Here is a 72,089-nt window from a genome sequence, read left to right on the forward strand (position 1 = left end):
TTGATCAAAGGAAATCTCAGAAGAGATGAAGAAAAACAAAAGTGAAATCAGGAAAGCGTTAGCCATTGCTAAGGCTCTGTGACTCCACGGCACCACAGTGACAGCCATCAACTCCAAAAGCAAAAACATTCAGAAAAGAGCAACATCTTCATAGGCGTGCCAAAAGGTTGCAGCAATGCCTGAGTCAAAAAGTCACAGAGGATTCAAGAAGAAACATCTAAAGACCTTCAGACCTGTCTACCCTCCTCTAAAGTCAGTGTTAATGACTCTGTGCTATGAGAGATAAAGACTAAAAGCAGGACTCATGGGAGAGTAGTAAGACAAACTCTGCTATCCAAGAGCAGCTTTGGTGCTTGTCTCAACCTGCTATATCCTAACTACAGGGATATAGCACAGAGTCACCTGGATCATCTTCACGCCTCTTGTAGTAAAGACAGACAAGAACATTGTGGATGGCGCAGGTCCACTAGGTGTGTTGTAAAGTAACACAGATTTCAACAATGAGAACTTCATACCTACAATAAAACATGGGGGTGGCAATGTGATGAAGAGGGGAGCTTTGCTGCTGCCTCCGTGTGTGAAGACTTGCCATTTTGAAAGAACCAGAATATTCTTTATAAGAATGGCCAGTCCTCTGTCCAAGGTGTAGTTGGATGACGCAGCAGGACAATGCTCCACAACAATAAAGAAAATCTACAGCTGAATGGCTCAAAGGTCAGAGTTTAAGAGCTTTGTCAAATTGCTAACTTGTACTAACAGAATTGCTGATATGAACAGTTCAGGCTCGTAAAACTCTGAATGTATCTAAATGAAATAAAGACCAGTGGGCTATCACTCCTCAACAGTAATGTGAAAGTCTGATCTCAAATTATAAATTACAGAGTGTTTAGTTCTTATTACTGCTGCTAAAGTTGCACCAACCTAGTATTGAATCTCTGGGGGCAATGACACCTTCACATCGGTCACAGAGGTGTTGGATAATAACTTTGTTCATTGAATAAAGAAAGCAGTGATTTAAACACTATATTATGTCTTTCTTCAGGTTTCCTTTTTCTAATATTGCATTTGAATAAAAGGGCATAAATTGTGTAAAATTGTGTAAATACTTTATCATATCACTTAAGCAAACACAGGTTTGTAACGTATCTTCATTTTACTAAATGCTGAAAGGACTTGCATGTGTTGCTTATTAAACAAATATAAAATTGCTTTATAAAACTCAGGAACCGTACATTTTCTTCTCATATGTAAATCAAGCTTTATCATTTCATCCATTATCTGAACCACCCTGTGCAGTTCATGGTCAGTCAGTCAGAACTGGGAAGAAGCCACGGACCAACACTGAGATTACAATAAGATGACAGCTTTCATTTCCTACCAGTCCTGTATGTAGAGTATGCTATCACTCACTACCTCTGTCACCTACATAACAAAGTGAGGTGACCGTCTAGACTCTACTCAGACTAGCAGCTCTATGATTTTAGAACATTAGAACAATCTAGACGAGAACAGGCCATTCAGCCCAACAATATCCACTTATTTCTTCCAAAAAAAACATCAAGTTGAGTTTTGAAAGTCCCTAAAGTCTTACTTTCTACCACACTACTTGGTAGCTTATTCAAAGTGTCTATCATTCTCTCAGTAAAGAAAAACTTTCTAATGTTTGTGTGAAATTTACCCTTAACAAGTTTCCAACTGTGTCTCCCGTGTTCTTGATGAACTCATTTTAAACTCACAGCCTCAATTCACTGGACTAATTCCCTTCATAATTTTAAAAACTTCACTCAGGTCACCTCTTAATCTTCTTTTGCTTAAAATGTAAAGGCTCAGCTCTTTTAACCTCTTAATCGCCCTGTGCTGGATATATCCGGCATCGTAGCATTATTGCTGACGCCATACTGCCGGAATTATCCGGCACATTTGCCTATGGTTAGGTGAATGCCTGGCGCATAGTATAACTGATGATTTGGCGTGGGTATTACTACTACATTGTATTTTGACAACTCTGTATTGGCCGGAAAATTTTTCTTTGCTGGTCACGTGATAACCATTGTTTACTTTGTGATTGGAAGTGAAAGCTGTGAATATGGCGAAACATAAAGTGACTTCAAGTGAGGTTTTGCAGGCGATTTTGGACAATAATTCTGATCACGATTTTAGCAGTTCTGAAGAAGATTTTAGTGACAATGATGATCAGCAACGTGCACTGCATGATACTGTGAATGACGATGCATCGGATGAAGGCGATGAGTGGGTGTATCCCCAACATTTCAACTGGACTGCTGCCCGTGATGAACTACCATTTCTGCATCCGTTTGAGGCAACGTGTGGATTTACTGTTGATGTAAACAATTACACTGCTGAGCAGTTTTATGTGGCGCCATCAGTGTTGTTGTTTCTCTTGTGACCTTTAACACTAGAATCCCTGAATCATATGAAAAAAACTTGTTCTCCCAGCTCAAGCCAAGGCTTCTTATCTGCGTGTAATGTGTCAGGGGTTGTATAGGGTAAATAATACAGTATATCGTTATTTGGAATACATGCATTTAAAGTGTGTTCTGTGTCTACAAAGATCTGGGTAAGTGCAGGATGAAAGGAAATGCGAGAAATGCAAAAAATGCTGAACATATACCTACAACAGAAACTTTTTCCATATTATACTAATAATGATGAGAAGTGTATAATGTGTGAAGACTTTAGTCCAAATATCAAATAAACACATGTGCTTTTATTCAAGAATATAACCAAAGTAAAAAAAAATCATTCAATTTACATGTTGCTGTCAATGAGTTAAAAACCCAAGCTCAAATATCAATGATATGTATTTTTGGATGATGCAGTGGTAAGAACTGCTGCCTTGTAACCTAAAGGAGAAAGTGACCCACTATTTTCTGGGGGTGAATTGCCCAGATCTGCTTCTGGGTTTGGCAAAAGGTCTCAGTAGACAGTAATACTGTTAAATGGATAGAGAAGTCCTGGGTTCGAGTCCAGAGCACATAGAAGTCCTGGGTTCAAGTCCCAGGCATGTAGTAAGGGGAATAGCCCCCACCTTGTAAAAAAAAATGAATGAGGTCAAAGTCTTCCCTGAGGGTAATAAGGTTGCAACCAGTGGGAGGGAGAATCCCACAGGAAGAGATAAGGTTAAAGGTAGAATGAGATAACCTGCATCTCTTTTTCCATACGATCAATTGTAAACCAACTTTTGCCCACCCCTGTATATTGTGCACACAAATTTACAAATATATGATAAAGTTCCAGAGCTCTGAGTTAATTTGGATTAAAATGTGAGTTTTGAAAATGCGTAGTATTTCATAAAATGGAAATATCTCCACTTTGCTTTTAAAAATGGTTATATGTATAAAACCATTTTTCCTTCAGACCCTGATCAAGTATTATGGGAAAATGTTGTTTGATAATTATAAAATATAAAGGAGACTATTTCTTTTAAGGATAAAATGCTGCTGGTATGTTTGTGTGTGTGTGTGTGTGTGTCAGTTGACTTATTAAATAGATTGTAAATGTGAAGGTGCATATTTGTTATGCACATTGTTTTAAATGCTTTCCATGAGCTGTTAGGTGATTGAAGTATGGGTGATATGGTGTTGCAGTGGTGGGCAATGTTGCCCAGCAACAGGAAATTAAGGTTCAAAGTTGCATATTCTCTGTGTGGAGTAAAATAAATGTAAGCAATGAGAGGAAATGAGTGTGTAAATGCTTTAAATAGTGGATTCTAAATAATAATAATAAAATGTATAGTTAAGTATAACGTGTTAAAGACAGTTTAAGTAAGTTTGAGTATGTTGTGCAATGTGAAAGAGATCGCTGAGGCTGAAATACATTTGAAGGAATTTAAGTGAGTTTGGCAATACATTTGGTTAAAGACAATGTATGAAAATATGTGGTGTTGTTTGAAATGATGAGGTAATTTGATAAAGGTGTACATAAATATATATGTTTTGAATTTAAACTTAAAAATGAATATGATTAGGTCCAATGAAACATTTCCAGATTTAGTATAAATGTGTGTGCCTTTTTCCATTGAGTACTAGCTGTACTCAAATGGAGGAAAGTTCTTTTAGTAATTTTTAAATTAAAGTTAAAAAAAGGACATATTTTCTAGGATTGCAAGAAAAGTGGGGACGAGCACTGGTAGTGTTCTATACTAAGATATGCTGTACAAAAGGGGGGTTAGCTAACAAAAAGGTGCCTTTTCTTTTCTTTTGCTTTTTCTGCAGATCATCGCTCTGGAGAAGCTGCAAAAAGCATCTTGCATATAAAGTACAATTCATGCCAAGCACTGCTGGAAGATGCACTGAATAAAGTTGATCTTCATTGCTCCCGTTAGATTAGTGAGACCATATGCATGATCCCCAAACTGGAGGACATTATGTATGGCAGCAAATAAGAATACTCAAATGAAAACCATAGAACGTTTGAGATCAGCTTTAAGTGAAATAAACTTACCAAACTGAGAAATAAAAAACGCATTTTTATCACGTGAAGTCTTGTCTACTTGCAATATTTCAGCCCTTTCTTCACTGCATCCAAGTGTGTGTTGCTGGCCAAGAATTTGTGATACATGTAGCCTTTCTACATTCCTGGAGCTCTGCCTTAATGCTGCTCAACCCCACATCACATTGGGAATGTGTGCAGAACATGAATTAATGTTCTACATCAATATGTGTTCTTTGAATCACTCTAAATTGTAAGACATTTTTTAATTTTTTTGAGTAAGAGCATGCAGTGCAACTATGGCTAGGTAAACTAGTAACAAAATGTATTATTTTGAAGTAATCAGTTCCTGATGCTGTTATTGTTATGGATTTGTGCAATATGTGATCTAATACCATGCAAAACGTATAAAAAATATCAGAAACATTCATATCCAAACTTTGCACCAGGTATAGGTCAGTAAACTGTCCAATCTGTAGCTACACATTTGTAAAGGGTGCATATGCACAAAAAATGTAAGCAATAACGGTATCTCTTCTTCTTTCCCTTCTGCTGACAGAATGATTAACATGCCGACTCCCATAACATCACTTTAGATTAACCAGAAGTACCACCATCTTGAGGAAGACTGATCAATTTTAGTGGGACTAGTCACCATGCGCCTAACACGCATATTATTTGTGCCTTTTGCGGCAACTTTCAGTATACAGGGTTTGCCTATGGGTGCCCCAGACCTTTTACATGTGTTCTTGTCTCGCGTTACACAAGCTACTATATTAATTCTACTGTAATGTCATCTTCACCCGCTAACTTAATACACTTGGGTAGAGTAAACACTTTAAAGGGCTGGCTTTGCCTCTCTGACCTTATAAAACTAACAATATGATCCCAGTCTTTCTAGCCCAGGAATGTGGAACTGCTATCTAATAAGCTGGAGTCTGTTAACAGTTCTCCTACTGGTCCAGATTTTTAACCAGGCAAAACATTTCCAATTTCCTGCCTTGCAGTTTAGTAGGTTAATACTCGTATAATATCTGCACTTCTAGTAGAAGCAAATAGGAATTGAAAAGATGGAGAACCTCTGATCATATCTATTACCAATATTTTCTCATAGAACTGGGCACATATACATCAGTTCTACTTCCATGTGCTTGGTCAGTTCTAATTACTAGTTGCATCATTAGTTACTCAAAGTGAGATGAGCTCAGGGAAACTGATGTAATAGAGCAGGAATCCCTATATTCAGCCCAGAATTTTATTGTTTTTAATTATTATTATGTTTCAGTTTGCATATTTGGTGTGGTCATGTCAGGGTTCTTTAGTATGAAAAGCTGTTTGCCTTTGAGTTAGTTTTGAATTTATAATTTTTTCAAGCCTTAATTTTGTTTACTATAAGGTACTACTTTGTCTTTGTTTGGTGTCTATTTTGTGGTTTTGTTTACATTTTCCATTCTGGTTACAATGCTAGGACAACTGGAAATGTGCAATGCATGACATCACCATCGATGATATATAAAGTGTTGGATGCTACAATATTATCCAGAATAGTGGATACACTTAAATGTATTTTTCAGCATTTTGTTATTTTTTTTTTGTAGTTACTAAACTTCTGGATATGCCTCTTTTGACTTCAAAAGTTCTGTTTAGTAATTAGCAGTGATAAAACAATTATTTGCATAATTGAAATCACAGTAAAACTCAAGTTTTACTTTGCTAAAAAAAAACCCTCAAAATTGTTTTTCACATGTGTTATTTTTCAAGCCAAATGATCACATCTATTTTCATCTCATCTGCAATATTTTTCTCCAAGTGTAAAGCCATGGCAAAGTGTAGTCTTGGGAAATAAGGTGGAAAGTAGGGTAGACAACACTTAACTGCAAGCACCTTGGAGGCCCTTCTTCAGTACTAAAATCCATTGCTCCAAATAGATAGATAGATAGATAGATAGATAGATAGATAGATAGATAGATAGATAGATAGATAGATAGATAGATAGATAGATAGATAGATAGATACTTTATTAATCCCAAGGGGAAATTCACATACTCCAGCAACAGCATACTGATAAAAAACAATATTAAATTAAAGAGTGAAAAAATGCAGGTATAACAGACAATAACTTTGTATAATGCTAACATTTAAGCCCCAAGGTGGAAAGGTCTCCAGAAGGGTCCTAACTTGGATTGGCTTACAAAGTTGAGGAAAGTCAACGTAGCTGGTGTTACCTCTGACCCCAAGTTACCATTGGGTGAAGGAATCAACTGTGCGAAGGAATCAATGTGAATGTGCAGGAAAGTAGTGCATAAGGCAGATAAAGGTGGAAGATTGAGAAAGTGGTTTAGAGTGCACAACAGGGCTTTGGGAGAAACATCCTTTGCTTTCCACCCCAATAAACTTTTAAAAAAACGAAATAATTACAAAATTGCATGCAAATCAAAATTTGATGGAAATTTTGCTAATAGTACAGAAAACAAAATTCTGTTTCACTCATCACTAGTGATTAGGTTTTGATGCTCATTTTTTTATTATTACTAAAAGAAGAATTTCAGAACATTTCTTAATCACAAGTCTGCCTTGTTGCAACCCTAAATGCTTCATCTTCTGGTTTGACCCTTATTTAAAATCATTACTGTCACTTTGCATCAATACACATTTTGGTGAACTAAATTATTAGGCTTAAACAATTGTGCTTACTGTTTTTTATTGTGTTTTACTTTTACTTAGCTGCCAGTTATAGGTTTATTGGGTTATAACTGTCACATGTACTGAGTACAGTGAAGTCCCTGCTTGAATGCTGAGAAGTAATTATCTTCTCTGGGCCACGCGTCACTTTGTCTTAAGTTTTTCTTGTCATTTAAATCATTCTACAAGAGATAAAGTTTGCAAGGGCAGCTCCAGTTACCAACTGAACACCAGCTGAAACTATTGTACATTCGAGTGAAGGAATACACCAGTGCAAGATGATTTCTGGTCCAATTGGGAGTGGCATAAGAAAGTTTATATGGTTGATACATCCATTTAGTGATGATTGCAAAGGGCACAAACTGTGTACCATTTACAAAATGAAAGCAGTCCCCAGTGAGCAGCATATCTAACTTGACTGGAGGTTACCACAAGAAAGACAGTTATCCAGTGGAATATGTACACACTATTAAGAAGATCATGCTAATGGCAAAGGGCAAAAAATATAGTAATATAGTATACCTAATAACAAAAACATCTTCTAGACCCATCAAATGTTGTTTTTCAACACTGTTAGGATGCCAAACAAATACTGGTAGCCCACAGCAAACACCCATGCTTACAGGTTCTTAGGTCTGGAGTTCAAATGGTAATGTCACATTCCAGTCTAAAAAGTTACCTAATGTAAGTTTAGAGCTATGGTAAGAGGTGTTACCAATAGAAATCACTATTGTGCTATCAGATAAAAGAAGGCCATGCTTGTACAACCTGTTGTAAGCCAAGTTGATAAGGTCACTATAATACAATACAATACAATTTATTTTTGTATAGCCCAAAATCACACAAGGAGTTCCGCAATGGGCTTTAACAGATTCTGCCTCTTGACAGACCACAGCCTTGACTCTCTAAGAAGACAAGGAACAACTCAGAAAATAAAAAAAACCCAGTGGGGAAAAAATGGAAGAAACCTCGGGAAAAGCAGTTCAAAGACAGACCCTTTTCCAGGTAGGTTGGGCGTGTAGTGGGTGTCAAAAGGAAAGGGGTCAATACAACACAATACAATACACAGAACAGAACAGAACAAATCCTCAATACAGTATAAAAATAAAAATTTTTAGAAGTACATAGCAGAATTTAACAATGGATGACATCACATAATATGATTTGGATTTGTTTATAGTCCTGGGGCCTCATGTATAACGCCGTGCATAGAACTCGCACTATAACATGGCGTAAGCACAAAAGCCGAAATGTGTTTACGCACAGAAAAATCCAGATGTAGGAATCTGTGCGTACTCCAACTTCCACGTCCTTCCGTTACATAAATCTCGATCAGCGTGAAAACTAACGCTCGTGCACGCGCATTATGTAACGCCCCAAATCCTCCCAGAATTACGCCTATTTGAATATGCAAATCAATATAAATCGCCCTTAAGCGCAGCCTTCTGTGAAAAGACAATGGGAAAAGCACGGGGAAACATAAGAATTTCAGCGAATACCAAGTGGAGGCAAAGGAAAAACATACTATTTGTTCAAATAAACCGTGGTATAATCAACAAAATGAAGTTGATTGAGTCACATAGCGTGTTGGAGAAACTTGAAAACTCACATTCACAAAATCGCACAGTGCCGGAAATAAAAAAGAAGTCACATATCAAAGTTGCCGTGAAAAGAAGAGTTGTAAGCCCACTGTCTGAGTGTCATAAGAAAGCTTATTAGGGTACAGAGAAAAAAGGCACATGGTGGGGAAAAAGCACGAAATGTCAACTTTAATCTCGAATTTTCCACTTTAATCACGTAGTTTATTTTGTCATTTAGTAGAACATTATAAACTTCATCTTAAAATCGTTTAATTAACCAGTTTCTTAAAATTACATCGTAATTAAAGTAGCACGTTAAATGCTTTGTTTTGTATTTGATCTTCTACTCGTATGTGATCTATGTGTGTGAATCACTACTTGCTTCTTAAACTGGCTCTCTTCCTCCAACTGGACACAGAGTCCATTGCATTTGTGATATTACAGCTCTCTGAATAACTAAAATACTGAGATGTATACGTGATGTCATTTTCATGATGATAGGAGCTAAAGCACATTATTAAACATGGGTTTCATGAGCCTCGTGCTCATGACAAGCATTTATCTTTTGTCGAAATTTGTCGCTGCGTTTTTAGCTGTGTTTTTATTTTCTCTTTCTGTTTTATATTCAATATATATTGCGTAGCGCCCAAGAGTCCTTGCTTTTCTTTCCCCAAGTAACCGATCGCCATACAATCAGCTCTGTAATAGACGTTAAGCCATCTGTAAACTTAGCGCCGATTCTTCAAAACGTTTAAAGAACATTGAAATATCTTCGTAGTACATGTTTAATTATTCTATCCTTCACGACACTCCCAGTGAAGAATATAGATTATTTAAATGAAGTTAAAGTTTTATGTGTATAATTTAACAAACATATTTTGCTGCATTTCACCTTAAAAATGATATTGTCATCATATGTAAATACGTGCTTTATAAAGTGGCTCAGGTTGTGAGATATTATAACTGTAGTGCAAGTTTACAGTGGGGTGATTGTACTTATAAGTACAAACCGTTCTACAAGGAGCAATTGATTGAGTGCATTTAAAGTTCTTGGGATTAAACTGTTTCTGAACCGCGAGGTCCGTACAGGAAAAGCTTTAAAACGTTTTGCAGTGGCTGAGACAGCGTGTCCTTAAAGCTGTATCCTGATAATTCTCTTTCCGATCAGCTGCTGCTGTGATTCACACTCAGATACAGTGATATAAATACTCCGAGTTGTGCAGTGAGAGTAATATGGAAAAAGATGATCCGCTGTGGCAACTCCTAACGGGAGCAGCTGAAAGAAGAAGAAGGTGCAGTGAGAGTAACAACGCTAAAGCAGTTATGGTATTTGGAATACTATGGCTGTTACCTGGACCATTATATTGTTACGAGTTAATTACAATCAGATGCATTACACTAATAAACAATATGCGGTTAGTTTCTGTGTATTTATAAAGCCGCGTCATGAAAATAATGAGCAATCACACAAGAACAGTAGCATTGCTTTGACGCTGGGTGCCGCCAGTTTGCAAAACCGAGCGGAGAACTTGCGTACAGACAAGGCATGAGGTACCGTGGAAAAGTGCGTGGCTTTACGCCAAGTGTAGGTTTTATACATCACGATTTGAACGTGGAAAAGTTCTTACGCAACATTTCTGTGCGTACGCACCGTTTATACATGAGGCCCCTGGAGACCTCATCCATCAAACTGCCTCCCCCATTTGGCCATTCCACAGCTGAAACAGTGCTGGGCCAGCCAATCCGATGAAAGGACCTCTCTTTCCCATGATTCCAGCGATCCTCCATCAGGGATGACTATACCATAAGCACAACAACTTGGCAGGTGGGCCATGGCACCAAGTGCCACATTTGAGTATCGAGAAGAGAAACAGAATAGGTGAGGGTTAGTATCAAATTATAACTATCATGTTACTTATGTTTTAGTGCTAATGACTGACAATAGAGATGCAGTATGTACAGTAAATCAGCAGCTCTAGTCAGGATATGCTAAAGTGAAGTAGTGAGTCTTCAGCTGGGATTTAAAAACTGAGACCGAAGGGGCATCTCTTATTGTAGCAGGAAGACCATTCCACAGTTTAGGGGCCCTGTAACTAAAAGCTCGACCTCCCACTGTTATTTTATTAATCCTTGGAATCATAAGCAGACTGGCATCTTGAGATCTTAATGTGCACTCCGATTTGTAAGTCATGATAAGTTCAGACAAGTAAGCCGGACCTTGGCCATTTAATCTATATTAATAAAAGGCAAAGCCCTCACTGACTCACTCACTCACTGACTCACTCACTCACTCACTGACTCACTCACTCACTGACTCACTCACTCACTCACTCACTCACTCACTCACTCACTCACTCACTCACTCACTCACTCACTCACTCACTCACCACTAATTCTCCAACTTTCCGTGTAGGTAGAAGGCTGAAATTTGGCAGGCTCATTCCTTACAGCTTACTTACAAAAGTTGGGCCGGTTTCATTTCGAAATTCTACGCGTAATGGTCATAACTGGAACCTATTTTTCTCCATATACTGTAATGGACGTTAGCTCGATGGCCGTGGGGGGGGCGAGATGCGTGTGACATCACGCCTCCCACATAATCACGTGAACTGACTGTGACCGCAGTACATAGAAAAGAAGGAAGAGCTCCCAAAGAGCGCTGAAGAAAAACGCTGAATACTTTATTCACGAGATACAAGTTTAATAAGAAGACACGAGGTATAAATGAGACTTTGGATCACTTTGTAATGGAGTTAAAATTGCTGTAGCGAGAAACTTTTAAGTGCCGGGTCTTAGCTAACATTAAATAAAGCCATGGACATAGCAACATCACACAAGAGAGCAGCTCACATGAACTGACTGAACAAACCTGTTCAAAAAACGCATTACACAATTGACAAGGTAGGAAAAGAATATGCTCCGAGTTGAGCTCCACAGCTAACGCGGTCTTGCAGAAGCAACTTCGTCGTGCTGCCACCAAATACTCAAATCCACAAGTTAATACACACGTTGTCTCTAGAGTTTCTCCACACTCAATGTATTCCTCGCATCCCCTTTATACCCTCTGATCTCCCATTTCAATTCAGATGCCTCCAATTTCCAGTAAGGCTCTGCTGCGCGATGACAAGTAATAAGTCTCAGGGACAGACCCTACAAAACGATGCCATTGATTTCAGGCAAGATTGCTTTTCTCCTGGACAACTATACGTTGCATTCTCAAGAGTGAGCTTGCATAGCTTCATCATATTACAACCGGAGTGCAGCCAGAAACTTTTAAGTGCCGGTTCTTAGCTAACATTAAATAAAGTCGTGGACATCGCAACATCACACAAGAGAGCAGCTCACGTGAACTGACTGAACGCAGTACGAGTGATCACTTCCATGCATCAAACCTGTTCAAAAAACGCATTACACAATTGACAAGGTGATGGCTTTATATGTCGTTCGTTTATAAAAGAGCGGAAATGCTGTGTAAAGGCTGTTTCACAAAAAACCAGCGGAGCGTCTTATATGAGCAGGCAGTCAGCTAAAGAAGGGAATCAATAAATATCTATAATCGTAATAAACAAACAAAAAATAACGTACAAGCCGCGAATTAAATAAAGGAAATGGGTAACTGAACAGTAAAGTAAGTCTCGAATAGCAACACAATGACTATAAGAATCATAATAAACAAACAATAAAACAGTACAGAACCGCGAAGCAAGGAGAAACGATGGCCTTATATGGCGTTCATTTATAAAACAGCGGAGAAGCTGTGTGAAGGCAGCTACACAAAAAAACAACAGAGCGCCACACTCTGAATGTATTCCTGGCATCACCGTTATACCCTCTGATCTCCCATTTCAATTCAAATGCCTCAAATTTCCAGTAAGGCTCTGCTTCGTGATGACAAGTAAGAAGTCTCAGGGACAGACCCTACAAAAGGTTGCCATTGATTTGAGGCAACATTGCTTTCCTCCTGGACAAAACTATACATTGCATTCTCAAAAGTAATCTCAGTGCACAGCTTGGTCATATTACAACCGGACTGCTGAACTGACAACGTGGTATACAAAGAGATCCTTAACAGATAGTTATTGGTATATTTTCCCTCAGTTTAAAAAGGTTTTCTTTTCTTCTTAATAAAAATTTAAAAGCAGTTCTTCGTCGCTGCGAAGCGTGGGGATTTTGCTATATACAGTATATATATATATGTAGGTATGTTTATATATATATATATGTACGTATGTATATATATGTGTATATATATATGTATATATATATATATATATATGTGTATATATGTAGATATGTATAAATATGTAGATCTGTATAAATATGTAGATCTGTATATATATGTATATATGTGTCTGTGTATATATAGATATATATATATATATATATATATCTATACTAATAAAAGGCAAAGCCCTCACTCACTCACTCACTCACTCACTCACTCACTCACTGACTCATCACTAATTCTCCAACTTCCCGTGTGGGTGGAAGGCTGAAATTTGGCAGGTTCATTCCTTACAGCTTCCTTACAAAAGTTGGGCAGGTTTTATATCGAAATTCTACGCGTAATGGTCATAACTGGAAGCAGTTTTTCTCCATTTACTGTAATGGACGTTAGCTCGATGGCCGTGGGCGGGGCGAGATGCGTGTGACATCACGCCTCCCACATAATCACCTGAACTGACTGTGACAGGCTGCCGCTGGCGTTTGTAATTTAGTGCCTGCCCATATAAGGCCGTCCGTCAGTGGCAATCCAATAGCAAACTGCCACGGGTAAATATTCACGGGTGAAGGACTGTGCTTATGGAGAGGAAGATGAGATGGTCAGGGTGGTGTTTGACACAAACACAGCGAAACTGCGAGAGAAAGTTTTAAGTGCCAGGACTAAGGTAACTTTAAATAAAGCTATGGACATAGCACGAGATGGCACCAGCACAGCTGGGAACCTTCGATGCAAGTACACCGAGTGGCTCACATGAACTGACGCAGTGCACAGATAAAAAGCAACAGTTCCAAAGAGCGCTGAACAAAACCGAATTACACAATTGAAAAGGCAGCAAAAAATATGAAGCGTCTGATAAGCATATTCATAAATGCAGCTACTGTGGAAACAGAGCACACGGTGGAAAAAGTCAATGTCCCGCTAAAGGAAGACAGTGTAAAAAAAACCCGTGCATGCAGTGTGTCAGGTCTCAGATAAAGAAGAAGACGAGCTGTTTATTGATGCAGTAAGAAACAAATCGATGAATGAATCCTGTCATCTTTACAACGATTGACAAACACAGAATGTAACTTGAACACAACACATCCTACAAATACGAACCTGATTGAAAGAAATAATGATAATCAAATCCTTGATGACAGCAACACCCAGTAACACTCACAAAACAAATACTGTATATTGACAGTCATGTTACATTATTTTTAAAATGTTCCCTTTTCTTTTTCTACCTTTTTTAACACACTACTTCTCCGCTCTGCGATACGCGGGTATATATATATGTATATATATATATCCCGCTCTACATACTCGAATAATGGATACTTTATTCGCCATCAATGATTGTTTTGGTAAAGCCATACTCAGTGTATTCATTAGATGAACGGTAAAAAGTAAGAGCGAGGGAGGATGACTCATTGAGGCATGCAGGCTGCAGTGCGCGTCAACTCTATCTGAATTGCGCGATCACATTTGAAAAAATATATCTTTTCAAGTTCTATTTAGTCCATATGTGTCAAACTCAAGGGCTGCGGGCCACATCTGGCCCGGCGTGTAATTATATCCGGCCCGCAAGATCATTTTATATACTGTATTATTGTTATTAAAGCCCGGGTATATGAAGCGCTGGTAACACAATAAACTACAGATCCCATAATGCAGTGCTTCAGCTGCCTTGCCGAACACTTACCGCGTTAATCAAGTCTACCTTATGATGCTGCAAGTTATTGTGAAGCTAGAGTTATTGCGCACTGAGTTTGCACGGCGCTTTGGTGACTTTGAAGAACAAAAAAAGTCCGTCTACATGGGGCTCGAACCTTGTGCATGTTTGGTAGCACATATCTGTGTGAGAAGCTCTTCTCAGTGATAAAGACTAACAAAACAGCACACAGGAGTCGCCTCACTGATGAGCACCTGCAATCCATCCTGAGAATCTCCACAACACAGAACCTCACACCAAACAGAAACGAACTTGTGGCCAAAAAAAGATGCCAGGCATCCAGCTCTAAAATGACATATGAGCAAAGACAACTGAATGATTTGATTTGTTATTGCACGTAAGAGCGGGAGTCAACCGTTTTAACAAACAGCGTATTGCACTGATACGAAATAGCTGTGTGTGTATATATGTAGATATGTATGTATATGTATATATATGTTTATATATGTGTGTGTGTATGTATGTATATATATATATATATGTATTTGTGTGTATATATGTGTGTGTATGTATGTATATGTGTGTATATATGTGTGTATATATGTAGATATATATGTATGTATATATGTGTATATGTATAGATATGTATATATATATATATATATATATATATATATATATATATATATATATATGACAACAACACTCATCACTCACAACAGTGACAAAACATTTACATTGACAATCAGGTTACGTTATTTTCAAAATGTTTCCTTTTTTCATTGCTTCTTTAACACACTACTTCTCCGCTGAAGCTTGGTATTTTGCTAGTATATATATATATATATATATATATGTGTGTGTGTATGTATGTATGTGTGTATATATATATATTATGTATGTATGTATATATGTTGATATGTATATATATATATATGTATATGTATATATGTTTATATGTGTGTGTGTCTGTGTGTATATATATATGACAGCAACACTCATAACAGTGACAAAACAATTACATTGACAATCATGTTACGTTATTTTTAAAATGTTTCCTTTTCTTTTTCATAACTTCTTTAACACACTACTTCTCCGCTGCGAAGCGCGGGTATTTTGCTAGTGCTTTATATGTTAAAAGACAGATTTTGAAATCTGCCCTAAACTTAACCCGGAGCCAGTGTAAGGATTTAAGAACTGGAGATATATGTTCATATTTTCTTGTTCTTGTGATAATTCTTGCAGCAGCATTTTGGATTAACTGGAGGCTGTATAAAGAACAGTTTGAACATCCAGTGAACACTGCATTGCAGTAGTCAATCCTACTAGAAATAAAGCATGAATTAATTTCTCAGAATCCTGTTTATTTAGAAAGCGCCTTAATATCCTAACATTTTTAAGACGGAAGAAACATGATTCGGACAACTTTGTAATATGTGCTTTAAATGATATGCTTGAGTCAAAGAGAACTCCGAGATTTTGGACTGATTTAGTAAAATTAATGGGGATTCCAACTGAGTTAAACGATGACAGAATATTGTTGTGATCAACGTCATTCCCTCCAACAATTAACATCTCTGTTTTATCTGTGTTTAAAGACAAGTAGTTTTCATCCATCCAGTCCTTTAATTCACTCACAACTAATTAAAGACAACATCGGAGAAACTTCATTTGATCTAAATGAAAGATATAACTGGGTGTCATCTGCATACGAGTGAAAATTAACATTATGTTTCCTAATGATAGATCCCAGTGGAAGCATGTAAAGTGAAAACAGTAAAGGTCCCAGTACTGAGCCCTGCGGAACACCATATTGAATATATAATATATATATATATATATATATATATATATATATATATATATATATATATATATATATATATATATATATATATATATATATATATAAAATGATGGAGTACTGTCATCATATTTCTGTACATATTGGAATTGATTTGATAAATAAGAACTAAACTAAGCGAGCACGGTGCCTGTAAGCCCAACATCATTTTCTAGCCTGTGCAGTAAAATAGAATGGTCAATGGTGTCAAATGCTGCACTTAAGTCCAACAACATAATTACAGTGGAGTTTCCTTCATCAGAGGATATCAGAATGTCATTTACAACCCAGTGCCGTTTCTGTACTATGACCAGTGCGAAACCAGACTGGAATTTCTCAAATAAATTGTAATGCGTAAGGTGTGACTGAAGCTGACTGGCACTACTTTTCTAGTATTTTAGAGAGAAATGGTAAATTTGAAATAGGCCTATAGTTATTTAGTATGTGTGGGTCTAGGTCTGACTTTTTAAGTAAAGGTTTAATGACTGACACTTTTAGTGCATCAGGTACTGTGCCATGCAATAATGAACTATTGATAATGTTTAGAATAGGCTGCAAGAACATCCATTGCACTTTTACTAGTTTTGTTGGCACTGGATCTAGGGAACAAGTAGTGGGCTTCATTTTAGAAATTAAAGTTAAGACTTCCTGCTCAGTTACAGGATTAAAATTACTAAAGTGCTGAATGCAATGTGCAGGGTCTGCTAAGCTAGTATTTGGTTTGTACTGTGATGCTGAGATCTGGGATCTTATATTTTTAATTTTCTCATTGAAGAAGTTCATAAAGTCTGTACTGCTAATATCTGTTGGTATTTTGCACTGTTGATCTGAATTCCAATTGTTAATTTAGCCACTGCTCTAAAAGTACCCTAGGATTTTTATTATTGCTATCTATTACTATTGTAGAATAGTATTCTGAGCGAGCTTTAAAGAGGGCTTTTTTATATTTATTAACACTCTCTGTCCATGCAATTTGAAAGACATGTAGCTTTGTTGTTCTCCATCTGGCTCCAGTTTTCGACACTCTAATTTAAGAGCTGAGTGTTTTCATTAAACCAGGGAGAGTTTCTATGTGCTTTGATCACTTTTGTTTTAGGGGAGCCACTGTGTCCAGAGCATCTCTCAAGGTCACATTATAATGTGATGTTAGCTGATCTAAATTGTTTTCCACGTTTACATTTGATGTTAACTGATCTAAATGGTTTTCCACAATTACACTCGACTTACTCAAGGTATCTATAAATTCTGAAGAAGAATTACAATCTAGATGTCGCACTGTCTTTGTTTTAATCTGTGAGTGCTGGCATGGGCAGAACTAAATCAAATGTAATTAAGAAGTGATCGAAATAACTACATTTAATGGAGTAATATTTAAATTTTGAATTTCAACTTTGTAAGTTATAATTAAAGCTAATGTGTGGTTATGATTGTGAGTTGGACCTTTGACAATCTGACAAAATCCTACTGAATTTAACAAATAAGTAAAACATTTGCTAAAAGTGTCAGTTTCCACATCAATGTGTACATTAAAATCCCCATCAGAACTACGTGATCATAATTTATAGCCAAATCAGACAGAAGGTTGCTAAATTCAGTCATGAACAATGAATATGGCCCTGGTGGTCTGTAGACTAGCACTATAATTGTGTTGGAATCTGTTTTAATATTTAAAATGAATGCCTCAAAGGATGTAAAGTTGCCTAAATTTTTAGAGTGATTTGCATTTTGTTACAATGAATTATTCCAAGGCCTCCTCCTCGACCAGAATCTCTAGACTTATGAAGGAACAGTATCCATCTGGTGACGCCTCAGCTAGGGAACAGTGTCACATTTACTAAGCCAGGTTTCAGTAAGAAGACACAGATCAGATTTTGTACTTAATATATATCATTTACCAAAACAGCTTTAGTGCCAAGAGAGCAATGTTCAATAAACAGCATTTAAAACTGCATGGTTCTTTCTGAACTGCTGATATATTTTTGTTTTAATTTGAATTAAATTTCTATTACAGATGCCCCTGGTGGAGGTCTGGTTTTATCCCTTGGTCTAATTATACACCTTATTTTTGGTTATCAATTAATTTATGGTTTGTATCAAGACTAAATTTACTGGATGCCCCACAACAGGGATTATGGGTAACAGCTTCAGGAAAATAACAGGTGGGATAAACAACAGCCTGTGATTTAAGATCACATGACTGCGGCCTGGATGGTGCTCTAATCAGTCAACCAGGCAGTTTTGCTGCCATATTTTGGGATAATACATAAGATCCCCTCCAGTTAGGATGAAGACCATCTCTTCTGAAAAATCCAGGCCTTTCCCAAAAATCATCCCAATTGTTCACAAATGCTATGCTTTTATTTGCACACCAGGTTTCTAGCCAGCAGTGAAAGGAATGCAATCTGCTATAAATCACATCCCTCTATATAATCTTGGTAAGGGACCAGATACAATTAAATTCCAACATTTTCTTTTAGAGATGAAGTTCCGCTTTAATACCTCAGATTGCTGTAAATAAATATCATTAGTGCCGACATGCAGCAATAAGGTAGATACTTCATCGTCGGCAACACGGTCCAATGCGGCCTTTATGCCAGAAATCTTGGCCCCTGCAGGCATTAACATTAACTGCTGGTTTAACATAGTTTGGAATTCTAACATTCCGCACTATGGAATCGCCAATCATGAGCACTTTCTTATTCTCAGTTTCCACAGGCGAGCTGCGGAGTGCTGAGAATCTGTTCTGGGTCCGAATTGGTGACCTGGGTGCTGGGGGACTAAATTTTGGCTTCTTAGACCCCCATCTTACTGTTACCCACTCGCCCTATAGTTGAATTGGTGCTGCTGATTTCGCCGCACTGACTACAGTGGGACCTGGAGAGACTGAATCCGAATCAGAAGTAGCCGAATTGTCTAAACACACTGAGTCGATCCAATTTTCGGTTTGCCTAATTGCTATCAGGTCCTCCAATTTGTGTATTTACCCGACCCACTCTAAATTAACTAAACACTTTTGGCAGGTGAAGCTATCTGCACTGTCGGTCGGAAAACCTGAGCTGTACATGCTGCAGGACACACAACATATAAACGTACTCTCAACGGGCAGAGAGCAAATAGAACTTACATTTAGTGTTGATGTCATCTTCGCCATTTTTGTAGGTGCTTCGACACTTTCTGTGTTCAGCTGAATGACTAAGAGACTGTCGGCTTTAAGATTCCACCACCCGCTGAGCAATCAACTTTGGTTTCACACTTCCGGTTATTTCTCCTGGTCAGACGCCGGCCTTACTTCAGTTGAACTTACTCGGGTGTTTGCAAAGGGCTACGTGCCTGTGGGAGACGACACTGCTCTGTGCTGTGCTTCCGCTCTCTGCTCCGCTCTGTGCTGTGCTTCCGCTTGCAGTATACAGATACTGAGGTTGACTAAGTAAGAAAAAAAATAAGAAGGAACACCTTTATAATCTTAAGAGAACAAAACACTAAATATTTCTGTGAGCATGTCTAGATGAATTCTGTTGTTTCTTCAGCTTCTCCATTTACAAATATTTTCCATTATGTTTACATCTGTAGCATGCCTACCTGCTTTTAAAATCAGACCCACTAGAAATGCTTTTGTCAGGACAATGCCACCCAACAAATATTGATGCTGTAAGGACATTGCTCCACTAATGCAGCACTGTCCACTTAGACACCTAACTGGAGTTGGGGTGCAGCTTCACAAATATTACAAAGAGCATATACTCCAAAATGTAGAAGTAATCACTGCCATTATATGGTTCAACAAAAAAAGAGATAATTTGCTATGGAAATACAGCACTGATTAAAAGCCCTTGTACAAGTTTCACTAGACATCTGCAAGAAGACTTTGGGGAGGTGGTTCCTGTGAAAGAGGTTATTCTCTTTATATCTAAGAAAACTGATCAGACGGTTGATCATATGGTCTGCTTGCCATTTCTCCATCTTTCTCAATAATAATGGAAGTGATTTGCTATAACAGAATATGAGAATTATGAACCAGGATAAAAGAAGGCCAAGCCTCAAGTCAACAAGTGCTTCTACAATAAATCTATTTTCAGTAGTTTTATTTAAAAACTTATCTTTTGAACATTTATGAATATAAATGCCAATTCATAGCTACTTTCTTGAAGGATTGCATGCTGCTGGTCACAAGTGCTACCCAAGGCAAGAGAGATGATAGTTGTGTTGTCTGTGACATTCATTCTCAGTAAACTAGCTTATTCTCATACATGGTACAGTAAAATGGTGTCTAGAACATCAGGTGTCAGGAAGGAAATCAACTCTGTTAGGAATAAGGACCCACTCAAAAGTAGAACATGCAGACCCCATTGTGATAGTGCGGGTCCAGCACCATGCTCCTTCTTCTCATTAGTGGAGCCTCTTGAACCCGACACCTTTGATAATCATGACCGAGATGAGCTGTACAAATGAGGACACCGCATGAAACAAGGGGAAGGTGCAAAAGAGTTCAGTGCTTTTACTGAAGGTGTTCGAAAGTAAATTAATAAATATTGTAAATAATCCATATAAACAAAGGTGAGTTTAAGACCAGAACAAATATGTCCATTAAAATAAGGTTAAAAGCAACAGGCTAGAAACTATCCTTTTTAAAATTCCAGGGCCCTGATGTTTAACTGGTGGCTCCTCTGCTTATCCTGTGCGGGCCTTGCAGCCAGAGGAATCGCCCTATTTGCAGAAGCAGCTGACCTTCCTTCTTATATACTGTACATTTGCTCTCAAACAGTGAATGATGCAACTGAATTATTTTTTTCAACTATACTAGGCCACAACTACCTGCTTTACCCCAAAGATGAACTCAATACTCTGGTTCAACCATGTGATCCATTCAGCTTTTGTCTCTCAAATCTGGGGCCTCATTTGTAACGCCATGAGTAATGCTAGGCGGTATAACCAAAATTCTATATCACGGTATTTTTCAAAATTGTACCGGTTTCACGATATTAAACAGTATTTTTTTCCGATGCATGAGTTAATCACATTTCCCACTGCAATTACTGCAGTAGACTGTCATGAGAATTGTACATTGTACAAAAAAACATTTTAATGTACACACAAGTATTAATATAGGTTTGTATGGCCCTATAAAGTGATAGTTTTCAAGGAGGGGGACACTAATGAGACACTAACGAAGAGAAGGAATCACATTGCATGACAGTTGCAGTCAAAATATAGAACCTTTTTACTGAACAGATTTTGCAAACAACTTAAACTAAAATTTTGAAAACATATTGTCAACCATCCAAAGAGGCATTTAGGGTTAAAATAGTAATAAAATAGTAAAATATCCAAAGGTACTTGTCAAAAGTTGTATTGCACTGAACATATCTTAGAAAAGGAATAAATAGTAATTTGTTTTTGTAAACCAACTACACTTTCTGTTAATGTTAACAATCTCTGTCCACTGACATGTTAAAGCGACTTTTTAAACAACTTTACCATCATTAAACCACATAATATTTAAACTAATAATTAATATCAATTAAAGAAATAATAGTGCAACTTCCAGTAATAATACTATTATTTCAAAACTTCAAGCCCAGGTACATTACACAGTATTCACCAAAATAAAATAAAATAAAACAAGTGCAACTTTGTGATGACATCTTTACCAACTGAACCGTCATTAACGCAAATTGCATTAATATGGACCTTGCTTCAAGCTGAGGTATATATTGTACATAAATAATAAAACTGCAACTTGCATTTATAATGCTATTTGTGGTATAGTGGGTCGATGGCTTCAAAAAAAAGGGTCAGTTTTTAAATCCAGTTCGCCGTGTCCGTCTCCGTGGGTGCAATTGCACGACCGCAGGGAGTTGATGAGGTGATTAGGGTGAGTCGCACCCGATCATTCTCAACTGCTTCATCAGCTTACTGCAGCATGTGAATAAGGTGCTGCGCCCACGGAGATGTATATTTAGGATTCAGGATAGGGGGAAGGAAAAAAGAAAAGATAGAACACAAGGAGGTTGAAGAAGGGAAAAAGCAGTCATGGGAGACAATCCTGACACCGGGAAGGAGAACGCTGGGGCTCCGTTAGGGAGCGCAGGCTGAGGCGATCTAGGGGCTGGTTAACCCCACTGACTAAGCGTGTAGAGTGGGGTGAGCAAAATGTAAGTCCTCCAGATGGATCTGAGGAGCGACTGAGTGAGCACGAAGGAAGACAGGAGGTGTGCCAACCTCGGACGGTCTGGCTGCACAGTGTGGCGGCAGCCAAGACAGAGGTTGGCAGAAAGCAGTTCGTGCTGCAAACGCCAGTGAAGGGTGAGCCGTAGAGACAGAAGGTGGTGTGCTGCGATCAGGCAAGGAGAGAGACTGCATTTAACCTCTATTTTAACGGATTTATTTCTTATGGATTTTATCCCCATGTTTCACTGGCTGTGAGTAGAATTCACACTAAAACATGGCGTATGGACAAAAACAGAATTGTACGTATGCACAAAACATCCAGATGCATAAATTTGTGTGTACGCCAGCTTCCACATTCTTCAGCTACATAAATCCCGGTCAGAGTGAAAAGTAACGCACACGCACACGCCTGCTGCCTCATCACGACTCCTCCCAGAATCATGCCTCTTTGAATATGCAAATCAATATAAATAGTCCTTAAGTTCAGCGTTCTGTGAAAAGACAATGGCAAAAGCACAGGGAAAAAAAAAGAATTTCAGCGAATACCAAGTGGAGGGAAGGTAAAACATTTTGTTGGTTTAAGCAGTGGTATAAACAACAAAAGGAAGCTGATCGAGTGACATAGAGTGATGGAGAAATTCAAAAGTTTAAGTTCAGAAAGTCGAACAGTGCCCAAAATAAAAAAAAAGTCAGATCTCAAAGTCGCCGTAAAAAAAAAGGCGAGTCATAGCCCACCATCTGACTGTCATATGGAAGCGTATTAGAGTACAGAGAAAAAAAACATAGTGACACAGTGGGAAAAAAAGGTTGAAATATCAACTTTAATCTCAAAATTTTCACTTTAATTACATAGTTTATTTTGTCATTAAAGTAAAGTGTCATAACTTCATCTTAAAATTGTTTAATTTACTAGTTTCTCAAATCCCATTATTCTTCTATGTGCTCTATGTGTGTGAATCACTACCAGCGTCTTAAACGGGCTTTCACTTACGCTGACAGGACACAGAATACGTTAACTTCATGATATTACAGCTCTCTGAACAATTTAAATACTAAGATCCATCGCTCAACCCGATGAATCCGAACAAAGGGTCACAGGGGTCTGCTGGAGTCAATCCCAGCCAACACAGGGCACAAGGCAGGAACCAACCCCAGGCAGGGTGCCAACCCACCGCAGGACACACACAAACACAACCACACACCAGGTCCAATTTAGAATCGCTAATCCACCTAACCTGCCTGTCTTTGGACTGTGGGAGGAAACCCACGCAGACACGGGGAGAATATGCAAACTCCACATAGGGAGGACCTGGGAAGCGAACCCGGGTCTCAAAACTGCGAGGCAGCAACGCTACCACTGTGCCACCGTGCCACCTAAATATTAAGATGTATATGTGATATGATTTTCATGATGATGATTTAAAGCATGTATTAAACATTGGGGCATGGTGGTGCAGTGGTAGCAACAAGCTGGTGCTCTGTCCAGAGATTGTTCCCGCTTCCCTCAAAATGCTTGCTGCATTATATGCGACCCTCAATGAAATAATTTATTGCAGCAGTACTGGTACTTTCAAATGTACTAACCCTCGATTTCAGTCCATCCTTTCCTTTGCCCATGTAACCAATAGTCATGCAATAAGCTCTGTAATGAATGTCAAGCCATCTGTAAACTTAGACGCCGATTCTTCAAAATTTTTAAGGAACATTGAAATATCTTTGTAGTACATGTTTAATTATTGCATCCTTCTATACATCCAGGGTCGCGCCAGTCGCAGCAAGCATACAGCGCGAGGCAGGAACAATCCCTCAACAGGGCATCAGCTCATCACTATCGCTGCGCCACTGTGCCTGCATATTTAACTATTAATAGTATAGATTATTTAAAATTCAGCTCTATAATGTAATGTACATACTTTACTGCATTTCATCTTAAAAATGATATCGAGAGCTCAAAGAAGATAGTGCTTGGAAATCTAAATTGACTTAGAAGCCAGTTGTCATCATTATGTGAAAACATGGTTTCTTTTATTGAATTGAATTTAATTCAATATTGTTGTTATTGTATGGTACAATGAGATTCAATATGAAAATCCTCCATAAACTTTTTTCCTATAAAATGATAAAATAACAGCAATAATAATAATAAGATAAAAAAAACTTGATGGATTGATTGATTGCGTTTAGAGCTCTTGGGATGAAACTGTTTCTGAATTGCGAGATCCCTACAGGAAAGACTCTGTAGCGTATAGAAGTAGTTACAATAGACTGTGCGCATGGCTGAGGCAGTGTGTGCTAGATGCTGTCTCCTGATAATCCTCTTTCCAATCAGTTGGTTGTACAGCTGTGATTCCACACTAAGATACAGTGTTTTAAAATACAGTGGTACCTCGGTATACGTCTGCTTTGGAATAAGTCCAACTTGGTATACGTCCTGTTTAGAGGCGAAATATTTTGCTTGGTATACGACCTTTGTTTGGAATACGACTCGTGTGCTAGAACAACACGTGTGGTATACGGGCCGCGAGCCTTCAAAAAAAAGGCCAAGTTTTAACCTGTACAGTAATCCCTCGCTATATCGCGCTTCAACTTTCGCAGCTTCACTCTATCGTGGATTTTATATGAAAGCATAACTAAATATATAACGTGGATTTTTCGCTGCGGGTTCTGTGGACAATGTGTCTTTTTACTTCCTGTACATGCTTCCTCAGTTGGTTTACCCAGTTGATTTCATACAAGGGATGCTATTGGCGGATGACTGAGAAGCTAACCAATCAGAGCACGCAGTTAAGTTCTCCTGACTGAGAAGCTAACCAATCAGAGCACGCAGTTAAGTTCCTGCGTGCTGAATGCAGTGTTAACCAGGAAGTCTTGCCTTCGCTCATTCAGCATCAACGTGTTTCTCTGTGTAAAGAGTTAACTTTTGTGCTCTTTTGTGTTTATCTTTGTGCATAGTCAAGCCCTTCATTATGGCTCCAAAACGATCTGCTACTGCTTCAGGGGCCGTGCCCAAGTGCAAACGGAAGATGTTAACGATTGCCGAAAAGGTAAACGTTTTGGATTTGTTGAAGGCTACGATTCTTTTTATTTAAAAAGTAGGAAACGAATATAAGATCTACGGCCGCAGTGTCCTTTTAACCAGGGTGCAAAACGAGTTGTAAGTGGATGTAATAAGGCAGTAGTCTGGATGGAATCTGCTTTAGGGATTTGGATTGAAGACTGCCAGAAGAAGAACAACGGCAGTGCTACACAATCGCCTGAAGTGGCTCCTTTAGTAGAGCTGTAACGCTCTCCTTTGTTGTGCAGTAAAATTAAACTCATTGTTATCGGACAAGTCATTTTCATTTATTTAATCTAATTGATTTTGTATTTATGTATTTTAGTATTAAGCAGTGTTTAAATTATTTTATACAACCCCATCAATGTATAATATGCCAATAACAATAGGATTTTTTTTCATGGGAACGAATTAATCATTTTCCCATTATTTCTTATGGGAAAAATTTGTTTGGTATAAGTCCTGTTTGGTATAAGTCCAAGGATCTGGAACGGATTAAGGACGTAAACCAAGGTACCACTGTACTCTGAGTTGTACACTAACAACGCTAAAGCAACCATGGTATTTGGAATAGTTTGGCCATTCTGTGGACCATTATATTGTTACAGGTTAATTAAATGAGATGCCTTAAACTAATAAACGATATGCGGTTAATTTCAGTGTATTTGATAAAGCCATGTCAGGGATTTGAATCTAAAAAATAAAGGGAAACCACCCAGAAAGAGTTGAACTGCTTTGATGCTGGGTGCCGCCAGGTTGCAAAACCGAGTTGAAAACTTGAGTACGCAATGGATTGAGCTGGTGTGAGAATGTGCATGGCTTTACACCAACTTTAGTTCTTATACATCACGATGTAACCATGAAAACAGGCATATGCAACGTTTTAGTACTATTGATATTTCTATAGCAAAAAGTAAAAATCACATGGTAAGCTTTCATGGGAACTACAAAAATCTTCAACACAGCAAGTCAGCTTTAGTTACTTTTTGCTTGGAAGAATTTCTAATGAAGTTTACAAAGCCATCTGTGTAGTTAAGTGAACATTGAGTCTTTCACTGTGGGTTCTGTTGTAACCAACATATGGCTTATATTTTGCCTACTTGAACCTCTCTAGTGCTCCCTTTGCCTCTACCTCTCATAAGTTTCTTTTTCTGCCTCATGCCATCAGTTCAGATACATACTCCATGATACGTTTTTGATTTTACTGCAAACAGAGGTATTTATGATCATTACGAAAGACAGGAAAATGCCAAATTGTAAATGAGCATGAACTATGTAAAATAAAAAGTCATGTATTAGCATAAATAGAAATAAAACTAATTAAGAGCTTTTAGAAGCATTAAAACTTAGTATGAATTAGATATGTCAAGCAAACAGTTAAACAAAGGCATTTGCCATATTTATTTTTTAGTTGAGCTCAGAGCGAAACCACCAATATTAAGCAACTCAGAAAGATAGAGAAGGAAGACAATGACATAAAGAAACTGCCCAAGGACAGAGAAGGGAGAACAGGGGGCACACTTGTTGATTGAAGGCCAGTTAGGAAATAATGGAAGCAAGGAATGATACTGAATGATGCAGAGAAACAGAAGATACAGAAGAGATACAGAAAATATTGGTGGCCAAGAAAGGGCCTGTGAGAAGCCAGCTGGAGAAGCGAGTTAGAATGGACAGCAAATGCATTGTTATGAGCGAGGTCAAGATGATAAGGAATGATTATATAAACTGTGATTTCTGGCTTGTTCGGCGCTCAGCTCAGTTTGGCCTAATTGGGTTGAGTCTGCATTATTGTTTATTGCATTAAACCTAATTACTCTGTTTGCCTATCCTCTGACTCCTAGAGCCTTCATTCAAAGTGTGTATTTTTTGTTTCAACAGACCGAACATAACTCTTTGTATGAAGTGAGCTCAACAATGGCATTTTTACTTAAATGTTATGGTAGTCTGTGATAGAAAATAATGGTTTCTGGTTTTGGGGAAGCCACAAATGTATTCATAAAATATTTGATTTTAATAGACCAGTTTTGTGTATATATGTGTGCAAATGCACGGATTGCTAGAAACAGCATGCATTTCATTAATTGTAAAAGTGATGTAATTCTGGAAATAATTTGAGAATGTGTGTCTCTCTGTCTAAAGTTTATGTACATGCTACAGCCAATTGAAAAATGAGGGGCAAACCTGACGGGCATCATTTATTCCTTACTCTTCTTAATTGGAAAATAATAGGCAAAGTGGGCTATACAACCTGGGGAAACCTTCATCTTCAACATATTGTGTGAACCACCATGTCAAACAAGGACGTGAATAATCCCGACCCTTACCATAAGACAGAAGCTCAGAGGTAGCTTTGTACATCTTCATCCTCCATTACCATCCCCATCCCCTGATATGGGGAAATTAATATAATGAATTTTTGAAGATGATCATAAGCAGCATCTGACCCAGTTACAATTTATATTAAGCAGTGACAATGTCAGCTCCTTCCTCATGGTACACTGATGGAGAGAACAGTGGGTTAAAGTTGAAGAGTAATACTCTCCATGCAGTCTGCAAACAACTTTCTTCAGGTGACTTACTGTATGTTCATTGCTTTCAAAGCTTTTCTGGGATACCGTCTGTCTGAGGTTTATATTTACATTGAGCCTGTTCAAGCCTTTTCTTTTTTTCTAGTTTAGATAGTACAAAAAGAACACATATGACAAAGTGTAGGGTTTGGGGATCCACACTGTATACTTGAAAATGGTTGATTAGGTTGATCTTTACAGATGTGAGCACAAAACAGAACTGAAAGAAGAAAAAATGTCTGCAATATATACTGCTTAAAAAAAATTAAAAGAACACTGTTTAATCAGAATTTGGCATTGAGTCAATTAAACTTCTGGGATATTGATCTGGTCAGTTAAATAGCAGAGGGGGTTGTTAATCAGTTTCAGCTACCTTGGTGTTAATGAAATTAACAACAGGTGCACTAGAGGGGCAACAATGAGATGACTCCCAAAACAGGAATGGTTTAACAGGTGGAGGCCACTGACATTTTTCCCTCCTAATCTTTCTGACTTTTTTCACTAGTTTTGCATTTGGCTATGGTCAGTGTTGCTACTGGTAGCATGAGGCAATGCCTGGACCCTACAGAGGTTTTACAGGTAGTCCAACTTCTCCAGGATGGCACATCAATACATACTATTGCTAGAAGGTTTGCTGTGTCTCCCAGCACAGTCTCAAGGGCATGGAGGAGGTTCCAGGAGACAGGCAGTTACTCTAGGAGATCTGGACAGTCCTTAACTAATCAACAGGACCGGTATCTGCTCCTTTGGGCAAGGAGGAACAGGATGAGCACTGCCAGAGCCATACAAAATGACCTCCAGCAGGCAACTGGTGTGAATGTCTCTAACCAAACAATCAGAAACAGACTTCATGAGAGTGGCCTGGGAGCCCGATGTCCTCTAGTGGGCCCTGTGCTCACTTGCCTGGCACTGTGGAGCTCGATTTAGCATTTGCCATAGAATACCAGAATTGGCAGGTCCATCATTGGTGCCCTGTGCTTTTCACATATGAGAGCAGGTTCACCCTGAGCAAATGTGACAGATGTGAAAGAGTCTGGAGAAGCCATGGGGAATGTTATGCTGTCTGTTACATCGTTCAGCATGACAAGTTTGGTGGTAGGTCAGTGATGGTCTGGGAAAGCATATTAATGGAGGGACGCACAGACCTCTGCAGGCTAGACAATGCCACCTTGACTGCCATTAGGTATCATGATGAAATCCTTGGACCCATTGTCAGACCCTATGCTGGTGCGGTGGGTCCCGGGTTCCTCCTGGTCCAAAACAATATCCAGCCTCTTGTGGCAAGAGTATGTAGGCAGTTCCTGGAGAATGAAGGAATTGATACTATTCACTGGCTGCTACGCTCACCTAACCTAAATCCAATAGAACACCTCTGGGAAATTATGTTTCGGTCCATCTGACACCGCCAGGTTACACCTCAGACTGTCCAGGAGCTCAGAGGAGATCCATCAGGACACAATCTGTCATCTCATTAGGAGCAATGTTCAGGCATGCATACAAGCATGTGGGGGCCTACAAACTACTGAGTATGATTTTGAGTTGCTGCAATGAAATTTCAGTAAAATGGACTAGCCTGTCAAATCATTTTTTTCCATTGAGATCTGATGTGTTTTCAAAGTGCTCCTTTAATTTTTTTAAGCATCTGGCCCTCTTGACGTCACTTCCAGGACCGAGCCATTGGAAGAAGACCTTGCCGGCACCGGCCCCTGTGATGTCATGTCCGGGCTCGAACCTATGGCTGAAGACCTTCATGAGCCCGACTCCTTTGCTCTCACTTCCTGTCTTCCCCTTTAAAACCCTCCACCTTTTCCCTATTCCCTCAGTTCTGTTTTGGACTCGGTTTTGCGCACAGCAGTGCTATCATATAAAATTACAATTTTTTTTCTCACAATGTCACAATCGAAATGTATTTGTCTGATCTGTTAATCTATCATTGCTATTCCAAAGAAGGAAAATGTGGAAAGGCACTTTCAAACTGTTCATAAAAACTATAACACTGACTTCCCTCCGAAAAGCAAGCTGAGAAAGGGAAGGGTGAGGGAACAAAAAATGCAGTTAATTGGACAGCAGTCATTTTTCACTCAGCTGAATTCAAAAGCAAAGGCAGACACAGAGGCATTATTCCTGGTGAGTCATTCCTTCATTAAGAATAAGAAGTCCTTTCAAGTTGGAGAGATGATAAAAGAGGCATTCGTTGAGGCAGATGGCTAGGGGGAAATTCCTGCAGAGATTTCGAGACCTCTGGCTGGAGATAAAGGAGTTTCTCCTTGTCATTAAACATGCAGAATACAAGCAACTAAATGACGATCAGTGGCTGCTAGACTGCATTTTTACCGATCTGACCAACATTTTGAATGAGCCTAATTTACAGCTGCAAGGAAAAGACAAAACCGTGATCAATATTATTAGCTCAGTTAATGCATTTAAATGAAAAATGCAACATCTGTCCTCAAAGCTGCAGCGCCATGATTTGGGGAACATCCAAAACCTTGCGTCAGAGATGGAGATGCATGGAAGACGTGCGCAACTTGACAGTGTAAGCTACACAGAGCAGATTGAAACTGTCTGTCAGACTTTGACAGACGGTTTCAAGAATTTGCTTTACTCAAACCAATCGCTACATTTATATGCTATCCATTTAGGGAAGATATTGAGGTTGATTGACTCGCATCAAAAATTGCAGCACTATTTCACCTAAAACCTGTCTACAGTGGAGGATGAGATTATTACACTACAGGCTGCCATTCAGCTGAAGTCCAGGGCTCATGCACAGTTTTGGAACTTACTCAAATAGGAAAAGTATCCAAACTTGAGGAAACGTGCTACCTCCTTGACTACATTATTCAGCTATACTTATTTATGTGAGTCAGCCTTTTCCCACATGAAGATTATTAAGTCCTACTACTGGTCCACCATGACTGATGATTATTTGGAAGTCTGCTTGAGGCTGGCTACCAGCAGCTTCTGTCTGGACTATGCAACCCTGGCTGACTCCACTCAGTGCAAGTCATCAGAGAGTAAAGTTGTGACTATAAATGTATTGAATTGTATTGTGTCATAAGGGTTCATACAGTTATGCAAGGTATGCCAACATATATTTTATGTATAAAGTACACTGACAAACCACCACTCTTCACAACGTGAGCGGCAGAGACACAAAGTGGCAAAAGGCCAGCTGCTGTACAGGCTTTGGAATGATAGGGCAGCGAGACAAGCAGAACAGGCAGCTTGCCAACAGCAGAAAGACAGCATATGATCCGACGGCATGTCCTTAGCGTGCATTCAGCCACACTGCCTTCACAACGCAAGCAGCGTTATACGTCCTGCGAGAAAGAAATGTAACCACGCCCAGAGCTGGAAATAAAGGACAAGCACTATTTTTACAAATGTTTTAAAGCAAAAGTGAAAATAATGCATATGTAACAATTCCCATTAAAATAACATAAATAAAATAAATTGTATATCCGGTAAACCAAACCCGGGGGTGGGAGAGCAAAGCGAGCAGGGGGCGGAGCCCCCTAGTAAAAGAGAGATCCTTTTTTTAGCTATGTAACAGGTGAAAATGAAACAGTTTTACTATCATTTGGAGTAAAACTCCATGAATGAAACTAATTTAAAACAGGAACTCTTATGTGCAAATTCTTTACAAGTAATTGCTGTGCTCAAATATGCCAGGAAGCAGCATTTAACTACTACACCAGTAATTTAAACAAAAATCATTTTATAATCTTAGATTTGGTTTTCCTTCTTGTAAAGTAGGAAATAGTTTATATGTCAAAAGATTTGCAAAGCAAAAATATTAAATGGAGCAATCATATAATTAAATACAGTTGCTGTATGTCAAGTGATTATGACTTTCCCCCATGTCATTGGAGTGAGTCATTGAGTGTCTCCAGTTTCAAGAACAGTCCATGAGTCATCAGCATGTGATGCATGAAATGTACTTTCGTTAAGAAAACAAATTAACAGTTACATTCCTAGAACCTGAAAAGTGACTTACAGAATTGTGCAAGGAAAATATGTATTTTATAACATTTTTCCCATATACAAAAGTAAAACAAATTTACTCCTACTGCTAGTTCCATCTTAAAGGTTGTATAGATCCAGTACTGGGGTAAAGACAGGAATCAATTATGGATGGCATACCAGTCAATCAGAGGGCACTCTCACAAGCTCACTCACACTAATTCACCTTTGGATCAACTAAGCTTCACTAAATTCTGGGTGGCATATCAGTCAATCAGAAGGCACTCACATGAGCACAGTTACACAAATTCATATCTGGACCAATTGAGATTCACTAATTCACTTAACAAGCAAGGTATGTCAAAAAATGCAATTAGTCACATAAAATAACTCAAACTTTCCTAAAAAAATATACTGTTTATATGTCCAAGATATATATTTCATTCCCACACAGCCCTGAAGTAGATTCTGTCCAAAGATAAATGGAAAATATTTTAAATTAAATATAAAAAGAATCAATCATGTATTGAATATAAATTCATAAAAACAATAACTTGGCCTTCACAACAAGATAATTAACAGGAATACAACAATGCTAGAACTGTGAACAAATAACAAGGTCCCAGACAAGGAGCTGTATCATAAGGATTATTACATCATAATGACCTGGAGGTGAACTTTGAGAGAGGGTAAAAACATTACTACAACTTAAGTGCCTTCTGGAACAGACAAGTTTTTAGATTGCCTTTTTATAAAAAAGAAAGACCTAACAAGAAAAACTGCAGCAGCCAGCTAATCATGTGATCTCCATCACAACCAAATATCATAATTTGTGTGGTCTCATAACTCACAGACATCATACTAACACTGGCAGTCTGCCAAGTCTTAGCATCAAATGTGTCATTTAATATAATTTTTGATCTCAAGTTTTTCCAGTCTAATCTACACAGTCCACTATTTCTTAATAAATGATTGATTTTGTCTTCAACTGCTCAAACATGTATTTCTTCAGCCTAATTGCCCCTCTAGATTAAACATACTGACACATCACGTCATCTGGACCTTGATTCTTTCATTAGCCTAATTACCACTACTATTGTGAAAGGAAAACAGGAACGCAGGTGTTACCACACATGGGGGTAATGGGGCAGTGTAGTCCGAAGGAATATTAGTGGCACTAATATTGGTCACTTGCTCTCTACAAGATCTAAGTGTTTTCATGCACTTTAATCAGAAAGACAGCATTTGTCACTTCTTAATTTAGGATTGCGGGATGAGCACATACGTCCCCACCAGGATGGTCTTTGGTATCTCCCATGGTGATAAAGTAGAGTGATGCAATGTAGTCCTATTCAGTCAGTGCCTGCACATCCTTGTTTTCGAGGGGCTATCAATATGATATCCAATTTTCAGCTGCATAATGGGTAAGTGTTTCCTGCTAATCTAATTCTTAGGTGCCTAAAGATTATTAAATCGGAAAAGTAGCTGAATCCAAATGAGTTTGTTTGGTCAGTAGCTTGCCAAATAAACTATTTTATCATTTGTTATACAGCACATATTTAATTCTCCTTGGGGGAATAATGTCGCACGATACTGGAAAAATTTGCGAGTGGACGATAAACCGGATAAAGATGGAATAATGGTAATTAATGCGATAAATACAATAAATAGACTGTTTGCTGTATGTGTATTAAAATTGCAAAAGTGTAAACATGATTTTTACCGAAAGAAATACATGCTGCAAAATACTTAAAAATATAATTCTGAAAATTATTCTGTGCATACAATCCCGCACAGTTCGGCATTCCGGTTGGCAACCCTGGGTCTGACTCGCGATCCAGGCCCACCCTCCGGAAATGACCACCTATCTGCCGCAGCCAGGTGTTACGTGGGCGTCCCCTTCGCCTGGTCCAGCCGCTCGGGTCCTCGTCAATGAGGATTGTGCGCCCCGGACCAGCCACGGAGAATCGTGCCACATGGCCGTAGTGCCGTAACTGAACTGATGCTACCTCACAATGCAGATAATGTAACTCATTCGGGACTCCGTGAGCAACGGCTCGTTTAATAGTAAATCAAATCGGCAGTACCGAAGGATTCCAGTCTTCGTCTCAGGTCTTTGGTTAGCGTTCATGTCTCGCAACCATATAGCACAACAGAAAGCACCAGGACTCTAAAGACTTGGAAGACTTGATAACACTATAGAACACTGCATTAAATATATACAACTATCAACTGGGATTGCAGCAAAACGTAACATATTGCCCACAACAGGTAATAGTGCACTTCAGAGAAAGGGGAGAGAGAGGAAGGAAAAAAACATTACTGCTTATTGCCTTGGTTTTGGAATCCAGTATGTTAGCAGCTGTCGTCTATACAGTACATTTGAAACATTTACATTGATGACTACCAGCACTCTCATTAAGTCGTCCTGAAAGTGTCTTGCCAAACACGCTAAAAAATAAGTAGTGTAAGGTATAACAGAATGGCAAACATTTAACTCCGCATTATGTTTTGGTGTCCAGTTAAATTTCTGAAATAAAATAAAACACTTACCGACGGTTATTTGTCCAAAATACTGAAGTCCGTGCCAGTCATTTAGCTTTGATCGTATTTAATGCATTGTCAGTAGTAAAACACATTCGCCCATCTTCAAATAAACACATACTAGCCAAAGCCTCACGTAATCCCATAGCTGTATTTTCCTTACTGTGTTCTTAGGGGAAGTAGAACGTTGTAAACACCGTCATTAATTGTAATAACGGTCGTTGAAGTTAAAGTTATGTAGGGCTCTGTTTTCCTGCTTGGTCGTGCATGCGAAAAATTACGTCTTTCAGCTCTTCCAGAACTCTTTACGACACTGCTCAGACATCTCCGGAATGGCGACTTGGGGAAAAATACGAACAAGATGGAACCTGGTATCGTTTATCAACTTTGTCGACAAGATAGACAAAACTTCTTTGGTGCAGTATTTATCGGCAGCAGATAGTTTATACAGGTAGTGGGTCATTTCTTTTTGACGTCGTGAATCGGGCTTGTATGGTGATGCACATTGAAAACTTTTGGAAATCGACGGAGTCAGATTTCGCCTTCAGACTGGCCGTGGTTTGTGAACAGTACTCTTCGTACTGATCTTTGAGTGCGTTAAAATGGATGAACAGGTTTGTTGTGTTTCTTCTCTAAAGTAAAACCCTACGTCAAATTTGTAAGCACGTGTGGGGGGCAAAATCTTCTGCTTTTAAGACAGAATTTTCGGTCTCGGTTATATCCATGTTGTCACTGCCTTTGCCAATAAACGAGGTGACGGACACTTGAGTTGTGGCCTCTCAGAGATTCTGCTCTCATACTTAGTTTGCAGTTCAGTTACTTGACCAATTTTATTGCAGTCACATGTTTGATGTAGCGATTTGATTACCGCAAAAATTACATCGCAATACCGATAAAAATGCAATTATTCATTCAGCATTAATTATTCACTGTAAAAAGGTGTAAAGTTATGTATTTATTTACTTATGTTGCTTTGTTCTTGTATGAAACTAACTAGCTGGGTGAGATTGCTCCTTGTTTTTCAGATCTTTGGCATGTATTTGCATGCTTATGCAATACTCCTGTTTTATGCAGATGCAGCACTGGATTAAATGCCCCAGTGAAAGAGAAAATGCAGTGGAGAGCATCTCTGTATAGAAGTAAAGAGCCACTGAAAGCAGATACGCATGGCCCTTACAATTTCCTACGCAAACATTCAAAGGAGCCTAAACTGCCCAAAAAGAAACCATTTCGATATCCTGATCACTACATGAGGAAACCACCACTGCCCTCCCTAATGGATATCCCAATAATGGGAATCCAGAACAACAGAGACTACATCACCCTCAATGCAGTGGAGGTCATTAAGGGTGCTCCTCAAAAGAGCATGCCATACTATACAACAAAAAAGTTTTATGATGATTCAGGATGTCCCATATTTATTTACAAAGAAGACTATGGGAAGTTACCTGAGTATATAGTGAGACGCAGAGAAAAACAAAAGGAATATGAGACATACCTCGCGGAGAAGGCTCGACGAGAAGTACCCAAGCCTCTTCCAGAATCAGAAAGGCAAAAAATTATTCAAGGATTAAAGAACAACTGGAATGCGCTGAATCGTCAGTACCTGTGTCTACCTATGGTCACTGATACAGTCTCCAAGAGGGTGCGCTGGGAAACACTAGAAAAAGAGATGGACGAGTTGGATAAGCAAATTAAGAGAGTGGAAAAACAGAAATTTATCTTCATTAAGAAATAATTGCCATTTGCCACTATGCAGGGTGACTTGAAGGTACCATCCAAACTACTGGAGAGTCAGATACTATACATTTTTAAAAAAAAAAAAAAAAAATGCTAATCTGGGTTCATAAGTGCATGTGCAGTTTTGTGTTTTTAAATTTAAATACATTGACAATATGGCAGTTTTTCTTTATATCAAATTTTAAATTTTATGCAGTGCTGAACAATGACAAAATTGAGAAGAACTTTAATAAAAATAAGATAAATGAGGCTTCCTGATATGTCCACTAGTGTTCTACACTAAACTCTTATGGTTTTCTGAGGACAGGAAGATGCTAAAGAATTAACTGGATTCCAGTTGAATCCAGATGTTGTCTCTAGTACAATGTCTGGACTGCATACACTAGCATTTTTTAATGACCTCTCTGTCCAAACCTGCATTTCTCTTTGCATTGATTCTGGTCTTTTTCTGTACCTTTAACATTTTAGGACGAAGATCACAGAAGGTGTGCCTGGAAGTCAGCTTGGAATTGGTGGACTAAGCTTTGTAAACTGGCTAAGGTTGGTAGGAACTTTTGGATGATTTAGAGATGGCAAATTGTATCTTCATGGTAAGCTAAATATAGATATAATATTGAAATGAATTTCAGATATCTTAAAAAATGCATTATCACTTTTCAGATTTCTGAAACTCATTTGAAGAAATCTCATAAGTAATGTTTCTTAAGGCATAAGCAATGAATTTTGAGATTTCAGGAGAACCTCGTATGTATTTTAAAATATGTGAAACCTATTTTTTATGATTAATTTGGGATTTTTTTAAAACTAGTCATTTTTGAAGTCTCTAGATATAAATTTAATATGTCAATAGTTTACAGAAAGCTGTTTTGAAATGTATGCAAACAGACACCTTAAATGCTATTCAGATATCCAGAAATACATTCCTGTCTATTGAAAGTTGTTTTCAACAATATTTAATTTATCTTGACAATTAAGACCTAAACTGCTGCAGAAACACTGTTTAATACTTTAGGAAACCAGTTTCAGATACTTAACTGTATTTTAAATATCTCATATGGGAGTCAAAGAAAATATATCTGAAATGCATTTTAAATGTACCTTCTAATAACAACCAGACCATTTTGAGATCTCATTAGTTAATTTCCAGATATAGCAGGGGACAACATCCATCCATCCATCCATTTTCTAACCCGCTGAATCCAAATACAGGGTCGCAGGGGTCTGCTGGAGCCAATCCCAGCCAACACAGGGCACAAGGCAGGAACCAATCCTGGGCAGGGTGCCAACCTACCGCAGGACACACACAAACACACCAAGCACACATTAGGGCCAATTTAGAATCGCCAATCCACCTAACCTGCATGTCTTTGGATTGTGGGAGGAAACCGGAGCGCCCGGAGGAAAGCCACGCAGACACGGGAGAACATGCAAACTCCACGCAGGGAGGACCCGGGAAGCGAACCCGGGTCTCCTAACTGCGAGGCAGCAGCGCTACCACTGAGCCACCGTGCCGCCCAGGGGACAAAATAAACAAACAAAATTAATATTAAGGACCTAATAGAAAAAAGTCCACCATTTGCCTTCAGCAGAGCTTCAGTCCTTCCTGGAAAGCAATAAAGCAAACATGCAAATTCTGAAATCTGTGTGGTAGCACAAGTCTTCAAAAAGTAAAGCCTACATCTATTTGAGGGAAGGTGAAAAAATATATACTTTTTCATTCAGAAGCTTCTACGTAGTAATAAAAATATCTAGACCTGGTTCATCCTGATGTTCATGAAACACTATTAAATCAGTTGTGTGTGTGTATAGGAACTTCACCATCATAGAATAATAGATGAACATAATGGGAAATAGTGTACCCCTGGGTACACCTGGTCCTTTAAAATGGCTTACATATTCCTTGGTCATTGCACAACCATGCAGAGAGCAATCATGGGACCTAATGATTCCTGCTAGATAGCTGCCCATTACACTGAAGATCTCCCACTGTAACAGTTTAAAACACATACTGCGAACTGAAGGCCTCCTTTGAATCTCTCTAAAAAATAATCTGTTGACATAATCTATACAAGTAGGGTATAAACTTGTGTAATTTTTTTTTTGTTCAGGGAGGTAAGGTTTTCTGCCCCTTACACTAGTTTGTGTGTTGTAGGACATAAATTGAGTCATAAGCACAGCTATACTTTTAAAACTACAGCTTTATGAAATTCAAAGTATATGGGTTTGTTGAGACAGAGGCACTGATTCAATTATGTTATGTTTGTAAGGTTTTACTTTGCAGCATTTATTCTATAATATAAAATGAAAATAAATATGGAATATAAGGCATATTTTGCCAATGCAGTATATTTTTAAAACTGTTAATCTTGACATATGAAATGATTTTTTAGTTTTCGTAACCAATGTCAGCAATTTGACACAGATATGGCTACCTTTAGTTCCCCCATGTTGCCTTGAAAACTCATGTATCAAAGTACTAAGCATCAGACCTGTTTACCTAGTATGTCTCACCATAGCACCTGCATTTTCATGTTTTGAAAGTTATACTTTTTAATGTGGTGTGTTAACAGAAATGTCTTGCTGTATGTTTTAACAGCAATAAGACATGTCTGTGATATGTTGAATTGGATTTCAAACACAGTATCTCAAGAGTGAATACAAGCCTATTCCAAGATATCTCAAAATGTACAAGAACCTATCTAGAGATAAGAAAATGCATTTGAAATATCTTAATGTGAAATGTGTTTCAAGGCCTAAAGAACTGGAATGCGCTGAATCGTCAGTACCTGTGTCTACCAATGGTCACTGATACAGTCACGATTGTCATTTCTGAATATACTGATACATCTCTGCGATCTATAAATGCATTCATGTTATCATGTAATGGATGTTTTATCATTTTCAACAAATAATAAAATGGATTTGCAAGATGATTTAATTTCAAATGTACCTAAAGGTTAATTCACCTTTCCACATCCATATGCTATGTAGGTTGGGATGTTCATTTTGTAGGGAAGATGTATAAATAAAATTTAGAAATTCAGTTGATTGAAACAACTGGCATCTTCGACCAGACTTTGGTGTGTAACTAAGAAGCATTAGTTTGCCTGTGTACATAATTAAATAACTTTGGTTATGCAAGGTAGGCTCCTCTGGATGGTTAGTAGTTTGCAGGAAGGGCAAAAACTTTAGCCACTTCACAATTCATTTCAGCCTGGTTTTTTTTTTTTTAAATCTTGAGTTTGAGTTTGCAGTTCATTTATGGTTCAGTTTTTACAACAAGTTTCAGAATAAACATGTGTTTTAAGCAACATACATGTGAGCAGTATACTGGGTATACCTCCTGTGATGGTGTTCTGACTGTCATAGGTATTTACCTCCCTCCCTCCCTCCCAGCCTCTATCCTCCAAGTAAATGCCACTGCTGGGACACCATCTCAGCCTAGTGGAAAAACAAATCAGTTCTGCTGAGCTAAACAGAAATCTCTGTGCAGCCCAGTGGCTGATCTGGGCTGCTAGCTATGGTGCCTCATGTGGAAGTTTGGTTTTGTGACGCAAAAAGGAATTTCCATTTAGCTCAGGTTAGGATTCACTACTTTTAACCCTTTTGGGGCTAGATTTTCTGTTTTTATGGGGAAAAACTATTTTGTTCTACTTTTTGGGTGTTTAGGAAGCTCAGAAATAAAACCAAAAAAATCACTATTGTTATACAATAGCTGCCATATACTTCTATACTACCTGTTTCACATCCTGTGTTTCACGGACTGTATGCCAGTCTCCCCAGTATGTGCTAATAGTAGCACACCTGGTTCCAACGGCTGCAAACATACCTGTAGTTTACAAAAACAGCTGCATATACATAGTACATATATATGTACTAGTAATAGGATGTCGGGGGCCAAAAAGATTCATTCGATTTTCCTGCGTTTGCTGTCTATATGCATTGAAAGCAATGGAGAACAACTTTCAGTAATGATCACTTAGGGTCTATATTTAGTGTCCAAATAACAGGAAGGATGTCGTTTTTTTTTTTTTTCCCCTCAACAAATTCTCACAAAATAATCTCTATTTATATCCATCTAGCTTTTCCAGTTCAGCGGCTACTGAAGTCTACACATGTAAGAGAGAAAGATGGAACTACACCCCAGGCAAGAAACTACACCTGGCAAAAAGAAAGAAAAAAAAAGGAGGAGCATGCTGGATAACCACATGAGAAATATGTATTGTGGACTGCTTATAACATGAAACTCTGCAAATATTCTGCATGAGCTAGAGAAAAATATTTCAAAATAAAGCAAAATTGGAAATATTTCTACTTTCCCAGAGTTCACTTCTATGTTTTTTGATTAAATACCCTTTGGTTTGTTTTACTTAAAGCCAACAAGTAATTTGTAAATAAAGCTTTTCACATAATGGTGATAGATTTTTAGACTGGGTCTTTTCCTTTGATTTAAGGAACACAAGTTGTTGCACCCTTATTTTTCGTGAAAGTTGCATTTTACTGGGTTTTGCAGGTAAATAAAAGGACATGCAGACTACAGGCCCTGGTATGTCTTGAAAGCCACCAAATCTGAGTGTACTACACAACATGATTTTACTTTACATTTAAATGAAGATGACACCAACTACTGGGCAGGGTGTTAGAGCAGTATGGGTGAACTTAAGCAAAATCTGATTAGAGAATAAACTAGACTAGCTTTCTGTCTGGCTTTTTCCTAAGTGCTCTATGTATAAAACATTGAGCATAAAGTTTGCTACTCGGGGAATATTGACTGTAAGCACACCTAATCTAATCTTTGGTCACAAATATCTAGATAAATCCTTAAGTATTCTGCTTTTAACATGTAAGCTTTAACTGCAAATACCTAAAAGAGAACATTGAATTTCACTTTGAAAGGGTGGCCTTTAAATCTCTCAGACCAGTTACTCATTTTGGTTTGCATAGTTGAGGTGGTGGACATGAATGCAGGTGCAAATTGTCATCAGCAGAGTTTCCTATAATCAAGGAGCTGATAATGGCATAGTTGTGCTGTTTGCAGTTTAGTGAAACTGTAATGGGAGCAATATATAGTAGTTATTCAATTGATTTTCTTCCTCCTCACAGTGCCCTCCAAGAAGCACAGCCATAGATAAACAGGCAAGTAAACAACCACAAAACAATCTGTTTCCTCCTCTACACCTCCAAATAAGCACTGTCCACCACCTCCCAAATCAGACCACTCAAAAGAATTAAAGGAGCACTTCCAAAAATATGCTGGATATATATACTGATATGGACTGGGTAATAGGAATGAAAAGAAACATTTGATGGAAATAATTATCAACCTACAGAGGGCTGAATTCAAAAACACCCCAAAAATGAAAGTGAAAAAATGATGCAGCAGGATTGTCCATTTTGCTAAAATTTCATTGCAACAATTCCAAATCACACTCAGTAGTCTGCATGGCCCCCACATGCTTGTATGCATGCCTGACAACATCGGGGCATACTCCTAATGAGACGACGGATGGCGTCCTGGGGGATCTCCCAGATTTGGACCATGGCTTTACTGAGCTCCCGGACAGTCTGAGGTGCAACCCGGTGACGTCGAATGGACTGAAACATAATGTTCCAGAGGTGTTCTATTGGAGTCTGATTGGGTGATTGTGGGGGCCAGTCAGTGGTATCAATTCCCTTATCCTCCAGGAACTGCCTGCATACTCTCGCCACACGAGGCCGGGCATCATTGTACACCAGGAGGAACCCAGGACCCACTGCATCAGCATAGAGTCTGACAACAATGGGTCCAAGGATTTCATCCCGATACCTAATGGCAGTTAAGGTGCCGTTGACTAAGCCTGTAGAGGTCTGTGCGTCCCTCCATGGATATGCCTCCCCAGACCATCACTGACCGACCACCAAACCAGTCATGGTGAACAATGCTACAGGCAGCATAACGTTCTCCACACCCTTTCATGTCTATCACGGGTTTAGGGTGAACCTGCTCTCATCTGTGAAAAGCACAGGGCGCCAGTGGTGGACTGCCAATGCTGGTATTCTATGGTAAATGCCAATTGAGCTCAATGGTGCTGGGCAGTGAGCACAGGACCCACTAGAGAATGTCGGGCCCTCAGGCCACCCTCATGAAGTCAGTTTCTGATTGTTTGAGACATTAACACCAGTGGCCTGCTAGAGGTCATTTTGTAGGGCTCTAGCAGTGCTCATCCTGCCTACAGGAGCAGATATTAGTCCCGCTGATTGTTTAAGAACCTTCTACAGCCCTGTCCAGCTCTCTTAGAGTAACTACCTGTCTCCTGGAATCCCCTCCATGCCCTTGAGACTGTGCTGGGAGACACAGCAAACCTTCTGGCAATTGCACGTATTGATGTGCCATCCTGGAGAAGTTGGACTACTTGTGCAACCTCTGTAGGGTCCAGGTATCGCCTCATGCTACCAGTAGTGACACTAACCGTAGCCAAATGCAAAACTAGTGAAGAAACAGTCAGAAAAGATGAGGAGGGAAAAATGTCAGTGGCTTCCACCTATTAAACCATTCCTGTTTTGGGGGTCGTCTCATTGTTTCCCCTCTAGTGCACCTGTTGTTAATTTCATTTGTGGCAGATGGCCAGGCCCTATGCCCAGCTGGGATGCCTAGAAGGACCAGGAGAGGGATTATACCTCCCCTGGGCCATGAGAGGGTGGCCACCCTGGTGTGTATGGGGACCACGGGAACGGAACATGGAAGCTCAACCCCATTGAGGCCCATGGTCACCACAGGGGGGCGCCAGGAGGATTGTGGAGCCCTGGGTGTCAGCACTTCCGCCACACCCAAAAATTCTGGTGGAAGAGATTCCAGGGACACCCAGAGTGCTACCAGGTGCTCATGCGGCACTTCAACCACACCAGAAAGTGCCACCGCAAAATCATCAGAGAGCAACTGGAGCACATCCTTGTGATTATAAAAGAGGCTGCCTCCTCCAAGTGAGAGAGCCATGTCGGGAGGAAGAAGGCAACGCTCGGGAGGAGAGGAGGAAAGGCAGCAGGAGAAATCTGGAAAGGAGAGAAAAGGACAAGAACTTTTACAAATTAAAAAGTGTGTTTTTTGGAGCATTGTGCCCATGTCTGTCTGTGCTAAGGCTGAACTACCACAATATATATAAAATATATATATATATATATATATATATATATATATATATATATATATATATACTGCAGTGGGTTGGCACCCTGCCCAGGATTGGTTCCTGCCTTGTGCCCTGTGTTGGCTTGTATTGGCTCCAGCAGACCCCCGTGACCCTGTATTCAGATTCAGCGGGGTAGCAAATGGATGGTTGGATATATATACAGTAATACCTATTTGATCGTGGGGGTTGCATTCCAGAACCCCCGCAAAAGGTGAAAATACGCGCAGTAAAAACCATATGTTCATATGGTTATTTTTATATATTTTAAACCCTTATAAACTCTCCCTAACTCTTATAAACATTTCCCGCATAGTTATACAGCATAAACCCTTTGTATTCTCTTAGATATTAGGTAAGATTCGTTGAAATTATGTATGTTAACACCTGTTTATATACAGTAAAACCTAAATATTATTTTAAAGATATCGCGCGTCTCTGATATCACATATGTTACAACCATTACAATAGACAGGCCACCAGCAACGTATAATGCAAGAAACATTGTATACAGTAAAATGTGTGTACAGTGACACTAAACATACTAAGTACTGTACATAGAAAATTAAATATGGTTACTCACCAACAATGACACAACGACTTGTCCGATAACAATGAGTTTAATTTTACAGCACAACAAAGGAGAGCATTACAGCTCTTCTAAAGAAGCCTCTTCAGGCGACTGTGTAGCACTGCCATTGTTCTTCCAGCAGTCTTCAATCCAAATCCCTAAAGCAGATTCAATCCGGACTACCGCCTTATTATATCCACTTACAACTAATTTTGCGCCCTGGTTAAAGGACACTGCGGCTGTAGATCTTATATTCTTTTCCTCCATATTTTAAATAAAAAGAATCGTGGACTCATTGATGCCATATTGGCGTTCTGCCGCAGTGTAGATGTTCCCTTCCTTCAACATATCCAAAACTTTTACCTTTTCGGCAATCGTTAGCATCTTCCGTTGGTGCTTGGGCACGGCCCCTGAAGCAGTAGCAGGAGCAGATTGTTTTGGAGCCATAACGAAGGGCTTGACTATGCACAAAGTTAAACACAAAAGAACACAAAAGTTAACTCTTTACGCAGCAAAACACATTAATGCTGAATGAGCAAGACGAGACTTCCTGGTTAACGCAGCGGAATCGAATTCAGCGCTCCGTCGCTGAGCCAATCAGCACACAGGAACTTGACTGCATGCTCTGATTGTTTCTCGGCCAATAGCGCCCTTTGTATGAAATCAACTGGGCAAACCAACTGAGGAAGCTTGTACAGGAAGTAAAAAGACCCATTCTCCACAGAAACCCACGAAGCAGAAAAATATCTGAGTTATATATTTAGATATGGTTACATATAAAATCCGCGATAGAGTGAAGCTGCGAAAGTCTAAGTGCGATATAGCGAGGGATTACTGTATATCATACACTGCTCACAAAAATTAAAGGAACACTTTAAAGAAACACATTAGATACATCAGATCTCAATATGAAGTTGGATATCTATACAAATAACGACAGGGCAATGTCTTAGGAACAAAAGGATGCCAAGTCTTTTAATGGAAATAAAAGTTTTCTGCCTACAGAGGGCTTAATTGTGTAGACACCCTAAAATCAGAGTGAAATGAAGATGTGGCAAGCTAGTCCATTTTTTCAAAAACTTAATTTCTACTACTCAAAATGCTTTTCAGTATCTTGTGTTGGGCTCCACGAGCTTGTATGCATGCTTGACAACGTCGGGGCATGCTCCTAATTAGACGACGGATGGTGTCTTGTGGCATTTCCTCCCAGATCTGTATGAGGGCATCCCTGAGCTGTTGTACAGTCTGAGGAGCAACCTGGCAGCGCCTAATGGACCGAAACATAATGTCCCACAGATGTTCTATTGGGTTTAAGTCAGGGGATCGTGAAGGCCATTCAATTGTTTCAATTCCTTCATCCTCCAGGTACTGCCTGCATACTCTTACCACATGAGGCCGGGCATTGTCGTGCATTAGGAGGAAACCAGGACATACTGCACCAGCGTAGGGTCTGACAATGGGTCCAAGGATTTCATCCTGATACCTAATGGCAGTCAAGATGCCGTTGTCTAGCCTGTAGAGGTCTGTGAGTCACTCCATGGATATGCCTCCAAGATCATCACTGACCCACCACCAAACCAGTCATGTTAAACGATGTTACAGGCAGCATAACGTTCTCCATGGCTTCTCCAGACCCTTTCACTTCTGTCACGTGCTCAGGGTGAACCTGCTCTCATCTGTGAAAAGCACAGGACGCCAGTGGCGGACCTGCCAATTCTGGTATTCTATGGCGAATGCCAATCGAGCTGCATGCTGCTGGGCAGTGAGCTCAGGGCCCATTAGAGGACATGGGGCCCTTGGGTCACCCTCATGAAGTCTTTCTGGTTGTTTGGTCAGAGACATTCACACCAGTAGCCTGGTGGAGGTCATTTTGTAGGGCTCTGGCAGTGCTCATCCTGTTCCTCCTTGCCCAAAGGAGCAGATACTGGTCCTGCTGATGGGTTATGGACCTTCTATGGCCCTCTCCAGCTCTCCTAGAGTAACTGCTTGTCTCCTAGAATCTCCTCCATGCCCTTGAGACTGTGCAGGGAGACACAGCAAACCTTCTGGCAATGACACGTATTGATGTGCCATCCTGGAGAAGTTGGACTACCTGTGCAACCTCTGTAGGGTCCAGGTATCGCCTCATGCTACCAGTAGTGACACTGACTGTAGCCAAATTCAAAGCTAGTGAAGAAACAGTCAGAAAAGATGATGAGGGAAAAATGTCAGTGGCCTCCACCTGTTAAACCATTCCTGTTTTGGGGGTCATCTCATTGTTGCCCCTCTAGTGCATCTGTTGTTAATTTCATTAACACCACAGCAGCTGAAACTGATTAACAACCCCCTCTGCTACTTAACTGACCAGATTAATATCCCATAAGTTTCATTGACTTTATGCTATACTCTGTTCCTTTAAATCTTTTGAGCAGTATATATATATATATACTAGCAAAATAACCGCGCTTCGCAGCGGCGAAGTACTGCCTTAAAATTTTTATTAAGAGGAAAATTAAACCTTTTTAAACTGAAGGAAAATATACCAATAATTATTTGTTAAGGATCTCTTTGTATACCACATTGTGAGTTCGGCCCACCGGTTGTAATATGACCAAGCTGTGTGCTGAGCTTACTCTTGAGCATGCAACGTACAGTTTGCCATGTGAACAGTAATCTTGTTTCAAATCTCACAGCTTGGATTGCTGCTGTCATAATCGGTTTGAATTTCATGGTTTGTTTCAATTACAACAGTATTTGTAGGACTTGTGTTGAAGAGACATTCGGCATCTGTCAAGCGTTGTAAGTATACAACCGGTTTCATCGATAACTTCACATCCAGCTTTTGAGAGTTTAAACATTCATAAACATCAAAGTGTCCACTACTGAAATCGCTACCTGTAAATCTAAAATGTTTAAGAGGCATTGGCTGTTGTCGAAAGGTGTAAAATATTTGGCCATTTCGGTACACTTGAAAGTGACAACCGAACAATTCAGAGGCAGCCATCAACTCACATGCAGATGCAGAGGTGAAGGGCTTAAGCATTTCACTCTTATAGTGCTCCTTTGTAGTATAATTATCTCCTGTACCGTCATCAGTCCAAACCTTGAACCTGTCCCAGTCATTCAATACATAAGACACAATGTTCCTCCGGATATCAAGAGTGAGCCTGATATGGCTGTGCAATATGTAACAAAGAGAATGGAAAAGGCAGGTGCCATCTCTGGGCATGTAAAACACTCGTTAAGTGACAGTTCTTTGATCGATGGTGATCACCTCGATAGACATGTTAATGGGGGTACGGTTGGAATGATAAAGGAAATTTGTACCTGAACAATGTTCAGTAAAGTAAGTCTAAAATACTGTGACGTGTCTTGCCATTGCATGGGCTATAGGGAAGGGAAGGGAAGCAGTGTTGGGGTGGAGTCTTGGGGGAACCCTGTTTGTAAGGGCTTGGGGCACCTCCCTAGAGAGAGATGAGTGACAGGGATCCGGGTTAATTAATGGGGCGTGATAAAAAGGGGTGGTGTGGCCGGAAGGGTGAGTGGCAGAGACTGGAGAAAGTGAGGAGAACAGCATAAGGTGTAAAGAAGGGAAGTAACTGTTTTTAAGGACAAAGGTGATTAGTCATTGTTATTTTGGAGGTGTCCCCGTGACCCAGACAACGGGCGGTTGTAGGGCACCGTTTATATCGCGGCATATTGAATAAAAAGCCAGTCGGCATTTGGAAGACTTCTTCGGACAAGCGGCTCCTGAGTGTGTTTATTCGACGGGACGTCAAATTGGTAATCAGAAGTGGGATTTGGTTATTAGACAAACGGAGTCGCGACAGTGTGGAAATGAAACGAAGCAGCAGTCAAAGTCCGGGTGAGAGTGTATTTAAAGAAGCGTTCACGCCGCATATAAGTTCGCCTAGGCAGTTAGCACTCATGGAGGAGGGCAGTTTTTCAGCCCGCGTGAAGCAAGAGGGCGACTTAGAGCCTCCTTCGGAACAGTTTGCATTTATGAGGCTGAATGCTGTTGAGCCTGCAGAGCGACCCCATTTTATGGAAGACGCTCAATTTAATGCGAGGCCGGACGGAGCGATAGAAACGAAAGAATTGCAGCGCTTCCCGAGTGTGTTGGCGTGGACCGAATTCAAACAGCGCTTCCTTTATTTAGCAAATACGTACGGATGGACGGAGGATTATGGAGCAGGGCAGTTGTTGGCACACGTAGATGGAGAGGCAATAAATGTGTTGGCTGAAGGATTGCGCGAAGGGCGCCGTGGCTACACAGAACTGTTATGCTGCATGGACAACACGTGGCTGAGGGCGGCTAGGAGGCGGTGCATGTGAGTGATGAAATAAAGACACAACGGATGGGTGGGACTGTATTAAAGATTGGCAGATTTGATGGAACTGGGTCTTGGGAAGCATACAACACCCGTTTTCGCATGATTGCCAGGGCAAATGGCTGGAGTTTGGAGGACCAAGCTGTGCAGCTGGCTGCAGCATTGGATGGTGATGCATTGGTGGTTCTGACGGATGTGCCAGAAGATGAGCTGTTAAATGCCCATGCTTTGGAAATTGCATTGGAGCGACGGTTTGGCCATATAGAAGCTGTGACTACAATAAGACAACAGCTGGAGCAGAGGGTTCGCAGGACAACTGAGGCCCTGGGGCATTTGCAGCAGATGTACAGTCTCTGGTGCGACGGGTTATCCCCATTTTGACAGATCCGTGCAGGCAGAGTTGGCTAAGGAGGCATTTCTGCGGGTTTGAGCCCACCATATCTCCGACAGCAGGTCCGTTTTGCTAAGCCTGAGACCTTGGAACAAGCTTTGTCTGCGGCCCAGGAGGCAGAACAAATACTTAAAGAGGGTTACAGCCAAGTACCTCTTCCATCAGCAGAGTCGACCAAGGTGAGGAGACCAGAAGCTATCCACCAAACTAAGGCCATAGATGTAGAACAAGAGTATGAGGCAGTGGCTCCAGTGACTACCGTACAGAAGTTCAGGAATCCTTCACGCCTAATCGCCCACCCGCTGCTGGTACTGTGGACAACATGGACACTTGCAACGTGACTGCCCCAGTAGGGCTAAACAAGAGGACTCCCAAGTAAGCATTGTACCGGGAAACGAAATGGGACCAGTGTAGGAGGGACAACGCTGGCCCCAAGAACAGTCCCTGTTGGTCAGCTGGGTGAGGGAGATTACTGTCACCTTTCAGTTTTGATTGGCCATGTATGCAAGGCACTGGTGGATACAGGGTCAACTGCATCTATTATCCATCCTGACATGTTGGATGTGGCGGTCCTATGTGCAGCCAATTCTACTAAGTTGATGACAGCTACAGGTGAGATGACCCCATGTTAGGCAGAGCACAAGTAGACATTTGTATTGCTGAGAAGCAGTGGGTGCAGGATGTCTGGGTGGCTAATATCAACAACTCCTGTATCTTGGGACTTGATTTCTTACAAGCAGTTGGAGCACGAATAGATCTTCAGATGGGGACTCTGTATCTTCAAGGCATTGGGACACTCCCCTTGTTAGGGCACCAGCAAGGCAGAAGGGAACCACCAGTGGTGGCTCCCCAAGAAGAACATGTGCCTATTTTTACTAACATCACTCAACCCGTACCAGTAATGAAGGTTGTCAGCACTGTTTGGAATGCCAACAGGAAAGGGTTAACACACAAGCAACAGCGCCAGCTCTGGCAGTTATTACATGACTTTAGGGACCGTTTTGCTACCTCTGCAGATGATGTTGGCCAGACTTCTCTTGTGCAGCATGACATCAATACTGGGAGTGCTTTCCCTATCAAACAGCGCCCGCCGTATGCCACTAGCTAAACAGACAGCAGCTGAGAACATTCTGCAGGAAATGAGACAGGCCGGGATTATCGAACCCTCTGAGTCTCCCTGGGTCTCTCCTGTGGTCCTTGTTCCCAAGAAGGATGGCAAGTGGCGATTTTGTGTTGATTATCGGCGGGTAAATGCTGTAACCATCAAGGACTCCTATCCGTTGCCTCGCATTGATGAGTCCCTGGATTTGGTGGCAGGATCAGCCTGGTTTTCATCACTAGACCTGCGCAGTGGCTACTGGCAGGTGCCGCTAACACCTGAAGCTCGACCTAAGACTGCATTCTCCACAGGAAAGGGACTCTGGCAGTTCCGAGTTATGCCTTTTGGTCTTTGCAATGCTCCAGCTACCTTTGAACGGTTAATGGATAAAGTATTGGCAGGTATGTCTGGTACTCAATGCCTTGTCTACTTGGATGATTTACTGGTTCATGGCAAGACATTCCAGGAGGCTCTGGAGTCCTTGAGGGAGGTTCTGCAGAAGCTTCGTGTGGCCAACCTTAAACTTCATCCTGATAAGTGCCACCTTCTCCGGAGAGAAGTGTCATTTCTGGGTCACCGTGTGAGTCAAAGAGGTGTCACCACAGAGAAAGATAAGGTGTCTGTTGTGCAAGAGTGGCCAGAGCCACAGGATCGAAGGCAGATTCGTGAATTTCTTGGACTGGCCTCTTACTATAGGCGATTTGTACCTGAATTTGCCACTATTGCTGCACCCTTGCATCGTTTATTGAGCCCAGATGAAGCATTCCAGTGGGGAGGACCAACAAGCCGCCTTTTGTAAATTGAAAGAAGCCCTTTGCGGTGCACCGATCTTGGCTCCACCCAATATTGACCTGCCATTTCTCCTTGACACCGATGCCAGTGATGTGGGCTTAGGGGCTGTGCTGTCACAGCGGCACCCAGAGGGAGAGCGTGTGGTGGCTTACTATAGCCGTGCTCTCAGAAAAGCTGAGAGGAATTATTGTGTAACTCGGAGGGAGCTCCTCACCCTGGTAGAATCTGTTCGTCACTTCAAGCACTACCTGTGTGGTCTCTCTTTGTGGTCCGCACTGATCATGCTGCTCTCCAGTGGTTACTGTCTTTTCGAGAACCTGAGGGTCAGATTGCTCGTTGGTTGGAGGAGCTTCAGACTTACCACTTTCAAGTAGAGCATCGACCTGGTGAGAAACACAAAAATGCAGATGCTCTGTCTCGACGACCCTGCGCAGATCAGGGATGTGCCTATTGTGAGAAAAGGGAGCGTCAAGATCAAAGCTGTGAGGATCCTGATAAGGTTCAGTGCCAAGCTCTTTCAGTGCCAGGTTGTACCCAAGAATGGCGAGTTAGTCAGGAATGTGACCCTGAGGTCAAGAAGGTTCTCCACTGGAAAGAGGAACAGCATCGTCCCTGCTGGGAGGAAGTGGCACTGGAATCACCTGCAGTTAAGGGTCTTTGGTCCCAGTGGGACAGCTTGGTTGTGGACGAGGGGGTATTGAAGCGACAATGGAAGGACCCTGCAACTGGAGAAGGGAGGTGGCAGATTGTTGTACCACAACAGCTGCGTGAAGAGATCCTGAAGAACATGCATGGAACGCTTGGAGTTGGTCATTTTGGAGTCACCAAGACCTTAAGGCGGGTGAGGCAGGCGTTTATTGGGGACAGTGCAGGCGATGTAGAGGACTACTGCCGCAAGTGTGATTTATGCACAGCCAGGAAAGGACCCCAAGGAAGGTCTACTGCCCCACTACAACAGTATCAGGTAGGGGCTCCAATGGAACGGGTGGCAATTGACATTCTTGGGCCATTTCCCTGCTCAGCTATGGGGAATCGGTTTGTTTTAGTCGCAGTGGACTATTTTACCAAGTGGCCCGAGGCCTATGCACTACCTAATCAAGAAGCTGAGACTGTTGCTGAAGCTCTCATTACAGGATTCTTTAGTCGGTTTGGGATGCCTGTCGAACTGCATTCAGACCAAGGGAGAAACTTTGAAAGCCAGGTCTTTCAAAAAGTATGTGAGAGACTTGGCATCCAGAAAACCCGAACCACCCGCCTACACCCCAGAGTGATGGGCTAGCCGAGCGGTTTATCCAGACTCTGACCACACAGCTGGCTCTTACCACCTCTAAAGATCAAAAGGACTGGGACCAACAGCTGGCTCTGGTTCTGATGGCCTGCCGATCTGCTGTGCAGGAATCCTCTGGATGCACCCCTGCTTTATTAATGCTAGGACGAGAGCTGCGAACACCGTCTGCACTTGTATATGGTGTTCCCCCTGACACCCCAGCTGAACCTCCAGGCCCTGACTATGCTCGCAGGTTGCAGGATCGATTGGAGGTGGCACATAACTTTGCAAGGTGCGGATAAGAGTAGCAGCAGAAAAACAGAAGCGCCACTATGACATTCGAGTTCGGGGCAGCCTTTTCAAGCAGGTGATCAAGTTTGGGTGTATGGCCCAAAAAGACAGAAGGGACGCTCTCCAAAGCTGGATAGTCCTTGGGTGGGACCCTGTCAAGTATTGGAACGGGTGGGGGAGGTTGTTTACTGGGTCCAGTTACCACCTCCGGGCAGGAGAGTGTTTTTGCATCAGGACCGTCTGGCCAGTTACAGAGGTTGTGCTCCTTCACAACCTGCACCCATGACTGCCACAACACCTTCCACAAATCCTGGCTCAGATGTTACACCACTTGCCTGGCCTGACTCCACTAACAGACGCCCACGCCGGCGAAGACAGCTGCCAAGACATCTGCATGATTATGTGCTTCCTCGGGGACGAGGAGCTGAGGAGGGGGCAGTGTGACGTGTCTTGCCATTGCATGGGCTATAGGGAAGGGAAGGGAAGCAGTGTTGGGGTGGAGTCTTGGGGGAACCCTGTTTGTAAGGGCTTGGGGCACCTCCCTAGAGAGAGATGAGTGACAGGGATCCGGGTTAATTAATGGGGCGTGATAAAAAGGGGTGGTGTGGCCGGAAGGGTGAGTTGCAGAGACTGGAGAAAGTGAGGAGAACAGCATAAGGTGTAAAGAAGGGAAGTAACTGTTTTTAAGGACAAAGGTGATTAGTCATTGTTATTTTGGAGGTGTCCCCATGACCCAGACAACGGGCGGTTGTAGGGCACCGTTTATATTGCAGCATATTGAATAAAAAGCCAGTCGGCATTTGGAAGACTTCCCCGGACAAGCGGCTCCTGAGTGTGTTTATTCGACGGGACGTCACAATACCTAAACAATAACTATAATCACAATAAATGAACAATAAAACAGCGGAGAAGCCGTGGATTAAATAAAAAGGCTGTAGTTATCAAAAGGGAAACGTGAATCCCGTGGTGAAGCAAGGAAAAGAATGTAGAGACTGGAGCAACAAACAGCCTTATATAGGCAGGCAGCCGACAACATGGGAGGCGTTGGGGGGACCCAACGCCTCACACGATGACTGAGCTGCAAGCTATGGACATATATATGTAGGTAAGTAGGATTAAGTTAGCATTGGGAACTCGCGTACCAAATTTCTTGAAGATGGTCCCATAAGTAACAAAGACTGTTGAAAAGTTCAATATGGTGGCTGACAGTGGCATCATACCACCGAAATAAGTACCAAATTTCAGCCTTCTACCTACACTGGAAGTTAGAGAATTAGTGACGTTGGAAAGTTCAATATGGTGGCTGACAGTGGCGTCATACCACCGAAATAAGTACGTACATTGGTTTCGGTTAGCGCAGGGAAGCCGCCTACCAAATTTCGTGAAGATGGGGCCATAAATAAGACAGTTCAACATGACGGACGTTGTCGACCATTATCGACCGTTATGACCATTGTGATTAGTGATGAGTGAGTGAGTGAGTGAGGGTTTTGCCTTTAATTAGTATACTAGCAGAATACCTGCGCTTCGCAGCGGAGAAGTAGTGTGTTAAAGAAGTTATGAAAAAGAAAAGGAAACATTTTAAAAATAACGTAAGATGATTGTTAATGTAATTGTTTTGTCATTGATATGAGTGTTGTTGTCATATCTATCTATATATATAGAGTACAGGCCAAAAGTTTGGACACACCTCCTCATTCAATGTGTTTTCTTTACTTTCATGACCATTTACATTGGTAGATTCTCACTGAAGGCATCAAAACTATGAATAAACACATGTGGAGTTATGTACTTAACAAAAAAAGGTGAAATAACTGAAAACATGTTTTATATTCTAGTTTCTTCAAAATAGCCACCCTTTGCTCTGATTAGTGCTTTGCACACTCTTGGCATTCTCTCGATGAGCATCAACAGGTAGTCACCTGAAATGGTTTTCACTTCACAGGTGTCCCTTATCAGGGTTATTTAGTGGAATTTCTTGCTTTTTCAATGGGGTTGGGCCCAGCAGTTGTGTTGTGCAGAATTGGACAATCATTTATTTTTCAACAGGACAATGACCCCAAACACATCTCCAGGCTGTGTAAGGGCTATTTGACCAAGAAGGAGAGTGATGGAGTGCTGTAAATGTTCATGAAAATAATGAAAACACATTGAATGAGGAGGTGTGTCCAAACTTTTGGCCTGTACTGTATATCTATATCTATATCTATATCTATATGTATATATATATATATATATATATATATATATATATATATATATATATAGCAAAATACCTGCTTGGCAGCGGAGAAGTAAAAAGAAAAGGAAATATTTTAATAATAACGTAACATGATTGACAATGTAATTGTGTTGTCATTGTACATATGTACATATATACTGTATATACACATATATATACAAATCTACATATATATTAGGGGTGGGACTCGATTAAAAAAATTAATCCAATTAATTAGAGGCTGTGTAATAATTAATCTTGATTAATCGTATGTAATCACACATGAAAATTTGCCTCAAATCGCAAATGTTGTTTTTTAATTTAAAAGGGTTTTAGTGGGCGACAGAATCAAATAATAGACATGGACATGAATATTGTAAACTCAAGCTCTTTTAATTTCTGAAAAAAATGCTTTTAAACTGCATTTCAATTCAAAACAGAAACAAAAATATCATCCCTGGCTAAAATTGGGCAGACTTAAAAATAAAGTGGTAGTTTAAGTACTTTAAGTACATTTTCAGAATGGTATTGTCTTTAAATAAAAATAACCAAAATTTCAACATAAAGTGCAGTTTTTCTTCTTAAAAAAATAAGTCAGTAACATAAAAGTTAATTTGACCAGCTTAATCTTTAAACTCTGAGTAACCTTAGCCAAAATTATTTTGTACATTAGGCTAAAACAGTGTGATCATTGAAAATTTTGTAATTAGACATATTTAGAATTACTAACGGTCACGGAAGTCCAATGATCCCCAGTAAGAGCCACAAAGTCTTTTCTTTCTGTAATGCATCTAATTTTGCTTGCTTTTCAGTGTGCACAAAACCATGCTTTTATCTCGGCTTCAGTCGTAGGAACGCGTTTTATTCCGACTCTAACATTTTTGTAGCTGCGTTGTGTGCATCAGTGTAATCGATGTACCACGAATCATGCATTGATAAAAGTTCCCCTTTGCTTGGAATTGAAAGTGTGATTAAATGTGTTATTTTTTTTAACGCGTTATGGAGTACATGCATCGAAGCTTCTCAGCTGTGCTTGTGCTAAGAAAAGGAAACATTTTAAAAATAACGTAACATGATTCTGCGTTAACTGCATATTTTTTCATACGTCCCAAACCAAGGAGATGCGAGGGTAAAATGAATCGGGAAGCATGCGTACATACTCACTGCATCCATTTTCGGGAATTGAACCTCAGATGTTGGCACTAGAGGCGAAGCCTCTACAATTGCGCCACAGCATTTGGCTTGTCTATTTGAGAGTATGTAGAGCGGGGTATATATATATACCCTCATTTCGCAGCGGAGAAGTAGTGTAAGTTATGATAAAGAAAAGGGAACATTTTAAAAATAACGTAACAATACTGTCAATATACAGTAATTGTTTTGTGAGTGTTATTGAGTGTTGCTGTCATCAAGGATTTGATTATCATTATTTCTTTCAATCAGGGTCGTATTTGTACAATGTGTTGTGTTCAAGTTACATTCCGTGTTTGTCAATCGTTGTAAAGATAACAGGTTTCATTCATCGATTCATTTCTTACTGCACCAATAAACAGCTTGTCTTCCTCTTTATCTGAGACGTGACACACTGCATGCACGGGTTTTTTTAGCACTGTCTTCCTTTAGCGGGACATTGACTTTTTCCATCGTGTGCTTTGTTTCCGCAGTAGCTGCACTTATGAATATGCTTGTATGTATCACACGCTTCATATTTTTTTGCTGCCTTCTCAATTGTGTAATTTGGTTTTTGTTCAGCACTCTTTGGAACTGTTGCTTTTTGTCTGTGCACTGCGTCATTTCATGTGAGCCGCTCGGTGTACATGCATCGAAGGTTCCCAGGTGTGCTGGTGCCATCTCGTGTGATGTCCACAGCTGTATGTAATGTTAGCTAAGGCCTGGCTCTTAAAAGTTTCTCTCGCAGTTTCGCTGAGTTTGTGCCAAACACCACCCTGACCATCTCATCTTCCTCTGCATAAGCACAGTCCTTCACCCATGAATATTTAGCGGCAGTGTTTCTATTGGATTGCCGCTGACGGACGGCCTTATATGGGCAGGCACTAAATTACAAACGCCAGCGGCAGCCTGTCTATGAACTTAATTTAAACTTTAGGGTACACTGTGCTTTATTTCTGAAGTAGCAGCACTCATGAATATGGTTGTATATGTCAGTCGCTCGCTTCTTATTGTTTCGCTGCCTTCAAAATTATGTAATGCATGTTTTCTTCAGTGCTTTTTTGAGCTCTTCCTGGTTTTCTACGTACTGCGTTGATAGTCAGTTCACGTGATTACGTGGGAGGCGTGATGATGTCACACAAAACTCCGCCCCCCACGGCCATCCAGCTCAACTCCATTACAGTATATGGAGAAAAATAGCTTCTAGTTATGACCATTACGCTTAGAATTTCGAAATGAAACCTGCCCAACTTTTGTAAGTAAGCTGTAAGGAATGAGCCTGCCAAATTTCAGCCTTCTACCTACACGGAAAGTTGGAGAATTAGTGATGAGTCAGGCTTTGCCTTTTATTAGTATATATATAAATATGTATATATTTTAAGAAACTCACAAAGAGCCATACCAAGGTTTGGGGCAGCCACCCATATATTTGGTTTCCTGGCTGCAAATTTCAAATAAATGTTAGCACTGATGTGCACAAAACCGAGTCCAAAACAGAACTGAGGGAATATGGAAAAGGTGGAGGCTTTTAAAGGGAAAGACAGGAAGTGAGGTCAAAGGGGTCAGGCTGATAAGGGTCCAACCATAGGCTCGAGCCCAGACATGACATCACAGGGGCCGGAGTCAGCAAGGTCTTCTTCCATGGGCTCAGACCCGGAAGTGACGTCAAGAGGGCCAGGTGGAATCTCCCATGAATGGTCTGCAGGGAAGGGAGAAAAAGAGTCAGTGCACTCTGCCACATCCCGGTCTAATTTGGAATTGTGTCATTTGGGACATTTTTTGTACACTGAGTCATTCCATTTCTCTCATAGGAAAAGAAACAATTCAATATTACATTTAACACCCAGCAGATGAACAGGCAATAGGCACTGGGGGTGAGAAGTTAAAAGGCTGTCTGCAGATTATAGGTATTTGCTGTATTGCAAAGGAGTCACCACTTTGAAGTTTTTGGCTGGCTGAGATTACAGACAATACCAAGTTCTGATAACAGAACTGCTCCTTCCTTTGAGGATGTCTGTATTTACCTGACTTGGAAATTAATGTTTGACAATGTTGATTGCTAATCAGCAGATCTGTACTCATTAACACTAGAATTACCAGAGCTTGCAAAAAAACTCTCAGATCCGTCCCACCTTAAATCGCTTCTTAAAATCGTTCACAGCTCTCCACCAGCGTCTTTGACATCTAAATGTGCTGATAAAATCAGGCTGCAAGCAGCCGGCTATTCCATCCCCCCACCAACTTAGAACGTGCACAAACTTCTCCCAGCTCATGCCTTGATTGATTTTCTGGGAGTGAAGTGGAGTTTTAGAGTGGAAATAATAGATCCTTATTTGGAACACACGCATTTCATGTATGTTCTGTTTCTACAGTAATCTGTGTAAATGCATTTTTAAAACGAAACGTTTTTCCTATTCTAGTAGTAAATGACAAAATGTAGACATAAACTATATAATGTATGAAGCCTGAAGTCCATATATGAAAGAAACACTTTCACAAAAGGTACAAATATAACAGAACAAATGCGTGTTTACTCTAAAGTGTAACTGCAGAAAAAAAAGCCGCCTTAGCAGGCCATACTGACACGTATTCACTACATCTGGTGTGGTGGTGTAATGGTATCAGCTGCTGACTGGGAATCAAAAGGTCATGAGTTCAATCCCTCACGATTCTGTTTTAAGAAGTAAACTGATCTTATTCTTACTATTTTAGAATAAAAACATACATTTGATTTCAGTCTGTAACAGCCGGTGTAATTTAAGATACTTGTAAAGGTTAGCTTTGTTTTTTTTTTATTCACTTTTCATTCTCTCAGTCGCGTTCAGGATCCTTCCCTAAGATATCCCCCCCCCCCATCTGACACTGCTGTTTTCACATAAAAACGCGCTACAGCTCTGCAGTGTATTGTGATACATTCTCTTACCAATGCTAGCGAAATGAAGTGTCTGCATGCACTTTGTGGCATTACACGTGTATTTTTTGAGCATGTCCATGGCAAATAAATAACATTGGACCTATAGCGCATCTTTATGTGATCCAAATAAATAACATTCAAGCTATAGAGCACCTTTATGTGAAAAATTGGATCACATAAAGATGTGCTACAGCTCAAATGTTATTTATTTGGAGATGCGCTATAGCTCGAATGTTATTTACAGTATTTGGATCACATAAAGATGCGCTATAGTTCAAATGTTACTCATTTGGAGACGCGCTATAGCTTGAATGTTATTTATTTGGATCACATAATTCAGTGTGCGCAAGAACATATAGGTGACCAGTTGCTGCATGCTCCATGCAACACACAGTTGCTAGTACAAGCAACCGGCCACCTGCGTGGTCCTGCCGCACTGCATAAGCTCACGCCTTCTGGTGCAGGATGTCAGCGCAACAGCGGAATAAAAAGGATACATGTGACATTTTGAAGAAATCATTTTATGACCTGAATAGTACCAATCAGAAAACATAGTTGCACTAATGCAATATTATTTGAAAACAAACAGCGTCAGATCAGCTGTAAAAGTATGGCATTTCTAAATGTTTGCTTTTTCTCAGTCTGATTCTCTCAGTCAGACTGTATATTTATCTCTTATTCAGTGCGCTTATTCAGTGCACGCAAGAACATGCAGGTGGCCAGATGCTGTGTGGTACAACATGCTGGTGGTGATCAACGCACATTTTAAAAAAAGAAAGAGACAAATATATGTGACGTTTTGAAGAAATCATTTTATGACACGATTTACCTTTATTTATTTACTTATTTACTTACTTCCTAAAGCCTAAAGTCACAAGTAGTGTGCAGAGGGCATGCTCAAAAATGTGTGTAATGTCATGAAAAGTGACTGACACTTTAGTATGCAAGCAATGGTATGTGCATTCTTGCTCCGATGTAGAAGGGAGCTGAGTTTACCTCTGTTATAGTGCGTCTATGTGAAAACAGCAGTGTCAGATGCGGGGGTGGGGTGTGTTTGGACTCGTGAATGCGGCTGAGATAATAAAACTGACTAAAAAAAACAAAAAACAAAGCTAACCTTTACAAGTATCATAAATTACACCGGCTGTTACAGACTGAAATCAAATGTATGTTTTTATTCTAAAATAGTAAGACTAGGAGCAGTTTACTTCTCAAAATGGAGTAGTGCAGGATCGAACTCGCAACCTTTTGATTCCCAGTCAGCAGCTGATTCTATTACACCACAGAGGCAGTCATAATAAATGAGTGTCAATGTCGCATGTTAAGGCGGCTTTTTGTTTCTGCAGTTATATTTTTGAATAAAAGCGCAATTGTTGTGTTAAATTTGTACCTTTTGTGAAAGTGTTTCTTTGATATTTGGACTTCAGGCTTCATACATTATATAGTTTATGCCTACATTTTGTCATCTACTATTAGAATATAAAAAACGTTTCTGTTTTAACAATGTGCTTACACAGATTACAGTAGAAACGGAACAGACATGAAATGCATGTGGTCCAAACAATGTTGTGTTCCAAACAATGATCTATTATTTCCACTCTAAAACTCCACTTCACTCCCAGCAAACCAATCAAGGCATGAGCTGGGAGAAGTTTGTGCACGTTCTAAGTCGCTGGGGGGGTGGAATAGCCGGCTGCTTGCAGCCTGAGTTTATCAGCACATTTAGAGGACAAAGGACATGGCGGAAAGGTGTGAAGGGATTTAAGAAGCGATTTAAGGTGGGACGGATCTACGAGTTTTGTTTAGTCCGTTTGTCCAGAACTGGTAATTGTGGGGACTGAAGGAGATTTAAGCTTCTGGGCAGGAGAAGGCAAGGAGAGGCACAGTCCATTGAGAATGCTGTCAAGACTCGCAGAGAACACAGGGGCACACTGGCAGACTGGGGTACGTGGCTGGTGCGACTTGAGGATCATGGACGGCAACACTTACCCCGAGGAAGGAAGAGACAGCTCCACAAGATGCCGCTTGTGGGTCCAGTGAGAGAGGGAAGCTGCATGAAAGGACCAAGCAAAGCTGGCATACGAGAAGTGAGGCGTGCCTAGGTCACAGCAATACAAGAAGCCCAGAGTGGAAAAAAAGAACGACGAGGAGACACTGACAGGGATTCCACGATTTGAAAAAACTTCTGTTGGGAAACGAGTGTCTAGTGAACAGAGTGCATCGGTGGACAGTTGGACAATTAATTGTTGGGGTAAAACAGTGTACAAACTGGATTCTGCACCGCTAAAGGTTGTATCCTCCAATTCTTGTTTTTAATGGACTTTTAGAGTGTGGACTGTGTGTTTTCCTTTTAAAAAAAGGAAATTCGTTCTTGATATTGTTAGATTTTATTTGTTCATTTATCTTTTTAATGTACTTATTATTGTCTGGTGTAATAGAATTTATTGTTGCTTTTCCTGAAATTACTTTTGTGTCATTCATTGTGTGTTTACTCACCACCCAATTTAAAGAAACCTGTGTGCTGTTTGTTATTGGTAAATTTGAGGAGTTCCCAGTCTCTTAATAAAACTGGGTGGCGTAGTCAGATATTTTAATGGTGTCTAAGTTAGATTACCTGTAAGTGTGACCAGACACTTGTCACAATTGCCCTTACTCAAGCCCTTTAGCTGCCTCCCACGCGCACGTGTGTGACAATATATATATATATACACACACTAGGGGCTTTGCCCCCTGCTCACTTCGCTCGACAACCCCCGTGTTTGGTTTTCTGGATACACACTTTTAAGAATTTTTTTTTTCTTTGAATTGTTGCTATATCATTAGTTTCACTTTTATTTCAGAACTTCTGTAAAAACAACATTTGGAATCTTTGGAGTTCCAATATGCTGAATCTTTTAAATGAGGTCAGTGAGACATGTGTTTAATGACTTTGTACTATAATTCAGGATAGGTTTCTCTGTTTGGAATTTCAGCACAGACAAAATGATGTACATCATCAGCAGTTAATCTTTTTTTTTTGCAAAGTAACCAATAAATGCATGTGAGGTAAACCAAGTTTTTGAAATTCTCTGACTTAAACTTCAAAGCCTTACAATATTTACATACTTCTGACATATCACCTGTGTCCATATATTCAATCTCTATTTGCCTTTTTGTTATTTCTCCGAGTAATAATTTCTCTTTTTTTGCGCTAATGCGATGTTTACTTTTTTTGTTCCAGTTTTCATTCTCTCTAACCTGCTCTGCATGTGTTTTGCCCCCTTGTTTTTTAACCTCTTTATGAAGTATTAGTTTGTTTTCTACTCTGTCATTTATTTCTGACCTCGCTTTGTCCTGCTTTTTTTTAATGACACCTGGTCCGTGGTGATTACTTTCCCTTTTTCAAGTAATAATTTTCATTTGTTTGCGCTACTGCAATCTTTACTTTCTTTTTTTATACTTTCTAATTTTTCTACTTTCATATTCTTTAACTTTCTCTACATGTGTATCGCACCAACTTTTTTTTTTTGAGTCTTTCGTATTCCACTGCTTTCATAATCTCTAACCTGTTCTGCATGTGTATAGCACCAACGTTTGTGAACGTCTTTATAAAGTTCTACTTTGTTTTTGACTCTCTGTCTTTTAATTCTGAGCCCGATTGGATGTGCTTTTTTACAGTTCCACTTGTTCCGGGCTGACAATTACTTTTCTTATTTTCTGAATTTGCACCTAGATTATCATTTTCTTTCTTGCTCTTTTTTCTCTCCAACGCTTTTGAGTCTCTTCTCTCCACGCTGCTTTCTTCTTCGCTTAGTCATCAACGTTTCATTTATAACGTATTGTCTTTATATGCTTTATATGCACTGAGACCCCGGATCTGTGTGTGCTCAAATCCTTCACACGTCTGAATGTTTTGCTGCCTGTGGTCTTACTTGATATTGGTTGTAAGTAGGACATGTCTTGCAAGAATCTCTCATTCTATGTTAGAGAGAGAGAGAGAGTACAAGCGAGTGAGAGAGAGAGAGAGAGAGAGCACGAGAGCCCAAACAGAAGAAGTAAACATTACAGAATTACATTTGCAAGCAAAGAGGAGGCAAAAAAATTATTTGTTTCCCATTGTATCACCGTTTAAGAGGGGTTTTGGAAGAGCGACCACATCTCCTTAGCATGGGTTCAGCCCCCCTCATCACAACGCGAGTGGCAGAGATGAGAAGTGGCTGGCGTGTAGCACGCCCTGGGGTAGGGGGTGGGAGAGCGAAGCGAGCAGGGAGATAAGTCCCCCTATTATATATATCTCTTTATTATAAAAAAATCTTCAAGGGAGACTAGGGAGACAAGACGTGATCTTCTCAGAAGACAATTTGACATCCCGCGAGAAACACTTTAACATTACGCGAGAGAAGGCAGTGAGACATCATTTAAAACAAGTTCACGGAGATCTAACCTAGCAGTTGTTGGAATGCTTTTGGCAGACACACTTCATGTGCTCACAGCTCTTAAAACAACGACAAGCGACAAGCAGAACATGCAGCTTGCCAGGAGCAGCAGCAAGCCAACAGATGATCTGACTGATTCTCCTTAGCGTGCATTCAGCACCCGACAGACCCCCAGCTCCCCCGCCCCCACCTTTCAAAATGTGAATGGCAGAGACGCGAAGTGGCAAAAGGACAGCTGCTGTACAGGCTTTTAAATGATCGAGGCGTAGTGCAAAAAGCAGAACACGGAGCTCGCCAGCAGTAACAGAAAGACAGCAGATGATCCGATGGCATCTCCTTAGCGTGCATTCAGCCACACTCCCCCCCCCACCCCTTCACAACGTGAGCAGTGTTATCGTTCTGCGAGACACAGATTTAACCATGCCCTGGGCCGGAAATAAAGGACAAGTATTGTTTTTACAAAAGTTTTAAAGTAAAAGTGAAAATAATGCATATGTAATAATTCCAAAGAAAATAACAATGTCTTTAAATTTTATATCTGGTAAAACAAACACAGGGGTAGGCGAGCAAAGCGAGCAGTGGGCGGAGCCCCCTAGTATATATATATATATATATACTGTATACTGAAATACTGAATACTTACTTATACTTTTCCTTCCAGCCAGCTTTCATTCATCCAAGAGAAATTTTAATTGTACTGTAGAGTTTCTGAGTGTTTGAGAACATTAGCCATGTGTTTTTTGTTTTAATTGTTTTATTTTCAAAGCAAACTTACATTCATTTTGTAAAGAGTAAAAGACCCTCTAGGTAAGCAAGGCCATGAAACAAGTGGGAATGCAAATAGAGACAAAGACATTGGTTGTAGTTATATTTGATGGACAACCTCAGATCATTAATAAGTGGACAAATTAACATTTGATTGATGTATACTGGCAACAACATTTACTGAAGTCCTGCACTAGCAACAACATAATTCTTTGAATTCGAATATGATCTGATCGACCGTTTTATTCTGGGCGCAGCAATATCTAGTTTGGAGATTTCTGGACAAGCCCTGCTTGTGAAACATCCCAGATTTTGAGGTATGATTGACATTTATGACAAGGGGTGTTGATTTGGATGCAGTACCTGTCTTGTTCACCCTACCTTTATAGAGCAATGGCCTCCCCATGCAATTGTTGCAATTTTCATGGTTTTGCTTAAAAAAAATCAAGTTTTGTGTTGCAATTATGTCACAAAAGCATAGTGCAAGATTAACACACGCATACATAGCTATATACATACACACAGAAACTCATCAGTACTTTAGGAATGACACATACACATCTGGTTAATCTCTAGCACTTTAAACCACACAAGTGCCTTATGAATAACACAACTATTCATTACATTAATAATAATACCAATAGAGAAAAGCATAAAAGAAAATGTGGATAGCTAAGTCTAGATATATATTGTATTTAGAAAATTTAGAATATTTATAAAAAGCTTATGAATAGTTTAAAGATGACGAGGATGAATGTCACAGGCAACTTGTGATCTATCATTTGTAGTTGTTCATTATATGCTTTTCTGATGATAAGATGGAAACGGCCACACATTGCCGGTGCCCTCTTCTGATGTCGCTCTGTTCTCTTCTCCTGATGTCTTTTTTCCCTTCTTCTTCCTCTCTCCTATATCACTCTTCATGTGAGGCATATCCTTATATATAATTTGATACTATCCGTATGTATGGTGTTCGCGTCAATACCCCGTATGCATGGTGTTTGCGTCAATACCCCGTATGTATGGTGTTCACGTCAATACCTCGACTCAATACAAGTTAGAACCATGCAATGGGACTCTGCCTCTGTAGTTAGAACGTAACATGGCAAACGCGGACACAGTATTGCATGATTGGCTAAGAATGTTCGAATGCTTCAGAGATGCCGCTAGATGGTCGAGTATAGTAAGTCGGCATTTGTTCAAGCATATAACATTAAGTTTGGTTGGTTTTTGGAATATTGGTTTGGTGGGGCGTACTTTGCAGGACTAACATCGTCGACTGACTTAAATCCTCCAACAGCTCCAGAACCGTAAGTAATTTAGAACGTATTGTCATTTGCTTGGAATGTCGAAATCTATATTTGGGCAGTTCGGTTTTGGCATCCATCCTTCTAACATCTATTGGCAAACTGAGTAATGACAGCTGGGTATAACAATGGTCAATGTTTAAATTTTAGCCATTCTCAGATCTAAAATGACCACACCAACATAATTATTACTCCGACTCTGATTAGAGTGGTAAAATATGGTTTGTTTTGAAAATTTGTTTGCCGGAAAAAAATCAAATGAGGTTTGCCCAAGACCTGAATCCACGTCTCGCAGCCCCATTTAAACAGGAAGCTCTTCATTACATCTGCCGAAAAGGTCTATTTTAAGCACAAATCAGTGCCATGATAACAAAATCATTTCAAGGACTTAATAAACGAATACTTCTTTGCAGAGAAAGTATGGATTTCACAAATGTAGAATTTGTAGCCTGATTTGATCGGGCTCCCAGTCGCTAGTTTATTATAAAATTTTATTGCGCTGTTTTGCAAGATGTGATTGTTAGATATTCTGATTGGCTGGCTGTCAATATGATGAATTAATTCACTGTCCATTTTCCCAAACAATAACACTTTTTTTGAGGTTGCTTAATACTTATTGGCATGTCTTCCTCTCCCAGTCTGTAAACCTGTTTAGCAACTTATTGCCTCAGATGTCCATCCTTTCTCAGGTTATAAGGTAATTGATAGCCTGAGGCATTGCCATTTCTTCCTCTTTCGCTTGAACAGTTGTTTTAAAAGTGAGGCACAATTGGGAAGAAGATATGCTTTGATGTGTCCTGTGTTTAAATTCATCTGTTGTTTTGTCTTGAACAAAATATAATGAAAATGTAGACAAAAATCTGCAAATTTTGTACCCCATAACACTCCGGATCTTACGTTCTTAATTTTGGCTATAGCTTGAAACATAGTCTGAACCCTTCTCCTTTATAGCTTCTGATGTTTGGTACAATGTTTGAATAATGTCATTTACCATAATTCTTGGCAAATCTTGAAGCGACTGGGTGAAAAACGCTAGTTGTTTTGACATCAGTGATGGAAGAGCAGAGGCTAGCTGATGCAGAAATCGGAGGAGAGTGTACATATACAGTGCATCCGGAAAGTATTCACAGCGCATCACTTTTCCCACATTTGGTTATGTTACAGCCTTATTCCAAAATGTATTAAATTCATTTTTTTCCTCAGAATTCTACACACAACACCCCATAATGACAACATGAAAAAAGTTTACTTGAGGTTTTTGCAAATTTATTAAAAATAAAAAAACTGAGAAATCACATGTACATAAGTATTTAGCTTTTGCTCAATACTTTGTCGCTGCACCTGTGGCAGCAAATACAGCCTCAAGTCTTTTTGAATATGATGCCACAAGCTTGGCACACCTATCCTTGGCCAATTTCGCCCATTCCTCTTTGCAGCACCTCTCAAGCTCCATCAGGTTGGATGGGAAGCGTTGGTGCACAGCCATTTTAAGATCTCTCCAGAGATGTTCAATCGGATTCAAGTCTGGGCTCTGGCTGGGCCACTCAAGGACATTCACAGAGTTGTCCTGAAGCCACTCCTTTGACATCTTGGCTGTGTGCATAGGGTCGTTGTCCTGCTGAAAGATGAACCGTCGCCCCAGTCTGAGGTCAAGAGTGCTCTGGAGTAGGTTTTCATCCAGGATGTCTCTGTAAATTGCTGCAGTCATCTTTCCCTTTATCCTGACTAGTTTACCAGTTCCTGCCGCTGAAAAACCTCCCCACAGCATGATGCTGCCACCACCATGCTTCACTGTAGGGATGGTATTGGCCTGGTGATGAGCGGTGCCTGGTTTCCTCCAAACGTGATGCCTGGCATTCACACCAAAGAGTTCAATCTTTGTCTCATCAGACCATAGAATCTTGTTTCTCATGGTCTGAGAGTCCTTCAGGTGCCTTTTGGCAAACTCCAAGCGGGCTGCCATGTGCCTTTTGCTAAGGAGTGGCTTCCGTCTGGCCACTCTACCATACAGGCCTGATTGGTGGATTGTTGCAGAGATGGTTGTCCTTCTGGAAGGTTCTCCTCTCTCCACAGAGGACCTGTGGAACTCTGATAGGGTGACCATCGAGTTCTTGGTCACTTCCCTGACTAAGGCCCTTCTCCTCCGATCGCTCAGTTTAGATGGCCGGTCAGTTCTAGGAAGAGTCCTGGTGGTTTCGAACTTCTTCCACTTACGGATGATGGAGGCCACTATGCTCATTGGAACCTTCAAAGCCGCAGAAATTTTTCTGTAACCTTCCACAGATTTGTGCCTCGAGACAATCCTGTCTCGGAGGTCTACAGACAATTCCTTTGACTTCATGCTTGGTTTGTGCTCTGACATTAACTGTCAACTGTGGAACCTTATAGAGACAGGTGTGTGCCTTTCCAAATCACGTCCAATCAACTGAATTTACCACAGGTGGACTCCAATTAAGCTACAGGAACATCTCAAGGATGATTAGGGGAAACAGGATGCACCTGAGCTCAATTTTGAGCTTCATGGCAAAGGCTGTGAATACTTATGTACATGTGCTTTCTCGATTTTTTTATTTTTAATAAATTTGCAAAAACCTCAAGTAAACTTTTTTCACGTTGTCATTATGGGGTGTTGTATGTAGAATTCTGAGGAAAAAAATGAATTTAATCCATTTTGGAATAAGGCTGTAACATAACAAACTGTGAAAAAAGTGATGTGCTGGGAATACTTTCCGGATGCACTGCACAATACAACACAATTTATTTTTGTATAGCCTATTCCATGAAGACACGTGTATTTTGAGCAGAAGTTTAAAATTTTTGTTGGTCACTTGAACCTAACCCCCTTTTTCCAATAGGTTCAATGCATTAACATTCACGACTTCAACTTTTGCGTTGTTTCCTAGGAATGTATACAGCTTGCGCTAACTTTAAATAGAATGATAATTCGTAATGTATAAGTGTTATAGTGCTAATTGTGAAATAAGAAATGAGTTTTGCAATGTACTGAGAGCTCAACAGGCTGTAGGAACTGCAAGCAAGGTTTCAGTTTCAGAACTATTACACGCCTAATATGTATATACTGGTCTCATTCAGTTCTGCTTTCTTGACGTCATTCATGTAGGAAGAACTCGTTCACAGAAACACGCACACACACACGTACACCATAGTAACATTTTGGCTAAGTATATATATGAATTCTATACTATTACAAGTAGCCTTTACGCGTTTTTAGTTTTTATGAACTTTGCCATTTAACTATGACCCCATCAATGCACTGATTAGGCCTAAATGTATATGCTTTGCAGCTTTCCTTTTTTGAGTAAATATTTGTGGTTGCTGAGCCATACCTATTGATGTGAAAGGTGGTGATTATTGTAAGGGTTCACAGCTGGATGGGGACCCACGAACATTCCAGTGAATAAAATTACACGTGCGGAATTGCGAGTAACCTATTCCTCAAATTATTTGGTAAGCTATCTCAACGTCTCTGTAAAATTATTGTTAAGTAATTGTGCCTAATTTGTTATGTAGGGATTTAGTGTTTTTTTTTTTACACTTTACGTTTTGTTAAGTTCTCATGCATGCATCATGCAGCTACTGAATTCCGCAATTTGATCTACTGTTTAGTGCACCTGTTCAAGTGTGCCAGGAAAGTCTAAGACTTGTGGTGTGCATATTGGTGTATGTTTAAACTGTGTTTTAGAAGACACTTGACTAAACTTTTTTTACTTAAATGTGAAAAACAGTCTGCAGTACATTCTTGCACTAAAAATCAGTACATTTCAAAAAATTAACTTGGATTATTTGGTGAGTCCTTAATCAGCTTCACTCCTTTTTAAAATGGCGAACTGACCGCAGTGACACAATGATGAACAGTACTCAAAGATAATGTTGAAAAAAGCGTCTGTTAAATACCCTGTTTAAGGTTGCCATCAAACTCTGGAAAGAAAGACATTTCAGCCTATAAATGAAGACTTTGTAGAACACATTACCCTATGATAGCACAGTTCAACTTTACATTATTTTATGGTCTTTTAGAAGTGAGTTTTGGTTTTGGTAACAGTTCATGGCAATTTCAAAGTAAATGTGTACATTGGCCGACTTATTGTCCTAGTATTTCTCAGGTTACTCCAGTTCAGAGGAGCAGATAGCGAGAGCCTATAATGTTAGAACTGGGCTCCAGACAGAGCCTGGACAGGGTACTGGTACATCACAGCCATGCTAGTAACCAAACTAGCATGGGTTCAAGAATGTGGAAGGAAAACTGGAGTACTCAGAAAAAAAACACAGAGACATAGGGAGAACATATACACTCCACACAGACAATCAGGTGCTGGATTTGAAACAAGCATGCTGAATCTGTGGCATTGCAAATCAATGTGTGCTGTGGTACCACCCAAGCTAACGGTTTATTAGCTTTTCGTTTTTACTATTGAAAATTTCTTAAATTAACGGCATTCACACTTACAGCCTTATGTTGACCGCTAAACTTTCTAAGACCTATGGAAAATAATATTATACTAGGAAAAGCAATACAGAATAGATAAAAAAATTAAGCAATACTTATTTCCTTTTGCATAATTTATTTTACATTCTCTATAGATTTTTAATATTACTTTACTTAAGTGATTTTTCCTTTGCATGTCTGTTTTTTTGTCTGAATATGAGTGTAATCTTTACATGCAAAATTAAACAATAATTTATTTAAAGTTAAAATAACTGGAATAACAACCTGTTTGAAAGACTTTCTGGTTTCTCCATCTACTCAAAGTTGTATAAATAATTATAAACATAATTAAGAATAAGATGTGATATTATAAAATGTCTGAAATATTAATATCAGAGTGATCTTTACTCTTTTAATCAATGGATTTTTGACCCATCAAACAATTTCATTCACTCCAGCAAGTCTGAAATTCCTCCTTGTGTTTAATTTAAGGGAGGATCCCCCCAAATTAATATAATGTTGTGTGTATAGATACGCTTTTGTTTTCAGTCGACTAGATTACTGTAATGCACTCGTCTCAGGACTACCCAAAAAAGACATAAATCGTTTGCAACGAGTGCAGAATGCAGCTGCTAGAATCCTAACTAGGAAAAGAAAATCAGAACACATTTCTCCTGTTTTGATGTCACTACACTGGTTACCTGTGTCATTCAGAATTGACTTTAAAATACTGCTTATGGTTTACAAAGCCTTAAATAATCTTGCTCCATCTTATATATTGGAATGTCTGACACCTTATACTGTATTCCAAATCGTAACCTTAGATCCTCAAAGGAGTGTCTGCTTAGAATTCCAAGGGCTAAACTTAAAAGAAGTGGTGAGGCGGCCTTCTGCTGTTATGCACCTAAAATCTGGAATAGCCTGCCAATAGGAACTCACCAGGCTAATACAGTAGAGCACTTTAAAAAACTGCTAGCAACTCATTATTTTAACATGGCCTTCTCATAACTTCATTTTAATTTAATCCTGATACTCTGTATTTTCAATTAATTATCATAACTATTCATGGCGGCTCTAAAATCCATTCTAACCCCTACTCTCTCCTCTGATTCTTTCCCGGTTTTCTGTGGTGGTGACCTGCGCCACCACCACCTAATTAAAGCACCATGATGTTCCTACATTGATGGATTAAAAGCCAGAAGTCTACATGACCATCATCATCAAGTGCTTCCATTAAAACCCTAAATACTAAGAGGACTGTTTCATTTATGTTAGGTAGAATACCCAGAGGGGGCTGGGCGGTCTCATGGTCTGGAACCCTACAGATTTCATTTTTTCTCTCCAGCCGTCTGGAGTTTTTTGTTTTTTCTGTCCTCTCTGATCATCGGACCTTACTCTTATTCTATGCTAATTATTGTTGTCTTATTTAAATTCTTACTTTGTCTTTTTTTCCCGTTTCTTCATCATGTAAAGCACTTTGAGCTATATTACTTGTATGAAAATGTGCTATATAAATAAATGTTGTTGTATATACTAAATATATATATATATATATTTTTTTTTTTTTGTGATGGACAGCCGGGTCCCATGCCCGGCAAGGAAGCCCCTGCTGCTTATGTTCCGGGGGAGCCACCATGGCCACTCCAGTACCTCCCCTGGGACGCTTGGTGGAAACCTCCATGGCTGACGGTGATTTCCCAACCACCCGCAGGGCTCCATGGGAGATGGAGTCTTCCACAGCCTGGTTGGGGGCTTGGATGGCTGCTAGGGGGACTCAGCAGCCTGGCTGGACGAATCTTCAGCCCCACCCGGAGGTGCAATTAGGACAAGGTGGTCAAGCACCTGGAACACTTCCGGGTGGGTTATAAAAAGGGCCAGCCACCACCACCACTCGGAGAGCTAGAGTTGGGAGGAAGGAGACAAAGCTTGAGAAGGAGTAGTGGTAAAGGAAGGAAGGAAGGAAGGAAGGAAGGTGGTTTTGCTGTGAGCTGGAACTGGTGGTTTGTGGGACTGTGTATTGCCTGTGGGTCACGGGGAAGACGTGCGCCCACGGGTGAAGAAAAATAAAGGTCTTGTACTTGTTATATGTGTCTCTGTGTCGGGTCCGGTGCCTATATAGCGCCTTTGTTACACTGGTGTAGCCGACAGGATTCCGGCCCGTCCATTTGGACCGGGACCTGCATGAATATTTGTGTAACGGCCCGGCACTGCCCCAGAGGCACGTATAGGCCAGCACGGAGAGTGCACACAGCACCGCAGCGCCGAGCGCACTCCCGAGGCAGGGAGTGTGCTCTATCTGAGTACAGCGCTGAGAAGCACCCTTTGGACTTCAGCGCCACAGCCGAAAGCGCGCCACCATGGCCGCAGCACGAGGTACGCGCCTGCAAGACTTGCCGGCAGACACGCGCAGCACAGCTCTGGGAGAGAGCGCTCGCAGCCGCAAGCAGAGCAGCGAGATAGAGCGCTACCAAGGCCTCCGGCAAGTCCACC

At 40.1% G+C, this 72,089-nt stretch overlaps 1 protein-coding gene across 1 annotated transcript; it reads left to right on the plus strand.

The window, feature by feature from the left end:
- Positions 1 to 35,748: 35,748 nt before the first annotated feature.
- Positions 35,749 to 36,491, plus strand: LOC120539833 (enkurin-like). Its single transcript, XM_039770209.1, has one exon. It carries the CDS (start codon positions 35,848 to 35,850, stop codon positions 36,472 to 36,474), a length of 627 nt encoding a protein of 208 aa, XP_039626143.1. The 5' UTR covers positions 35,749 to 35,847; the 3' UTR covers positions 36,475 to 36,491.
- Positions 36,492 to 72,089: the final 35,598 nt, after the last annotated feature.

Source organism: Polypterus senegalus, chromosome 11 (genome assembly GCF_016835505.1).
Source record: "Polypterus senegalus isolate Bchr_013 chromosome 11, ASM1683550v1, whole genome shotgun sequence".
In the NCBI taxonomy this organism is placed as follows: domain Eukaryota; kingdom Metazoa; phylum Chordata; class Cladistia; order Polypteriformes; family Polypteridae; genus Polypterus; species Polypterus senegalus.

What these genes read in the sequence shown, in the direction of transcription:
- LOC120539833 (XM_039770209.1), top strand. Translation starts at nt 35,848, where the DNA reads ATGCAGTGGAGAGCATCTCTGTATAGAAGTAAAGAGCCACTGAAAGCA.